This window comes from Podarcis erhardii (genome assembly GCF_964252035.2).
Source record: "Podarcis erhardii genome assembly, chromosome: 8".
In the NCBI taxonomy this organism is placed as follows: domain Eukaryota; kingdom Metazoa; phylum Chordata; class Lepidosauria; order Squamata; family Lacertidae; genus Podarcis; species Podarcis erhardii.
In genome coordinates, this window is record NC_138499.1 from 31,436,563 (window position 1) to 31,508,651 (window position 72,089).

Consider the following 72,089-nt stretch of genomic DNA (forward strand, 5'->3'; position numbering starts at 1 on the left):
TCAGTTCAATTTAGGCGATTCTGGGCAATATAAGCTTTATTCTGTAGGGTTACAAAACTGGCATCAAGTTAAAAAATGGTCACCAACACTAGCCTTGTTAGCATGGCAAGAATAAACTGCCATGGTTTGCTCATGTATTTAGCCACTTATTTTTAATTTGCTAATAGTCAAGCATGACATAGTTTTCTGGGTGATGTAGAATAAAGTGTTTAATGTACAGAAATGGACACCCCAATGTAAACATGATGTGGATGTATTTATTTATAAAGTGCCGCCAGTGTGCATGACACTTCAGAGAGTAATGGTCACAGCCCTGTGCCAAAGCATTTGCTTGGCAGGTATCAGGTCCACAAGGTTTGATTCCAGCATCTCTAGGCAGGGCTAGAAAGGTCCCCTGTCTCAAACCCTGAAGAGCTGCTGCAACCTCAGTGTGGAAAGTACTCACCTAGCTGGACCAATGGGCAGTGCTCCTTCCTAAAGTACATCCCAGCTGTGTGCCAGGCCCCAAATAGAAGTTTCTTTCACATGCCAACATTACTTTTGAAACAGGGTCTCAGCCTTTAAAAATTCACCATAAATACAAATCTATCTTCCTTTTGGTAAATGTTGCTGGGTTCCCTCCCCATTTCTATATTTTCATACAGGACAGATCTTTGGTATTTACTGTACAGTAAGAAAGTCCCTACTGAAACCCTTGATTTTACAAATCCCACTGAGCACCGTTTTAATCAAACCAGAGCTTAATTTTCCCCTCCCAATGTTTCTTTTAATGTTGTCATTTTATATTCATTACACAAGGCTGTGGAAGTAAGAGCAGAACTTAATTAAGTTGCACACTACAGCAGTGATCCACAGCTCCTTGGGCACAACAGTGGACTTCATGCATACAGCTTGCTGAACATAAGAATGTGGGATATTTTATCCCATGTGGTACCCTTTGCAAATGGCACCATGTGTTGATGTGTCCAATAAGGGACTCTGCAAGTCTTTTCAGATCAACTTCTCTTATTCAGGAGTCTTTCTACATTGGTGGTAGCTGGTGCCAATTCAGAGTGGGTAGGGCAGAAATCAAGGAGACCAGAGCCAATGACAGACAAAGCCAACTTATTCTAGTTTTCTCCCCCCCCCCAAAAAAAAAACAAAACTGCCCTCAACTTTGCTATGAATTAGCCAATCACTGGGGAAATATTCACTACAGAAAGCTGGAGTCAATGGTCAATAAAAGAGGTGGAGAAACAGGGAACAGTGAGAAGATTTGGCTTCAGTCCTGCACACAATTGGAGTCAATAGGATTTAAGCAGTTGAACTGATGTGCAGGATTATTGCTTTTCTGAATAAATGGAGCTGTAGGAAAAGCCATACTTTCAGGCCCTTTTCGTAGCTGATCTGTTACTTCCCTTTCTTTCTTTTCTTTTAGGAATGTCTTATCGGAGACCCGTTTTGCAGCATGGGATTTGGTTTGATACTATGTCATTCAAGCCAATACAAATTTTTCTGAGCTAAGTCTGCAAAGTGATATGGGATCTCTCCCTCTCTCAATCTGCAGCCTGCATCATTATATCAACTCTACAGTTGTAGCACAACTTAAAGTAACTATAAACAGTAATGTTTTCAACTAATAATATCCTGAATAGGCTTCTTCTTTTTTTATCTTGTAATAGGTAAGTGCGGATCACCCCATAACCAGAGTGTAATGAAATTGTCAACATTCTCTTCATTTCTTCGTTTCCTGACAAATGGTGTGAACATATCACCTTTTTCTCCTAATGGAAAACCTAACTGGAATATATCAAAATGCTATTAGGTTTTTCATTTTCTACCACAATTTAATGCTGGAGAATGCATACAACCTTCATGCGTGCACTACTGTAAAATATTCCTTGTCCCCGATAAAATGACTGCAGTGGGGAGTGGGGGTGGGGATCAAGCAGAATTGTTCACTTGTTTTGTATTGCAATTCCTTTGTTGCAATCTCTCCCTCCGCCCCTATTTTCTTTTTAATTTTCTGCAAGGGGATTTCCTTGTCTTCACAATGGCACACAGATTTCTAATTTTTCTGTGTCAAGAAACATGTGTGTCTAATTCAAGTGTGTGTCTAATTTCAGTGTTGGTGGAGTCAATGGGACTGGCAGAAGAAGGGGAAATTTAGTCATTAAGAAGACAAGCCACCTTTTTAGCATGAATCAAATATGAATCAAAGATGAATCAAATATGCCATTGCCATACATTACAGAAGCTTCTTATTGCAGTATTGTGAGGAAATAAGAGGGATCAAATCCCTATATTCTCCAGAGACATCTATGCATCCTATTCACTCTTTAATTCATTCTGTTCTGGTTCTTACCAATAGTGGGACCTACAATAAATCCACACTTGTATGCATAACATCCACATGTCAATGTGAGAGACAGATGAAGAAATTCCTTTGCCAATCAACACCTTTCCCTCTCCTCTCTGATAGGATTGTACAATGTGACATAGATGCATAACTTGAATGCTGTTGTGATTAAGGTATTTGGGAACGTACATGTCATAGGGCTGTGCGTCTATGGTGGTATATGGACTGGATAGCACGTTGTTCATTTCTTGCTCACATGCTAAATATTTGGGTGAATCACTTGATGTACAGGATGTGGGAGAAATTCAGTTCAGAATGCATTAAAAGGCAAATCTAACTAATGCACAGTTCTTGAAACACCAAGCAAGCCAAAATCCAGTCAAACCTTCAAAAATTGTACTTCTCTGAATTTTACAATGCAGTTCTCCAGCCAAATAATATGTACAAAACAGCATATACCAGAGTAAAGTATGAATAAAAATGCAACATTGGAAACAAAAAAACTGTCTATTAGGGCAAATTCAAACAAAAATGTTGATGAGGACTTTAAAAAAACCCCAGCAATTTGATGTGGAAATGTGGAGAACTCAAGCTAAGATTGGAAAAACGAGAAACAGAAAGAAGCGGAAACTGACAGATTTGTCGATACCTGCTTATTTATTTATTTATTTATTTATTTAGAGCATTTGTACCCTGTTCTTCAGCCAAAAAAGCTCCCAGAGTGACTTTCATCCAATCAAAGCAGTTCCTACCTACAGGCTTACTAGCTAAGAAAAAAATGACGCACAAGGGGAAATGGACAGGGAGGGAAGAGGAAAATCAAGATCAAAACTCAGGCACCAATCTCAGGCACCAAACAGCTGGTCCTATGTTGACCATCTGGCACACTTCAGGAGCTGGATGTGCTGGACGGAGCTGGGCCTTCAGCAAAGCTTTTCATTGTTGTTGAATATGCAGCTAGCAACTGAACTCCCATGAGTGTTTGAGATGGCTGAAAATCCTCCATTTTGATACCGAATTGGCTTGATCATTGAGGGCATTCTAGGAAAATTCTCAGAAGAATCTCTGGGAGCAACAATCCAGAGTGTTCTTCTAAACTCCAAGAGAAGGTATATGAAAAGGCTCCTCTACCATTACCAGTCTGGTGTTGCTGGCTTCCCCTCTGCCACCATTCTCTACACTTTTCTCAAGTTGCCATGTTGTGAAGGAAGAGAGGAACCAGCAGCAGAGAAGACTGGTGAAGGCTTATTCTATATTCTTGTGGCCCTTGTTTGCTATGAAGTCTTCTCAACATTTTCAGAGCTAAGGATGGGCCATAGCTCAGTGGCCAAAGAGATACTTTGCATACAAAAGATGGCAGGTACCATTCCTGGAATTTCCAATTAGAACTGGGAAAGGCTTTCATCTGAAACCCCTGGGAACTGCTGCTAGTCATTGTAAAAAAAACTGAACTAGATGGACTGATGGTCTGAGTCAATATAGATTATTAAGCTTGATTGGCATTGTCAATATTTATTCCTCATGGACTCAGTCTGAACTATTTGAGACAACCAGTGTGGGATATGATCTTAATGTTCACAATGGAGAAAGGTCCTTGGATACAGAAAACCAGAACCACCAGAGAGTGCTCTAAGTTTTCTCCCTGAGATTCTAGTTCACAATATGCAGAGCATGTCTGTTTTGCATTAGGAAGAATTAAGAAATGTGGCGATCACCTTCAGCCTGAAGTGGTACTGTTCTAGAAGGCCTCTGACCTCCATGATGTGTCAATAAGACCTCACTACAGCTGCTACTATTTTGAAATTTAATTAGCACTATGTGAGAGATGGAATTGCATATTAACCATATTTACTCAAGTCTAATGTGCACCTTTTTTTTGCAAAATTACACTCTGAAAAAGTGGGTGTGCATTAGAAACAATGGAGCATTAGACTTGAGAAAATATGGTATTCTGAAGTAACACAGCCATTTGGGCATGCAAATACTATATAAAAATAAATAAATAAATAATTTTAATTTTTTTTTAATTGTATCATTTGCTTTTAAAATGGAGTGTATAAATAAGGGCTGAGGAACCTGTGATCTTCTGGATGTTTTTGAATGCAGATCTTACTCGTTTGTGCTGTTTGGGACCACAGATTCCCCATTTCTTGTTTATATAAAGAATACTCTTTTATCCCATGAATTTTCCTGTAATGGTTTGGGGGTTTTTTTAGTTATACGAACAATAAATGCCTATCATGTTTTGCAGAGTACAGTAAAAGAGAAAGCGCTCCCTGCTCCGAGGACCTTACAATCAATGGGATATACACGCAAACACGCAAAAGTGAAAGTCACAGGACAAGTCCAAGCAGCACAGGTTCAGTGAGTGAAACAATGTTCTATTAATATAAATGAGCAAATAACCTAATAAAAAGTTTGAAAGCACATATTAGATACTAGATAGAAAAGAGTACAATATTTTGATTAGCCTGTGCAGATGTAAAGGGCTGTGTTTGCAGCAGAGTTAAAATATGTCAGCTAGTAGATCTGTTCCACGGAGTCTCTGAAGACAGGTGTTTTACTCTTCTCTCTCATCAGAGCAGTGCAGCTATTGTCTCAGCTAGGGACATCATCAGTCCCTAGGAAAAGTCGAGATCAAATGCAGAGGTCATTAACTAGCACCTTTTGGTCTTATAATAATAACATCCCAATTGCACACATGGCAATTTACATAGCATTACCCAATGTGCTTTGTGCTGCAATTTGACTTTTAGAGGTCAGTCTAACTTAGCTGTCTTCTTTCTTTCTTTCTTTCTTTCTTTCTTTCTTTCTCTCTCTCTCTAAAAAAAAGAAGAAGAAGAAGATTTTTCTAAGCATCGAAGCCATACATTTACATGTCCTGCCGAATTCCTTTTTGGCAGCTTCTGTGAAACAAAGATATTGAATTGTACAGGGATGCCTGAAAATGTCCCCATTTTTAAAACACATACACACAAACCATCTATATGATAAAACCTTAGATGTGTCAGCCCAATTAACACCTGGCTAGTTTAAGTTTGGCTAGTTTAAGTTTCCAGAACATTCCTGCATATGTAAACAAGCAGTAATTTTTATAATCCCTCTGTAGATAGTCTTTGTGTCTTATTTTTAATTAGTGATTTGAAATATCTACCTCATTCGTTTTCTTCAGGCTTAGCCGCTCATACTGGATGTTTCATCCACTAGATATCTGTCAGAAATTTGGATTGGATACCCATTACTGAGATTGATAGCCATTATCAAACCTCAAAATACGTGTGTGTTCCTTTTTAAATATTAGCTGCCACACTGTGATAAGTTGTGTTTGGTTGTATATTGCATGGCATAATGCATAACCCAATGGGGCTGAGGAGCACAATTTATATTTTAAAGCTCAGAGACAGAGAACAGAAGCAGAGTGGACAACAAAAATAACAAAAAGGAGCAATGTCTGAAGAGAGAGAGAGAGAGAGAGATTTGACATCATTTTGGTCGGCAATAACATGTACTGAAAATAACTATCTGTGCTCCACTTGAATAGGGCTGTGTTGTGCACATATCCCATTTTTTTAAATAAAAAAGCTGGATTTCTGCTGAACAGTAGGTTGCTAGATTGGAGAGGGCAGATGTGGCACTGAATCAAGCCCCCTGCTTGACTTGTGTGGGATTTCTGGATTTTTGTGGTATGTGTTTTTTTTAAGCATTCCATATGGTAAGCTCTGGTTTTTGACAGGTGGAGGGACCTATGGTTGCCATCCATCCGGAATTTCCCAGACATATCTGGAATACTGCTATCGGCAGCAATGTATGGGCCGAAATTGCAATGTCATTATTGCTGATTTTCCATAAAAATAGCTCAAAAACAGTATTTTTTTTGCTATTGACCAAAAAGGTCAAGAAATTTTCAGTCTGGATTTTCACTGTTTGAAATATGGCAACTCTAGGTTCAGAAGATCTTTGCATTTGTGATTTCCCTTCCAGTTATGTATATACAGTGGTACCTGCAGTTGCGGAAGGGAACTGTTCCAGAGCTCCAGTTAGATCCCGAGGTTTCCTCAACTGGAGGGACCACTTCTGTGCATGCGCGCATGTGAAACCTGGAAAAATACTTCCGGGTTTGCCTCATATGTATCCTGAAAGATACGTAACCGGAGGTGAACGTAAGTAGAGGTACCACTGTAAGGATACAAGAAGGCTGTCTGTGTTTGTCACAACTGGTGCTATTTCCATTCCACTCCAGTTCAGTTTCTGCCAAGTAGTGTCTTGCTGCCCACTATTTAACATACGTTACATAACTTATGTAACTATTCATGTAATTTGCATCACTTACATTCATTTCAGTGTAAAAGAGATGTCAAAAGACTTTTTTTTTTTAAGTGTATCATTTGACAATTCTAGCAAACCTTTACTTTATGTAAACCTTCAGCACTTAGGAAAAATGTTGAATAGCTGCCGGGTAATATTATCGTTAAAACTTGGTCCTGGAGGTTTTACTGCTGAAAACCAAAAGTAATATTGATCGAATCACAATTAAGTGCTTTAAATCCCCCTTAATTTCAGTGGGAAATTATATAAGAACAAGGTTTAAGAATGAAACACTGGAAGTGATTTTAACTGGGTACTGCAAACAGGTATATACAGAAAAACATTAGTGGTGACTAAGGCCTGATTTATTATTCTGTTGCTTCCATCAATAACTTTTGACTAACCTTTGCTTGATTGTGTCCACAATGGGAGTACAGCCTTTTGCTTCCCCGTGAAATCATTCTTACAAGAAAGAATGGCCTCAAGGCACATGATGGTGCAAGTTAAGCAGGTTTGGTCCTGTAACCTGCATAGAGGGAAGACCACCGAGGAGCCAAAAGCTTTCTGTGAACTGTTTGAGGAAAGAGAAGGCATGAGAGTAATAAATGAATAAAGAGAGACAATGGGCAGTATTCAACTAAATAATTGTGCAAGCACAACAGCTTGCATTTGTGCAACAGTACTTCTTTCCCCCACTGGAAGGACAGATTGTGAAGCTGAGGCTCCAATACTTTGGCCACCTCTTGAGAAGAGAAGACTCCCTGGAAAAGACCCTGATGTTGGGAAAGATTGAGGGCACAAGGAGAAGGGGACGACAGAGGATGAGATGGTTGGACAGTGTTATCGAAGCTATGAACATGAGTTTGACCAAACTACGGGAGGCAGTGGAAGACAGGAGTGCCTGGCGTGCTCTGGTCCATGGGGTCACAAAGAGTTGGACACAACTAAATGACTAAACAACAAGAAGAAGTTTAGAATTAGAAACAACTTCTTTACCCAAATCAGTTCTGGGGGTTGGGGGAAACCCCAGAACAGATTTAGAGGACACACATGGGAATGAGAGGGGAGAATATCCTGCTGTGCAAGCATACATTGTTGCAGATGCAGATGTTGCAGTTGTGCAAATAAATTTCATTCATTCCAATGAGGCATGGAATATGGGATGTTGCCATAAATCAAGTCATACTATTTGTCCATCTAGTTCAGTATTGTCTACACTGATTGGCAGAAGCTCTCCAGGGATTCAGACAGGAGGATATCCCCAGCCTTAGCTGGAGATGTTGGTGATTGAACCTTGAACCCCCTCCTCTTCCATTGAGCTATGGCATACCTTCCAATATGTCAAAATGAAAAACCAGGATGCCATCTTCTGGGGCTGTGCTCCTGTGAGAGTCACATTACCTGCATAAGATCACGGCCCTGAAAGAGTGCTTTTTTCAGGTTCATGCTCTCATATGAGAGCACAGCACCTCAAAATGAGCATTTTGGGGCATCATGTGAGATCGCAACCCTGAAAAAGTGCTTTTTGAGGGTGTGCTCAGAGTGCCTAAAATGGCCACCATGCTCTCATGTGAAAAAAAAACCCTGGAACTGTTTTAATTAAGTGATGAAACTTTTTTTTAAAAAATGAAGGGGAGCACAGAGAGGAATCAGTTGCTTCTTTCAACAATTCCTTGAAAAAGAGCAAAGAGGAACTCAGGAGCCAAATATAATCTCTCCATTAGTATTATTAATAGCATTCGGCTTGCTTCACATGCTTTAAATCAGGTGGCATTGTCATGAGCATTGTATTTGCAAGCACTATCGGAGCTACTGAAGACTCTGGTAAAAGCACAGAAGTACCTTCAGAGTAACTGCAAGAGGCCTTTGGGGAACAATAGGGTTACCTACAGTGCGCCAAGATATTAGTGGGAAAGCCCAACAAGTTGCGCTATTATCCTTTGATGGCTGCATACTGCTTGACCCAGCTTCATTTTAACAAGCGCTGAAATCAGTTCACAATCATGCGATTCTCTCTCTCTGCCCCCCTCCAGTTTTGCTTTGGTATGGCTAATTTGCACTGCGTTCAGATTCCAGGGGGTGTCTTCTTATTTTGGTGCTGCCTCCCGACCCCCGCTCTGCTTCACCCCTCACTTTCCATCTGAATGTCTGTTTTTAGGAAGAGAAACTCTGAGAATTATTTAATTATTGCCAATGTATATCTCTGTCAAGATAATTAAGTAGAAAGAGGCCCTTGGCAGGAAGACAATAGCAAGAAGTAACGCAAGAATTTGGAAACAATGGTAATAGTGTCATTAGTCCCATAAAATTCTCCAGGCTTGTCGGAATCATTCAGCACAAACAATGTGGGACGCCGTTATAAAAGCCTTGTCTAACTAGGAAGTAATTTCTGTTTGGAGTTTGCTGGGTTGTTTTGTTAATTAATCTCCTCAAGGTTGGTTGCCTTGTTGAATAAAAATGCATTTAGCATGCTGCGTAGATGCTTTGCACCATACTGGGCAAGCAGGACTCAAGTTGCATTAGTCTACATTGCCACAAGAGAGCCATGGGCAAGAGGACAATGAATGAAGCAGCTGGGTAATTAATCACAATCCTGCTTTCCAATAATGTATCCCTCCGTATTTTATATTCCAGAAAGCTTAAACAAAAAAATCACCTAAATTTGCTTTTTGGCCTCTTGTAGGTCCTTTTGTCTTCTTCCATTGGAACACAACCTTTCATGCTCTGTTCAGTTTATATCACAGCTACGCATAGCAAAAAGCAAGTAGTACATCCAAAATAACTACAGTTTGGTACTATGTTCCAGCTGAGTGTTTAATTAATTTTTTTAATGAATGTTTTGATTTATTTTTATCCCCCTTTTCTGCTCAGTCTCATAAAATGGAGCACAGTAAACCAAATCAATGTGGTGAAGTTGGTATACTAAAAACAAAAAGGCAATATTAAAATGATAACCTATAAATTATAAGAGAGTACCCAACTGGTATGTATGCCTGCAGAACAGAGGAGGGGAATCTCTCTCAGCTGGGGGCCACATTTCCTAGTGGGCAACCTTCAGTTGCCTGCATGCCAGTGGTGGGTGGGGCAAGAGGCAACAAGTGAGTGAAGCAATGGAGTCACAGATTCAGAGGGTACTATGCATCTCTCCATTGTGGCAAGTAAGAGGAACTATGAGAGTTCCAGATTTGCAAAAGCTCATTGGGAGTACAGATCAGGGCCAGTGAGTGCTGGGCCTGGGAACAGCCTTGAAGGCCAGATAAAGAGGCATGGAGGTCTGCACATGGTTCTCCATCCCTTCTGTATAAGAAGTTGTGGGAATTTGCTACAATAGACAGAGAGGTAGCAGTTTTACCTTTTGAAACACCAATTTAAAACATCCATCTCAATGCCTGGATCAACAGCCAAGTGAGTTATTTCAAAAACATTTCTAGCAGAGCTGGCCCTACTATTATGCATCATGAGGTAGCTGCCTCAGATTGCAGAGGATGGACACAGCTGTGGACTCAGCCTTCCCTCTTCTCCCTAAGCTGGCAGCTATCCTCAGCTACAACAAGGAACACTGTATGCCAGTCTGGTCAACTTCTGTACATGGAATAGGCCGAGGTGCCATCTTGTTCTTTGCCTCAGGCAGCAAAATGTATTGGGCTGGCCCAGTAACAGAAGAGATCCAATTGAGAACAGGCCATCACACAAAACAATTATAGTGGTAGCTCAGGTTACATACTCTTCAGGTTACATACACTTCATGTTACAGACTCCGCTAACCCAGAAATATTATCTCGGGTTAAGTACTTTGCTTCAGGATGAGAACAGAAATCGTGCTCCGGCGGCGTGGCAGCAGCAGGAGGCCCCATTAGCTAAAGTGGTGCTTCAGGTTAAGAACAGTTTCAGGTTAAGTATGGACCTCCGGAACAAATTAAGTACTTAACCTGAGGTACCACTGTATCAACCACCATGCCCCTCATTCTCCATTTGGCTAGTAAAGGTCGGGGAGGGGGGCAAATTCTGACAAATATAACTACATCTGCTTAACTATACCCTATATGGCTGACTGATTTCTTAGCTATGCAGACTGAGGGGAAATATTTTTAAAGCAACAGAAAATTGTAAGAAAAGAAAAGAAAAAAGAATAGACTCTCTGTATTTGTGTCTTTGAGAAACAATGCAAAGTATCATCTTAAGGAGAACAAGACACATTTTAGTCCTCTGTAGGAAGGGCAAAAGAACTGATAACAAACAAGAGGCTGGAAGAAAGGTCCCATGGTTTTTGAGATGAGGCTGTACATGGAGATGTGTGACTGAAAATCATTTTGCCTGTATTCATGCAGTGGGGATCTAAGTATGTCATATACAAAAACTAGCAAAAAGGAGCCAAGTTCATTTGAAGGCAAATTATGAAGGGGCGGATTAATACTCCTTGGCCCCTGGACCCCAAACCTACCCATAGAAATCCCTTGCAATTGAAGTACCAAATCATGATTATGTAGCAATATATTAAACATTTCAACTGCATTGATTGCATTGCTATTAAAAGATGAACCTTTTAATTATCCATGAAAAGTGTCTAGTAATTCGCAGTGCCTAGATATTTGAGATGAAATGGAGTATGCAAGGGAATTTGAGTTTGCAAAGGGCTTCTTCTTCTTTTTTAGCAGAGATCACTGGGCCTGCCCCTATGGGACCTCTTGTTAACCAATCCTTCATGTTACTTCCCTGCAGATAGAAGCCCAGCTCTAGAAACTGAGTTCCTCAATATAAAAGAGAAAGCAATAAATATTTCTCCATCCATAAAGAGATTGTATTCTTTTGTACAAATGCTAAAAGTGAGATCATCCCGGCAGATGTTACCTCTGTAATTAAGATCACTGAAGAGCATTCTCAGAGTGAATAATGAAATTTGTTTTATTATGCTAATTCCTCATTTTTAAAGAACCTAGCTATAGATTTTAAGTCCACTGATAGCTAAGGAAACTTTGCTGTAGATATGCATGAATTCAGTTTCTAAACGTGAGCACCAGGGAGAGCTTCACCTTGCATGGAAACAATTCCATTTCAAATATGCAGGATGAAATTGTCAGGCAATTGCTTTTTCTTACCAAGATTTAAGAAGTTCAGATCCCACTATTTCCTTCCCCGTCTTGCACTGGAAAAGCTAACCCTCTCTCCTCAAAGCTGAAATGTTAGTAGGAAGCTGTACGTGCAAAAAGAGTGCATTTCTCTCCCAGTCCACAAGCTGTACCTGGCTTGTGCATAGAGATAACAGCTTCAGTCCCTGTTGCTTCCAGTCTGCATTTTCTCGAGATGACTTAATTCATCACAAACAGAGGAAGCAATAAAAAATGGGAGAAGCAAGTTCTGCAGCACGGACATAAAATGCATCTTTTATATATTCAAATTCATATCCAGTTGTAGGAAATATTCATGACTAATATTAAACTAAGCCCAGAATTAGGTGAAATGCAACAGACATATATTGAAGTGAGCATTTTATTATGTGCCATGTCAGTCAGATTAAACAAAAGAGCGCATGACATCGACAGGATATTGCATGTATATCAAGCAATCTATTTATATATGACAGGGAGGGTTTGATTTCTGGAAAGAGTGACAACCCAGTGAAGTAACTGCTCGCCTTCGAAATTACGATAGGATAAAATGTGTACACTTTAGAATGTGATTTTCCTCTTCTTCAAAATTACAATTAACAAAATGGGGATAAATAGGTTTGAGAATCAATAGTGGCATGCAGAATAAGGAAAGAAGAACTAATCTGCAGAGATGCAGAAAGGTGACCGGGTGTCTTCAGCACCCAAACTCTGGGGGCAGGGCGGGTGATGGAGAGGACCAGAAAAAAAAAAGTTTCTGAGAAATATTCCAGTGAAGGTAATTCAGTACTGAGCAGTGGTGAGCTTTGTCTCAAATGGAACGAATGGGAAGTTAGGATGTTCTTTACTGCACACCTAAGAATACAGTAGGCTGGGGGTAGCCATTAGCACCAACAACAAATCACAAAACAAGTCTGATTTTCAGCAAAAAGTGCTGGTGTTTCTGTGGCCTCAGTGCTGTCTGGTATTCCTTCAGCCAATGCTTTGTTACATCCATATTTCTGCTCCTTTAGTTTTTCCCCTGGTGTAGCACTGAGTAAACAATTGAGGAAATAGAGGCCCGACTCTGTTGCTAACGTTGGGCAATTACAGCATCATTTCTCTCCCTCCCCCTGTTCTTCTTCTTCTTCTTTCCTCCCCCCCACCCCTCTTCGCTCACCTCCCAAAGTGGCCTTTGCTGGGTGAAAAATGAAATAGAAAAAGAGAGGCAGAAAAGAACTAAAGCTGAACCCGCTAACTTCATTACCTGCAAAGATAAAGTGCAGTGAAACAGAAACTCTTTGAGTTCACAATCATTACACTTGGATGCTTATACAAGGCGCTGGGATGAGGGGAAAAGAAAAATCAGTGGTCAATTGACTTTATTTCCTTTTCTAGAATGATAATTTGTATAACTCATATATGTTTCCAAGATTATCTGAGCAAAGCACACAGGGCCCATCTGACAAGCAGTCCATAAAATATGTTAAATGAGAAACGCAGAGATTCCACGCAAGATGCATTCAGGCTGCATTCTCCAAGCCGTAATGAGAGTGACGGTAGTCAAATATGCCCCCTCTGCTATTCTTTCGCAAGAGAATGCGGCAGTTTCCAGGCCGTACATTTGGGGGAGCTGCAGGACAGAAGCAATCAGCGCTGGCTTTCTACATCAGTAATTTCCAACTGTATTTCCTCATAACCTTTCCTTCTTTGTTCAAACGGGAACTTCCATTTTAAATTGCAATCTATGACTTTTGAAACGGATGTTAAAGCCTCTTGCTGGCAAATTCTTCTGGTTGATTTTCTTCAGCGGCTGCTTCCACTTCTCGCTGTTTTTTATGCCCCCTCAAAAAAAAAAAAAAAAAAATCACAGGAGAGTTATGTGGAGATGAAGGTGCCAAGGTTTTTAAGGTGACAACCCCCCACCCTTTTCCCCTACCCCAGTTTGGGTGAGGTAGCTGAGAAGATTATGTATTTATAAAATGCTAAACTAATGTTGAAATTCAATATGTTAGCTGCTTAGAAACAGGGATTAGATTCACTCCACAATTCAGTGTTTGCATCTAGTCAGAAGACTTGTGATTTTCAAACCTCACTCTCCTTTAAGCTTAATTACTTGTAGCTTTGTAATGCATATGCTACGATCACCTTACTCTTTTGCTGGCATTATCAGAGTATTACAACAAGCGATGACCCAGATGCAGGAGCCGCTATATTACAAGATCAAAAGCTGATGATACAAGGAAACAACATTATCAGCAAGTACCACGTTTCAAAAATAATCCTAACAACAATTATTTATGGTGGTTGGAGGAGGAGGAAGAGGTACAGGGCCAGGACAGTGGAAGCTGAAGGATGGCCAAAGCCCCAGGACCACCAGGCACCAAGGTTGTGACCCTGTGGGAGAAAGTGGTCATGCTGGAGGCACTGCTGGGCCCCTGTCAGTCATTTGGAGTGGGAGAGGAAGCTGCACCTCAAAGCCCAGGCCATTTTCATCTGGGGAATGTTGGAATGTATTGTCATTTACCTTGAGTCAAAGAAATATACACAGAATTGTAAACTGCAAAGTCAGGTGGAAATTAAATGCATAAAAGTACAGACAGTCATAATTATGTAATAATTGGCTCCCCGATCTACGGCTACTCTACCACCTCAGAAATCTTACCATCTCATCCTACTGCATGTGGAAACCATGTCTTAGCTTCCCCACGAAATGACATCTAGATTTGGACCTCATCAAAAAGTCTTAAATTAAGCAATGATGAAGGAAGTGTGTCCAGATGCACAGAAAGAAAAATCTTTCCCCGCATCTTTACAATGCTATGAAGAGAAAAAGTGACGCTGGTGAAACCCTTGCTACTGTTCAGCTCTTAGAATTACAGAAGTCTGTGTCTGGCAAACCAAAAAGAGGTAGAAAGACATAAGAGGCAATGAAGAAAGGAAATTGAAGGAAATGAACTATTCAGCAAAAAGAAGGCATGAAACACTTTGATCCAGGTCAGGCCTGGGATGGTCCAAGGAAAAGGCAAATCTACCAATTTCAGTTTCTCTGTTTCTCATTTTTCCATTTTAAATTCAGTTCTTCACATTTCCCATCAGTTTGTGAATTGTTTCAAAAGACAATAATGGAAATTCACCATTCCAGTGCAATTTTTTCCCGGTATGCACATTCTTCATATGCAATTTTACCTAGTGTACATAGTTTTGCAAAGCAATTTCCCCTAACATAATGCATTTTTGTATGTTCTTTGCATGAATATATGCATTTTCCTGTACCCTAGTGTTCGTATTTTTGTACATGTTACTTAGAGAACATTTCACAAAATTCAGAAAAGTGCAAATTGTAAATAATGAGTCTCTCATTTTGCATATTGTACCAGAAATAATATTAATTAAATAGATACAATTCTATGATTCTATGGATTTGTGTTGGCTACTCTAGGTCTGGGCCATGGAGAAAGCAAGGACGCTTATACAAGTGAGCCAAATAATACACTGAAGAAAAAGACAATGTATACAAATCATTTTTAAGTTCCATTGACCTCTAATTATGGGCTGGCTCCTGTTGAGTCCAAGTTTAAGCTTCTGTGAAATTTCACTACACAAAAAGCTGGATTTGAAGGAACAGACACCAGTCCATTTCTCACACCCTTTAACATTTTGTTTAGATTCATTATAAATGAGTGTGAGATAAACTGATGCAAAGGCCCGGGCTCTGACTCTCTGATGCTTTGTATCTTTTTTCATTCTAAGTTGTTATTTTCTTAAGTACAGCTATCAGACTAGTATACAATAAGTTTAATAAAAAGTCACCATCAAAACAAATGCTAAGTAATACAACAGCACGTGGAGTCCATGCTATAAGTATAGCAGAACAGACCAAACCTATTCACTGAGCCAGGCCACATTCTCTGCTGAAAGGTTTGAAAAATGTCTTTGCCTAGCACTTAAAAGATAAAATGAGCACCTGAAAAGGCTCTGTGAAGAGGTTACTCCACCAATATGGTGCCACAGCTGAAAAGTCCCTGTCTCTTGTTACCACCAACCTACTGTCAGAAGGAGGAGCATCAGGTAATAAACACAGTGTTTGGGCAGGTTCTTGTTATGCCTAGGAAAGGCATCTTAAGGTAGAATCTAATTAGCTGAAAGAAAACCAGAATAGAAGCCACTAGTTTTGCAGCAGAGAAAGTCCTGTACTTGATTCTTCAGGACCAAACTATGTGTGTATAATTGTTCAAATTAGGCAGATATTATCTCCAATTAGGGACACGGGTGGCACTGTGGTCTAAACCACAGAGCCTAGGGCTTGCCGATCGGAAGGTCGGCAGTTCGAATCTGCTCCTGCCCACCTAGCAGTTCGAAAGCACGTCAAAGGGCAAGTAGATAAACAGTTATCGCTCCGGCAGGAAGATAAATGGTGCTTCCATGTGCTGCTCTGGTTCGCCAGAAGCGGGTTAGTCGTGCTGGCCACATGACTGCGGACAAACACCTATCGGCCTATACAGCGAGATGAGCACGCAACCCCAGAGCCATCCACGACTGGACCTAACAGTCAGGGGTACCTTTACCTTTACCTATCTCCAATTGGTGGGTGGAGATAGATACCTTTATTTTATCTTACACCCCATAGCTGCTGGGGAGTGATTTCTGTGGGGAAATAGTTTAGAGGGACAGCCTCCTCCCAATCACTTTTAGTGCCAAAATATGTGATCAGGTCTTCTGGTTCATGTATTGCTTGGCCCTCAGCCACTGCTAATGATAGTGGTGTCTACACAACTTGCTTAACTGGTTTGAGAAATAAGCAATGAATCTAACAGCTCAGCAAAATGTTGAGAGGGAAAAACCCCTATCCTGACCTGCATCTCTGATGATGCAAAGGGAGGAAAATAAATAAACTTTGCTTGCTTGGAGGAAGGAAAGAAGGAAGGAAGGAAGGAAGGAAGAACTCTCCTTTCTTGTGTATTTTTTTTTACTGGTAGAGGAGTTCAGTCCTTTCTGCAAGGTGGGGGGCATGATCTAGTCAAAGTGATGTCCCTTTAAGTCCCATTGAAAAGGAATAAAGAGTTAAGTATGAGCTTGAATTTCTCTCATTGAAATCACCACTGTGTGAAACTGCTTAACTTTGCCTGGATTGTGTCCAAATATCTTCCCCTCCCCTGCATAGCAGCAGCTGTTCAATAAGACACATTAGAGAATCAGCGCAGTGAATGCAAGTATTCCCATTGGCTTCCATAAATATATACACAAATATGCTGTTAATATCGGTCACTAAGTCAAGTCAAACCAAACTTTCACCACATTAGCAGAGTGGAACACTAGAAATAAGACGTGTTACTTTTGGATTAATGAACTAAGTTGCAGGGGAAAGTATGTCTTTCTGACACAGGAACTGGTGAATACAGTGGTGCCCCGCAAGACGAATGCCTCGCAAGACGAAAAACCCGCTAGACGAAAGGGTTTTCCGTTTTTCGAGGCGCTTCGCAAGACGAATTTCCCTATGGGCTTGCTTCGCAAGATGAAAACGTCTTGCGAGTCTTGCAAGTTTTTTCCCTTTCCCCCCCCTTTTTCTAAGCCGCTAAGCCGCTAATAGCCGCTTAGCCGCTAAGCCGCTAATAGCCACTAAGCCGCTAATAGCGCTAATCCGCTAAGCCGCTAATAGGGATGCTTCGCAAGACGAAAAAACCGCTAGGCGAAGAGACTCGCGGAACGGATTATTTTCGTCTTGCGAGGCACCACTGTATTAGAGCAGAAACTGGGAGGGGGAGGGGAAACAGCATATTGCTAAACTGTGGAACTCACTCCCTCAGGAGAAAATGATGGCCACCAAGTTGAACGGCTTCAAAAGAATATTGGTCAATTTTTTGGAGAATAAAGCTATCAATGACTACTAGCCATGATGGGTATGCTTGGTCTCCATTGTTGGAAAGAGTAATGCTTCCATACACCATTTGCTGGAAGAGGAGAGAGTACTCTTGTACTTAGGTCCTGCTTAATGTGTGATGTAGTGTGTCAGATACAGCACTGAAGCTTAAGCTAAGAAGTTTCCCACAGATCCAGCAGGCATGTGATTGGCCAATGTGAGAACAGGATGCCAAACTAGATGGACCACTGACCTGATCCAGCAGTCTCTTCTTACATTCTTAAGAGAGAATCCTGGGATTTCTTGAAACCATTCTGTGGTTTGAGCAGAATTGTACAATACAACATACAGGTAGACAAGGCTTTTTTTCAGCCGGAACTCAGTTCTGGCACTTCTCAGGTGAGTGCCATTGCCATTCTAAGAGAACAAAGGAGGTGCTCATGGTGAGTTACAGCACCCCTTTTTCTAGAAAAATAGCACTGCAGAAATCAGAGACTTCCTATATTATTTGTTTCAATTTACACTTTCAAATACAGGTGCTGTTCTAGGTACCTTCTTGATGGATTCCTCACCACCCACCCCTGGTATGTGCTTATGTGAAGGCTGAAGAAGCATAAACTCAGACCAAAATATTTTCATGAGTTTGTAAGGTTGCTCATTTTGCTTGGTCTGAGAGAACAAAACCAGATAAAACTTGGGCACGAGTAGCATGAGGCAAAACTGTCACGCGATGGTGTAAGGCCTACTTTTTCATTTTCTTATTGGTTGAAATTGCTTGAGATAGATTCAGTATTCAAGGAATTTCCTGCGACACGAACATGACTGGAGAAATAATTTTCAACATTAAATTTGGTGAACTGCTGAACTTTGTTAATATTTTTTGCAGTGTTCAATTCATTCCCAATAAAATGTGCAGCTATGGCAGTGGAATCAAGTCCAAAAGCCTAAAGATTGAAAGCCAGAACAGGTCAAGGAGAAAGGGGGGTGGGGAGTTGCCTTGCAATGCTGAGCCTGTTAAAAAGCTAACTAGAAAATTAGGCAGGAAAAACAGTTAGAAAAATATCAAGCGTTTCTTTGATCAACTGGCTGAAGAGAAGTAATATGACAAACAGGAAATTGCAAAGAATAACTATTTTGACTGTAGTGGAAATAGCGACTTAGGTAGCTGCAGTTCAAACTAGATACAGAATATTTTCCTGGAACTTAATGGAAAGGTATCCAGATGTGTAAACATTCTACTCAATGTGGCTTTTATTTTGAGGCTGGCATCTCTTCAGAAAACGGGTAGACAAGTTTAGCTGGGAGACTTTTTCCAGAGTATTTACATAATTTCATACATATTTTATGCTTCTGCATTACATTTTTTAGTAGCACTTCCATTTATTTCTTGTATTCTCTTGAAGCATTGCATATATGTGTACAATTTATTGACATGCATCAAAATGCTTTGCGCCGTGAGCAAACAGACAAACCTGTGAATGTTTAAACCCCAGGGGAGGTAGATTTCTGAGGAAGAGACTAACACATTTTCAGTATATTTTTTCTTCACAAAATGGAAACATATTGCCCCCCCCACCCCCACCCCCACACACTTGTGTGTGCAACGATGATAGGCATCATACTAAGCACATATTTCATATAAGGTTTCTGGTACTGTCTTTAACTAGTGAGGTGTACGATCATAGCAAAGCTTCAGCTGTAATTCTTTTGTGAGTCTACTGAAGGGGGGGGCGAGGAATCAAATATTCTACTTAAGATGCAGAGACAGACAGTGAAGGAAGGAGGGAAAGGAAGAAACGATACCACAACAAAGTCAGCCTAGTAAGTCTAAAAGCAAATAAGAAATAGCAGAGGAAATGGGCAGCTTATTCAAAAAAAAAGAAGAAAAAAAGATTTGCAAGCACAAGGAGTCATAATGCAGCTCTACGGGTCAGAGATTGGTATGAACATAGGAACATGGGAATGCCAAGTCCCACCATTGGTATGCCTCATCCAGTATTGGGTTTCAGGTAAGCCCTACCTGGAGATGCTGGGGTTTGAACCTGGAACCTTCTGCATGCAAAGCATGTGTTCTACTACTGACCTATGACCTTTCCCCTAATCACCTTCTTCTAACTTCTTCTAATGTAGACAGCCATTTGTTCATCTTGCTCAGTATTGCCTATCCAGGGATATGGAACCTATGGCCCTCCAGATATTGCAGGACCATAACTCTCATCATCCCTAACCATTGGATGTGCCTGAAAGGGCTGGTGGGAGTGAGAGTCCAGCAAGATATGGGGGTGGCAGATTCCATATCCCAGTTATAATTGGCACCAGTTCTCCAGGGTGTCTTTTCCAGTGCTCCCTGGAGATGCTTGAGATTGAAGTCAGGGCCTCCTGCATGCCAGACATGTTAAAATCTCAGTAGCACCAACATTTGTTGCAAGTGCCAATACAAACCTAGCAGGTGCTTGTATTACCTGGGGGTGAAATGGTTTCCTTCGTTCCATTATTGTATTTCATCCCCCCCCCCCTTTACTCGGCCCTGTCCAATCTTGCCCTGTGGAGATTGCCTCTTCAGTACGTTTTATCAACATGCACCTGAGCACCAGTAATTTAAACTAGAGGGTGGAAACATGAATAAAGGGAAGCAATCGAAAGCTGTGAAATGACAACAGGTTATTTGGAATACCAAAATCCAGGAAGAAATTTGGATGAGGAAGAAAATTTCAGAAGGACCGCTAGTCCCATCTTTCTCTTTCATCACCATGTCCAGGACTCGAAAACAGTGAGCAAAATCTATCCATTTTGGTTTGGGCTGGGCTTCTTTCCAATAAACCTTGGAGGGGGAGGGTGAATATGAGAATAAGAATAGAAAGCTCCTATTTGGAAGCTCCTTACCTGTCATTTACCTTCGCCAGTATCATTTTTGGAGGCAAGGACAATACCAGCGTCACCCAGTGTCATACTTGCTCAGAGAGCGAATGTGCTTGATTTCTCCTTTGTTTAGAAAAGATGAGTTGGGGTGTGTGTCCAGTCCTGGCATCCAAGCAAATGTGGGCATGTTTAAGGAGATGTGTTCAATATAGGAGAGGCTGAGTCTGCGCAAGTAGGAAAAGCAAACAGTTCTGTCATGCATTGTCTAGTTTCTTTATTTATAAAATGTTTTCTGTTGCTTTGTTTTTGCTGTTTTGCTGGGTCTGTTTATGGGCCATTTTAATGATTTTCATTGCAAGATTTCTGTGCTATACCTTTGTCTCTTAGTCACGTAGAGTCTTTTTTATAGTAAGTGACTGTTTACATCTGTCTGCTGCAGAAGACAATGGAGGAGTGGGGGGGGTGAAGTCAAACCATTGGAGAGTTACAGTGCCTGCTGTGGCTGTAGAGACTGATATGGGAGAGACATGTTTTGCTGCAGATGGGGCAGATGAAGGCGTCCGGTTGTGCTGGTGCAGATGCACCATAGCATTTCTTCACTCTGTGTTCCTCCCACCAGTCATTCCTCCTCTAGTCACTGCTGTGGATGCACAACCTGACCATCTCCAGATTTATTGTAATATATTGTTACTCATGTTATGCTATGCCTTTGTCTCTTGGTCACTTGGGGTCTTTTTATAGCAAGTGACTAATAAGTCAAGTTAATAGTAACGGTAGTGACGATGAAGAATAAGATGGTGATGATCATGAATTGCCTGTCCTCAACCATTTTTGATTAATGTATGAAGTATCAACACATATTGAAATTAAAACTATATTTAGCATACTCCTAATAAAAGCAGAAATTCAAATATATACAACAGAACAAATTAGAATGGTTAAAATACACTTTGTAGGGCCTCACTACATTGCAATATTTTCATTTACTTTAAATAGAAGTTTAAATTAATATTGATTATTTTAAAAGAGAGAGAGGAATGATGTTAGATTTGATTAATCCTAATTTTTGCTTTCTTCGGTTACTAGAATATATTTTGTCTTGAAAGCTCAAAGACGTCTACTGTACTTTTAAAAGCAGATCCTTTTCCCTTTCAAACCTCTCAGAACTTTTAGCAGCTTCAATAACCGTGCACAATTTTTGCTACAGAACTGTTTTTGCCTTTTCAGTAAACCGTGAAGACCTTAGGAGAACACAGGGTTTGTTTTGCATAGGTTCTTTGAGGGAAAAAAATCCCTTTCATTTTAATATTTTTGGAGGACTATTGATGTAAGATCAAAACTTCTTTAAATGCTTAGGACACAAATATTGAAGTAATACAATACAGCAGTTTTGGGACAAGTACTGCATAAATCAGCCAGTGTCCCTTAAAGCACATAACAGGCTGGCAAGACCAGGCCTATTTCAAAACTGTCATAACACCAGCTTGTTTTTCATTTCTCTAACTCAAAATGTCTGGATTTCAGTAACCTTCTTTTCCCTTGAGGAGACAACATAAATATTGTACCAAGAATCACTGAACATTCAATGCATGCATATGAGAAGTCGGAATGCTCCTGTTTCTGGGGATGCTTGGCGACGTGCGTGCATGCGCCCAAATGCACATTTGTTGTTGACGAACCCATCAGTGTTAGTGTTGCAATGACCCCTTAAGAATTGAATGCAAGGACCTAAGCAGAGTTTTGCAGAATCAGATCAAAGGCCTGTCTAGCCCAGGATTCTGTTCTTAAAGTGGCCAGTCAGATGCTTCTAGGATGCCCACAATTAGGATATGAGCATAATATAGGGTTGCCATATTTCAAAAAGTGAAAATCCAGACACAAAAGTTGAGCTTTTTTTTTTTTTTGGCAAAGTTGTTGAGCTTTTTAGTTTTGCCCCAAGTTTTCCATATGTCCAGATTTTCTGTATTCCAGCTGTGTTTAGAAAATTCTGGATGTATGGCATCCTTCTATCACCCTGTTCTAGAGTACAGTGGTACCTCAGGTTAAGAACTTAATTCGTTCTGGAGGTCTGTTCTTCACCTGAAACTGTTCTTAACCTGAAGAACCACTTTAGCTAATGGGGCCTCCTGCAGCCGCTGCGCTGCTGCTACATGATTTCTGCTCTCATCCTGAAGCAAAGTTCTGAACCCAAGGTACTATTTCTGGGTTATCGGAGTCTGTAACATGAAGCGTCTGTAACCTGAGGTACCACTGTAATATTATTTATTATTGCATTTATATACCATCTTTCCTCCAAGGACTTCGAGGTAGTATACATGATTCTCCTCTTTGCCATGTTATCCCAACAACAACTCCTGCACAGAGTGTTAGGCTGGGAGTTGGTGACCAGTCCAAGGGTCCCTAGTGAGCTTCATGGCTGGCTGAGTTGAGCTTTGAATCCCAGGTCCTAGTCCAACATTCTTTACCATGATGCGGCCGCTCTTGCTTAATGAAATGAGTAGCAAAGGCCTCTGCCTTCTCAGATGCTACTCAGTTTCCATTAAATCACTTTCCTAAATAAGTAGTTGATGACGAAGAACCCCATGCTGGCTCCTTACAAATACCCAGTGACATCTTTATTATTTAATTTTGCAATGCATACACCACCTTTCCCTTAGCATAGTCAAGGAGGGGAACACAATCAATGCTGCACGAAGCAGTAAATCAATACAAATAATTCAGAACAAAATTGAGAAATGTAAGGCTGAGAGCTGCCCACTGCCATCCGTGGCTGGCAACTGCTCAGACCTTCATTAAAATAATAAATAAAGAACCATAGGTACACACCTGATACACACGCTAGCTGCTTGATGAAGGAACATCTGCATTTAGGCTATCTACATACCCTCCAACAGCCCACGGAGGAAAATCGGGATGCACATACAGTGGTACCTTGGGTTACAAACTTAATTTGTTCCAGAGGTGTGTTCTTAACCCGGAACTGTTCTTAACCTGAGACGTGCTTTTGCTAATGGGGCCTCCCGCTGCCGCCGCGCCACTGGCATGCGATTTTCGTTCTCATCCTGGGGCAAAGTTCGCAACCCGAGGTACTACTTCCAGGTCAGTGGAGTTTGTAACCCAAAGTGTTTGTAACCCAAAATGTTTGTAACCCAAGGTACCACTGTATTCTTTAAACCACAAGTTTAAATGAAATTTATGCATAGAAGCATCACCCATGGAAATCTATCTATACAAAGCCAGTGTGGTGGATGGTTGTGCAGACAACTCAATTTTGTCCGATGATTTAGCTGAAAAGAGAAAAGGGCAGATATTGCTCTCTCCTTGATATTTTTCAGTTACAAAACTGAGCGCACACACAAATTGTTTCATCCTTATTTATTTATTTATTTATTTAGCACATTCTTTTTATGTAAAGCTCTTCAAGGATGTTGAGGGTTGTTGGGTTTTTTTAGACTTAAGAGATGTTAAAATTCTGTTTTTTAAAAAAAAATGAAGTCACAGTTAAGTTTGTAGACATACATGGGAGGAAGCCCCACTGAATACAGTGGGGATGACTTCTGAACAGGGTTACAACAGGGCTTCACTTTCAAAATCACAATCCAATGAATTATCCATTACATGGACCTTCATAATATTCTGCAACTCATGCTGAATCCATCTTTTTTCTAATGTGCTTCCTGATGCCTCCCACACCTCTTCCTTCCCAGAATACAAGAGGCACAATTTGCCCAGCGTTTCTGTAGCCAGAAAAATTTGTGTAAAAGTAATGACAGCTGAGCATAATGAGAACACCATTTCTGGGAACTCCTTCAAGATGGGCGCCTTGATGGGGCACGTGGCCTGCACCTCTTGGAATATAGACCCCCATCTGATCACTCCAAATAATCATCACTGCAAGAAAGGAAAGGTAATATGCCATCACCTCCTTCCAAAGCTTATCAACATTATCTTTTATTCTTACGGGATCATTACAAGACAAGGGGAGGGGGAGAGAGAAGAGACTGGTTATTTTGTGAAATGAATCCTGTTAGTGCTCATTACCTTGGGGACGTGATTATCCTCACCAGCATAATGTGCAATCATCCCCAAAAAGAAGCTTCAAATTAGTGGTAACTTTCCATTTATATTTAATCAAGACCAAATAAGGCCTGCAGAGCGTTTAATCACTTCCCATGCTTTCTTTCAAAATAGTGTACCATCTTTCAGTGCTCGTGAAAGTCAAGGGCCGGCGGCACTTGACCTGTCACAGGTAGCGCTGCAAGGCAGTGCAGATGCCTTTTCTGCTCGGCTCACTCCATATACCTCTGCTTTGACCTTCCCAGGTGAGGCTGGTTTGTGCCTCCATGTCTGTTAAGCACAAACTGCCAATCATGTGAAATTGCATGGCCATGTTGCACATCCACCCCTCCCCGATGTGGACAAATGAGAGGTCGGACGAAGCCATCAAACTCATTTCTATTTTTATTTTACTTTTGACCCAGCCCAATGTACTTCTGGTACTGACAGTTAAGCACAGGCCCCTTCCTAATAAAAAATACAAGGCAGATGGAAGTGCCTCACTTTTAAAGATCACCTGGGCACCGGCACTATTAATTCCCATTTTAAGCAGCCTAGGTGATGTAAAATACACATTAGTATTGAGGGCCTGGCCATATTGATAATGATTAGCAGGGCCAGAAGAAACAAGAAAAGGAAGGCATAATGAAGAGATTACAATCAGGAAGTATAACAAGGGAAGGCTTGCTTAATGAGCCTATTGGTACCAAACTACATTATTCATAGGGACTTCTGATTAGAGACAAATGTCAAACGTAACACACATTCCTGGGTGGCAAGTCTTCATTTACATTTCAAATAAACACTTACCCTTTCAGGCTTTAGCTGAGCAAACTGTAGTTTTAGCATTAAGTAACTTTTCGCCACACACAAAGCGCACCTCTCACTCTCAGCAGCTCAAGACATGGGCAAAGCCGTTGCGTACAGAACCTCAGTTGGGCTTGAAAAATTGCCTCAATAATAGAAAACAATGTAATCCTACACATTCCAATATTTATTGCACTGGAGAGTTTTCGTCTTGGTATGTACAAAAATGAATTTTCATCCATGTGTACACACACTCCTGTACATCACCTCCCCTTTGCTCCATTATGCTTTCCTCAACCCTGGCCTATGATGACCTTGCTTTAGAGGATACTTGTGCACATTTGAGGGCTGAATGGGCACCACTGATTTTTTACCTCCATTTCTGAAGTTCAGAGGTGAATGCATTCATTGAGGCAGGACGGTTGCAATGACCTGACCTTACATCACCGATGTCCCTGTGGCTTACCAGGAAGGAGATGAGGTTGGAGATGAAGCCTTACTGACCACTTCTGGGTGAATGCTAAGAATAGCACCATTCACAAATGGGAAGGGGATCCCACCAGGCTCAGGGGATTCCCAGGGTTTATAGAAGTACAATAAATCTTAAGGGGGAGAAACCCTATAGGGGAAGGGGGGAACTCAATGCAGACCAGTTTAGATTGAGTATGCTCAGTGGCCACAAAATACTGACTGATGGTTGAGAAAGGAGAAGGAAAACTGGTGGAGGGGAGGAATAGAATGAAATGGAAATTTGTGGAGGAGAGCATGGCTGGCTGGCTGGCTGGAACATTGAACAGGAGCAACATTTGGCTTATTTTTATCCTTGTCATCTTTCAGTGTGGACAACCCCCCAAAGAGAAAGGAAGCACAAGCACTCAGGTTGTCACCTGGTTTTTTGTTAACACCAAACATCATGGGTGCAAGATCCACCACAATCTGTGCAGCAGGCATATGTAGGAGGACTTGAAATTAAGTCTCCTTCCCCTGTAAAAGAAATTAATTGCTTTTTCAAGGTATTCATTTTTCCAAAAAAAACCCAGAACCCTGCAATAGTATACATTCCTGATGCAAAAGGCCAGGTGAAGTGTGTCTTCAACATATGACCAAAGCTAAACAATGAAGGTGCCAGACATAACTGCATGTGCAAGACTGATAGAAGGTCTCCTCTCTCTCAGTCACTCTATTTTAAATCGATATGAACCAATTTGGGAAACTATTACTGTTGAAAAAGTTGGATAAAAATATAGTAAATACATACATATCAAGGTTAAATTATTTAGGCTTAAATTTAATAACCTAGATTTTAGGTATTATGGCTGTAGCATTTCCATAATTTGTTGCTATTAATAAGTATATCAACTAGCACTCTTGTTTTAATTGAGTAGCTCAGATGATGCCATTTGTACCAGCCCTGATTATCTCTCTTTGCTAATTGTTTGGCAACACTTTATTATGAGTAACACAATCACAGTTTCTTTCATTGGTACTCATTGTTAGCACATGAATCAAGCTGAATTGTTTTGGTATTCGTGTGGAGGTAAAATATAATTCTGCACAAAGACCCCAGTATAATTTGCCAAAGCCTTAATTAACATTGCTATACAAATAAGAACAGATAAGTTGCATACTGAGATGAAGTAGAAAGCCCAAAGAATTGAAACTCCTAATTATAGTATTTAGAGTTGCAGCTCCTACCAAGGGTGGCTACACATGTAGAAGGAAATGTCAAATCTGTCAAAACTATAATCTCAAATTATAAGTCGACAGGAAAGCACCACAAACAAAGGCTGATTGATTGATGCAGATTTGATACTCCACCCGGTCCTGAAATTGGAGCACAGCTTAACTCAAAAATCACCTCAGTGGCAATTTAAACCAAAGTAAAACCATAATAATATACTACTAATTATCCAACACACACACACACACACACACACACACACACAGGATTCAAATAGATAACCTGACCTATGACCCAACCAGGCAATTTCAGTGGATAAAAAGGACAAAGATTCAAAGGAAGCATTTCAAAATAGTAAAGAATTTAGAAAAGCAGCAAGTTTTGTTGGTGTTAGAAACCGTCTTTCTCAAGAGACAATAGAGTGCATCTCTGAGGGGGAAGTCAAACCATCCTAAAATGCTGTGGCTGCAGGAACTGGTAACTCATAACTGCTGCCTCCCCCATTGTTTTTGCTGCATTAGCAGCGCTGAAGTGACCTCCCTGGGCTGCAAGCCTGGGCAGGGTGTATGGAGGTCCTGGGCTGCCCAGATGACAAGACCTCTATCTTGGTCTCACTGATGTGGTCCAAAAGAAAGCTGAACAATATGTTTGGCACCAGCTTGGCTGCAGGAGTTACTGGAAGGAGACGTGCAAGGTGCAATCCAACCACTTTAGGGTCTCCACTCCAGATTTGTGTAGGGTTCACTCCTTAGCCTTTTCTTCTTCCCAAAGATGTTTAGCAAGGCAGCAAGTATTAAGCAAAATAAAAACAGGTAAATAAAGAGCAGACAAATCAACCTGCCACTAGAATAAGTGAATGAGTGGTTGAAACGAGCAAACAAGCATTTACTTTGTTCCTGAGCACCTGTACTAGGCAAAGATATCTTATACCAGTGTATGCATACCTCTCTTTTGAAGAAGCCCACATTAATGAAGCAACATATTAATAATGGTTGATATAACCACAGCGAAGCCACTTCCACCACTATCATATTCTTGTAGCTGTTGGAATCTCTCTTCAACAGACAGTATGGCCATGACTAAGACAGCATAGTAGAAACTTACTTTGAATTTCTGTTTGGATCTTGTAGGCCCTCTTCTTGGCCCTCATACTCAAACTGTCATTTCTTTCTCCTTTTTTCCTAACTTGTTCTGTCTCATAGTTTGGTAGTATTCGCATTTCAACTTCATGTGTGTTTTCTAGCCCTGTGGAACGCCCTCCCACCAGATGTTTCCCTGATGTTTTTCTACAGTCGAGCTGTGCATAAATTTTATGAAATAAATAGATAGGTGGGCAAACAGACAGACAGACTGCAGAATAGTGATTTCAACCCAGTTCTCTGTAAGTAACACATTCTGTTTAGGTCTCTCCAGTGTTATCTGCTAAACATATTGGCTTTTAATCTGCTTTCTGCTGGGAAACCAATGAAGGTGTAAGATCTGTGTTCAAGTAAGGGAGAATCTTGTCCCAGACACAAACATCTTGCCAAAATCTAAGTTATTTCAATATGCACAAACATTTAATGCTCATAGTGGAGCTCCCTTATTTTTTTGTATTCTTATCAATTCCTTACAGTACTCACCATAGGTTATTTCTAAGCCGCCTCGGGTTTCAGGAATGGCCTGTTCAGTTGTGTAAGAAGATGACAGACCAGGGGGCCTTAGGATCCTCTTTGCCTGGCTAGAGCTGTCAGTACAGCTATTTGGATCTAGGCCATTGATTTTGGAGTTTAAGCAAGTGTCTTAAAGTGCCATTAACATAAAAGTATCAGCCTGAATTTTTAAAGAGAAAAAGAAAAGGTCAAATGAAGAATTATCCTAAAATGACATTTTTATTGTTAGAACCATTTTTAATAACTGCAAATGAAGAATTATTTTTTCATTTGATGCTTTTAGGACCATGGTTAAGAGTAAAAACGTCAAAAGGCAGGTAGATCTTTAAATGATGTTTTTACTGTCATGGGACTCTTGTACCAAAATGTCAGGGGAACTTGTATATGCACTGGGTGTTTTTTAATGATGTCTAATTTAAAGTTCTGGGAGATGCTTTTGACATCACTGTAGCAGCAAAGGAATAGGATTTAGAGCTATTTCCCTGTTGTGAACACACAAATCTTTTAAAAACAACAAATGAGAGATTATATTATTTTACACATTGGATATGAATCTCCTAATTATGTGTGAAAATATTATCTGTTGTCATAAGGCTTCTCTCTCTCAGTGTGTGTGTGTGTGTGTGTGTCTTTATATATATAGCTAGCCGTCCTCACTGTCATCCTCCTACACAAGTTCAATATAACATTTGAAAGAGCCAATGTGTAAACCAGTTGTATATATGTAGTAGAATTTTGCACTGGATTCAGACTAATTGCTAAAGAACCAAAGCAGGCAGAAATGATTCAGGGTGATTAGGAGAATCAGATGTTTTAAATACAACAACACCTCTACACTCTGAAGGGGGGGGGTGGAAATCTGAATATTTCTCACTAAGCTTGCTGTATAAAGAAAACACCAAGGTGAGGAAAAGAGGACAGAGACCCATTTCATGACTGACAGGACTAACTTCTAATTAGAGAGAATGATTTTATGGGAAGGGGCGCTGAAGTAATGTATAACCTTGTTCTTGTCTGTTCTGTGCTAGTTCTGATTGTGGTACTTACTTGGAATATGTTGGCCATTCCAGTCCTGCTGTCTCTGCCATTTGCCCACAATCCATTCCTGTCAAATCACTCCTCTCAAATTGGCTTTACACTTAATTTCTGTGACTTTTGGTGCCAATTGAGCAGAACACAAGCCCGAAGCTGTTTTCTCTTTCCTTCATTTATCATAACTCCCTAACCCTTACACACAACCTGCTCAAATCCTGCAGGCTGTTTTCCCAGGGACACCTCTATGTTGTAGGATATTTTCATAATAAAATCATTACCCACAAAACCAAGAGGAAGGAAGTGAATCTTTTTTAGTTATCCCTTCAGATGAACTCAAACGGCACATAGCAGAAAACCAGAGCAAAATCCTGGACTTATGGTCTGCAATTTGGCAGGTCTCTTACCTAGGCTGACCTCTCTCATGTGTGCTATTTTCCTACAAATTGCCCACAAAACAATATGAGAGGTTAAGTGAATCTTTTTGAAACCACTCCAACACATATAGGCTGTCCTTATAGGAAAATCACTTCAGCTCATAGAAATTTGTGGAGATTCACCCTCTCAGAGAAGGTTAAGAAGCTGGAAAATTTCATCCAATTTTGCCAAAAAAGAGATAAAAGTTGTGGGTAATTCCATTAAAAAATAATTAAAATGTGCCAGCACAAAAAAAATCCCTGACATATTTCTCAGTTATTTAGCACAATTAGCCACTCAGAATAGTTGCAATATTCCTGAAATTTTCATCCAGTTCTACCAGAAGGAGATATAGCCATTTTTAAATTTTCCCCTGATAGTGAATGGAAAGGCACAAAGCTTCATTTTTCTGGATTTGGGGTCAGATTCAGATCTGAATCAGCTTGCCTCAAAAGATACTTCAGACTGATTTTGGCTGCTTTCTGAAGTGTCAAACCTGGGTCTAAACTGAATATTGTGGTCAATGTACATCCCCATTACGTAGGTATTTGAGATCTTTTCAGCTAAGTAGCTATGTGAGTGCAAGAATTGCTACCAGTGCAAAGGAATTTCCACAGGATTGGGGGAACACCCAAATTTGGAGATGGCTCCAAGAGCAATCTTGGAGGGGAAGAGCAAGAGAGGGGAAGACTGTTCCATTGCGCAAGGAGAAATCATTCTGCTTGTAGAACATTTGCCTTAGCCCTACTTTGAATATAGGCCTTTGCATGAACCTTTTCCAGGATTTCTAATAATGTGAACAGAACACATGTAAAGTGTGTGCATGTAAAAGGAAATGGTGGGGACAGTTGGTATGTGTTTACCGTAGCATATATATTGGTCACCTTCTTCAGGATTTACTGCCCTAAGGGGGAAAGTTACAGCAGAATTTGAAGAGCCACACATCTCTTCCTGGACCTTCAAATAAAAGGTAAAGGTAAAGGGACCCCTGACCATTAGGTCCAGTCGTGACCGACTCTGGGGTTGCAGCGCTCATCTCGTTTTATTGGCCGAGGGAGCCAGCGTACAGCTTCCGGGTCATGTGGCCAGCATGACTAAGCTGCTTCTGGCGAACCAGAGCAGTGCACAGAAACGCCGTTTACCTTCCCGCCAGAGTGGTACCTATTTATCTACTTGCACTTTGACGTGCTTTCGAACTGCTAGGTGGGCAGGAGCTGGGACCAAGCAACGGGAGCTCACCCCGTTGCGGGGATTCGAACCGCCGACCTTCTGATAGGCAAGTCCTAGGCTCTGTGGTTTAACTCACAGCGCCACCCACGTCCCTATGGACCTTCAAATACCAAGAATGAATGTCTGCAACAGGAAGCCTTAACTATCTCTGGAGATTCTTTTGCAGCCATGGCTTGAATTCTCTTTGAACACAAGCTGAAGAACACTGCTCCAATTCTACAGATACCCAAGCAGCTGGACTTTGGTCCAGCAGCCAAGAGATCAAATGTCCTCCTCCACTGACCAGAGTCTAAAAGTGATGTGCTTATATATGAGGATAATCAAACATTAAAGGGCATTCAGATGACCTGAAACCCGTGCCAGATATAACTTAGAAATCATACCTCACCTTATTATTTCCAGAATAAGCCTTCAAAGAAATGCTAAAGATGTGCCCCTCATTGCCAATACAAGAGCATTAAACATAAACTCTAACATTTAAACCAGCAAGATTACACTTACATTATATAATCGCTCGACAAAAGGCCCAATAATCACTTTGTTCAAAAGAGATAATGCCGAGTAATATAAGTGGTAGTTTAAGCAATTATCTGGTAGTACAGCTAATCATCACCCTCAGTTCACAGCCTTTTGTTTCTCACGAATACACATGTCAGATTGTAATTAAATACATTCACACTGTTCAGTGCTGAACAAGTTGCCTGGGATGAACAGTAGGACCAGGCTGGAAAACACAATGAAGGCAAGTTTAGACACAGCTCTATGAATGTGTCAGCTTGGCATGGGGTCCTGGCTGACAAATTGGTTATGTAAGGCTGAAACTAAACTAGAGGATATGCGTGTGATACACACACACACACACACACACATTCTGGATGTATGCAAAAAAAAAAAAAAACCCACCACACAAAAACTGCAGCTAAAAGGAATCTATTTCTACAGCTTTTGAAATGTTTACAGAACTCTTGTCACTCTGTGAATTATGTACCCAGCACAATAATTCCTTTTCTGGATTTTAAAACTCAGTAGCCTTTGCTCTTATAAGCGAAGAGACCATTACAGAACTTTTCAGTGTCAAGGTTTAAATATAAAAAGCAGTTTTGAGCTTTGTTTTCTTTCTTGAATTGTTCTCAAAGAACAATTCAACTTGTAACGGTTCTTGAATTCTTGAATTCTTTGAGAACAATTCTTGAATTGTTCTCAAAGAACAATTCAACTTGTAACGGTTCCAGTTCTGCTCTACCCTGAAAACACACCCTTCATATATGAGTGGATATATGGTGGGCTAATTTGAACAGAATCCTGAAGGAATGGGAACCTTGAGGAGATTTAAAATAAAAAGTGTTTTCTTTTTGTACAATTACAGTTAAAGGGAAAAATAATTGAATTAAGAAGAGGATTTGATATCCCGCTTTATCACTACCCGAAGGAGTCTCAAAGAGACTCCACAACAAACACTCTGTGAGGTGAGTGAGGCTGAGAGACTTCAGAGAAGTGTGACTAGCCCAAGGTCACCCAGCAGCAGCATGTGGAGGAGCGGGGAATTGAACCTGGTTCACCAGATTACGAGTCCACTGCTCTTAACCACTACACCACACTAAGGGAGCAAATCATAGGCAGAGAAGAAGAGCCCACTCAGTCACCCATTTAAAGCAGGGGTGGGAAATCTGTGGTTCCCTATATGTTGTTAGTTCACAACTTCCATCATTCCTAAACATTGACGATGGGACTGATGGGAGTTGGAGTTCAGCAATATCTGGTGGGCTTCAGGTTCCCCACACCTCATTTAAATGCATATGCAGCCCAATTCTATCACATACATCACGGGGTGACCAATAGGACACCTGCAGGTGCACATGCAACCTTAGATGCCTTACCTGGCACCCATAGAGTCCCACCCCTCCTCCACTGAAATATTGTCTTAAGAAAGCTTTCTGTTGTGATCAATGAAAATATTTTTCAAGCCTCATTTGTGGAACAAAGGTATTTTCAGTGGGGGTTAAGTGGGTGACAATTGTAACTGTAACAATCAGGCTTGAAAACTCTTTGATTGGGTACCCTTAGAAGCCTTCTCTGAAGTCACATTTCAGTAGGGCGAGGGGTGGGAGACCAGTTGCATTGTGTGTGTGCATGTGTGCATGGCTGTGGCATGAACAGGATGCCTGCAACAGTTTCTCCAGTTTATGAACAAGCCCATGGGCCACCAAAATGTTGGCAATCCCCACTATATATGTTTGCTCAGAAATTAATCCTACTTGAGTTCAGTGGGACTTGCACCCAAGGAAGAATGCATAGGATTGTAGCCTGAAAGTGTCTGTTGCACGTGGATTCTAATACTATTTTCCAAGACCAGCACTTAAGTGGTGAGGTGGGAGCTAAAGTCACCATTTTACCTGTTACTCTGTTGGCTTCAAACCTTGTTTAGGAACATACACAGAATCATATGCTAAACTAGACAGCAACTCTCTTTGCAAACAAGTATTCTCTACTCAGAAGTACCATTGCTTAATAGTACATTCTTCAGGGTGAGGCATTTCCTCCCTCCTTCGTTCTTTGGAGTTCATCAGCTGATGGGCCCATTTTCACAAAATTGTGTTTCAGCAGTACTGTAGTTCAGCACTCTTCAAAATGAAGACCTCCCTGGTTTTCTTCAAAAGAAAATTGACAGCTACAAGAAACCCATGATGCAGAAAAACTTATGCTACCATTGCCATTCTTATGACTGTAAGATGCCAGGAATCTCTGGTATCCGGATCCGGAGCTGTTTCTCTAGTTCTCTAGTTCATTGCAGATTTCCAGAATACAGTGGTAACTCTAGTTATGAACTTAATTCTTTCTGGAGGTCCATTCTTAACCTAAAACCATTCTTAACCAGAGGTACCACTTTAGCTAATGGGGCCTCCTGCTGCCGCCACACCACCAGTGCACGATTTCCGTTCTCAGCCTGGGGCAAAGTTCTCAACCCGAGGTACTACTTCCAGGTTAGTGGAGTTTGTAACTCGAAGCGTTTGTATCCCGAAGCGTTTGTAACCCAAGGTACCACTGTATGGAGCTGTTGTTCCCAGAACACTTAGCAGATGGTCAGAGAACTGTGCTACATTTTGAGGGTCAAGTGTCACAAACATTGTGATGTCACCAAATTTCATATTGACCTAAATTATAACATTAGTTTGGTGCATTTGCAAAGTGAGCTACATAAAGACAAAGTCAGAGGATAAAAATCCTGTTAAATTTATTGCTTGTGGCAGCAAGAATGGATGTGGATCACTTTTGGAAGCCAGGGTAGAAACTTGGTACAAGAAGGCTTAGTGACTAGTGTCAGGGAACTGCCATCGGAGAGACAGGTGGTGGACAGGCTACAGGAGAATAGGAGAGAATCTGCAGTAGAAGAGGGAACCAGCAGGGGGAGTGCAGGAGTCACAGCGGAGGGGAGGCTCTGGGATGCTTCCAGTGAGAGTAGTGGAGAGGTAACGGGACCCCCGTTGGGAACGCCCACCCTTCGCCGGAAACTGTCACGCAGAGAGTCTCGAAAGCGCATGTCTGTCAAAGAGCTTTTATGTTGGCGTAAATTCCGTAGACGCCCACTGTCAGATTCTACCAGCGACTGACGGAGTCATGCTTTGGGGGCTCCGTTAGTGCATCGGTTTGGATGACCAGCCAAACCCCAGAGGGATCAAGCTTTTACGCACAAGCAGCTCACTATCCCATCACAGCAATCTGACAGTCTTTGAAAGCAGCTTGTGCAAGCAGAAGGCATCATGAGCGAACCATCCGGAACTGGAGGAGCAGGAGCGGGAGCTGGCGCAGATCCAAGCCTGGAACAAAGGTACAGGGCGTTGGAGGTCCAGCTGGCACTGCAAACGGCGAGGCTCGAGGAGAGGAGGGCTCAAGATGCAGATAAGGGGAAGACCACCCCACTTGCCAGACGGGTGCCTGGACTGGTGCAGAAATTTGGGGGGGATCCCCGGAACTATCAAGCCTTTAGGACAGAGATGCAATATGCTCTCAATCTACTGTTTGATGACTTCCCCGACGAGAACTCTAGAGTGGCGTACGTGATTGGCCATCTAGAGGGAGGGGCGAGGGACTGGGTTCGGCCCCTGATGGCAGCCAATAATGAAATCTTAAAGGACACAATGAAGTTTTTCCGCGCCATGGACTTGATGTTTTCCAGCGAGATCGAGCAGGGAGTGGTGCGCAGGCAGTTAATGGCGTGTAAACAGGGGAGCCGATCTGTACGTGAGTACTGGACTGAGTTCACCATGCTGATTCATAGACTTGGGTGGGACCTTGCTAGTGAACCTATTCAAATGCTGTTTGAAGAAGGTCTCTCTCCGGCAGTGAAAGATGAACTTTCCCGGGCGCCTAGGGCGGAGTCTATGGATCAGCTGACTAAATCAGCGCTGTCCATTGGCGCACGCCAGGAAGCTAGAGCTATGGAAAAGCGGGAAGGAAAGGGGGAACGTTGGAAGGACTTCCGCATTCCAGAGATTCAGGAGCAGCCTTTCCCGCCAGCAGAGCCGATGGAACTTGGAACAGCGCGCGCGCGCGCAGTTTCAAACACCAGTGAAGGGCGGAAGAAGGAGGGAAAGAGCGGCAAAAGATGCTATCTCTGCCAACAGCCAGGTCACTTTGCCAGAGTCTGTCCGCAAAGGAAGGAATGGCAAGGGATGGCGGGAACTGTTGGGGGGAAGGAGGAAGAAGAAATCACGGAGCCAGTAAAAGCCAACGCCTGGTTGCCAACATCAGGGCACAGCAGCCAGGCCAGGGAGTAATGAATGTGCCCACGCCGGAACCTCCAAGACCAGCGCTTGTGATAGAGGTGTTGCTGGAACTGGCAAACGGACACCCACTGAAGATAAAGGCGCTATTGGATTCAGGTAGCTCATGTAATTTCATGAGCAAAGAGTTTGCAGCTGCACACCAAATACAGACTATCCCATTGAGTAAGCCTTTGCAGGTTACCACGATTGATGGGAGGGAGCTGTTGGGAGGAGAAGTGAGCCAACAGACTGTACCAATGATAATGAGGGTGGCACGACACACCGAACTGATAGCGTTTAACGTAGCCACCTTGGGAGGAGCTCCTATTATCTTGGGTATGAGCTGGCTGGCGCTACACGATCCGCTAGTAGGCTGGCATCAGAGAGTGGTTTCCTTTGGATCAGCACATTGCCTAGAACACTGCAAGGAGGGAGAGGCTCAGGCAGGCGCCAGGGGCACTCTAGCAGGGATGGAAGTGATGGACAAAGGGAGGGTGCCACCACAATACGCTGACTTGCTTGACGTATTCAGCGAAAAAGAAGCAGATAAACTGCCCCCGCACAGACCCTTTGATTGTCAAATTACCTTACTCCCAGGAGCACAATTGCCAGTGGGCAAGCTGTATGCAATGTCAGACAGTGAGATGCAGGAGTTAAGGGAGTTCATTGACAAGAATCTCAAGCGAGGTTTCATCAGAGAGTCACGAGCGGTGGGGGGCAGCCCAGTGTTCTTTGTGGACAAAAAAAACACGGGCAAGCCCAGGCTTGTATGTGATTTCAGGGCCCTAAATGCAGTGTCAGAACCAGTGACTTTCCCTATGCCCAGAATTGATGACATTCTAACACGGGTGAGAAAAGGGAAAATTTTTACCAAGCTGGACCTTAGGGGGGCATATAACTTGATACGTGTGAGAAAGGGGGATGAGTGGAAGACCACTATGTTCACCCCCTTGGGGGCCTTTGAGTACACCGTTATGCCTTTCGGATTACAAGGGGGCTCCGCCTGTTTTCAATCATTCATGAATCACGTCCTGGGGCCACTGCTCTACAAGAACTGCGTAGCGTTCTTAGATGACGTTCTGGTGTACTCAGACAATGAGGAGCAGCATGTGCGAGATGTAAGAGAGGTACTGAGCAAGCTGCGAGAAAACCGGCTGTGGGTGAAACTGGAGAAGTGTCAGTTTCATACCAAGGAGGTGGAATTCCTGGGGTACCGGTTGTCTGACAAGGGATTGGCCATGGATCCCAGCAAGGTTCAAGCGGTACTGGAATGGAAAACACCAAAGACCAAGAAGGACGTGCAAAGGTTCCTGGGCTTCGGAAACTTCTATAGGAAGTTCATCAAAAACTTTGCCCATTTAACAGCGCCCATCACGGATTGTCTTAGTAGCAAAAAGAAATTTGTTTGGACGGGAGAAGCGCAACAAGCGTTCGAACGCTTAAAGCAGGCGTTTGCGTCGGAAGAGCAACTCTTGCACGTGGATCTACAACAACCAATGAGAGTGGAGACTGACGCGTCAGACCGAGCGGTGGGGGCCGTTCTTCTCCAGCCGGGAAAAGATACGTCTGAATGGAGACCGTGTGCATTCTTCTCGCGGAAGTTGAACAAATCAGAGAGGAACTACACAGTGTACGACCGAGAACTGCTCGCCATTCATGAAGCATTCCGGAAATGGCGGCACTTGCTGATTGGGGCGCAGCACAAGGTTCAAGTCCGAACTGACCACAAAAATCTGGAATACTGGAGAACAGCCCGAGTGCTGAACCAGAGACAAGTGAGATGGGCCCAGGAGTTCTCCAAATTCCACTTTGAGATTCGTTACGTGCCCGGCTCCGAGAACGTGAGGGCGGACGCTCTTTCCAGGAAACCTGAGTACTTAGAGGGGGAGGGAGCGCCTGAGGCAAGGCATGTAATCCCTGAAGACCGCTGGGTGTGTGGGGCGGCATTGGTGGGGCAGAGGGAACTGATAGAGGGTACGGAGAACGATGAATACGCCCAAGAGAAACTCAGAGAGCTCCGGAGGACAGAGGAGAACACAGGGGGGTTCGAAGAAAAGAACGGGGCGTTGTATTACAAAGGGGCACTGTACATACCCGACGGGGAACTGAGGGGCAGAGTACTCAAGCAGTTGCATGACAGCCCCACAGCGGGACATTTTGGACAGCACAAAACCATGTGGTTGGTTACCAGGGAGTTTTGGTGGCCCAAGGTGAGGGAGGACGTACGGGAATATGTCAGGGGTTGCGACAGGTGCCAGCGAGCGAAAGGAGAGAGGGTGGCGCCAGCGGGGCTATTACAACCCTTACCCACGCCCGAAAGGCCATGGGAGGCAGTATCCATAGATTTTATGACGGACCTGCCAAAATCCAAAGGCAAAACAGCCGTCATGGTGGTGGTAGATCAATTAACCAAGATGTGTCATTTTATAGCTTGTTCACATGCAGTCACAGCGGAGGAAACCGCCAAGTTGTTTGTAGAACATATTTTCAAGTTGCATGGCGCCCCCTTGAGGGTGGTCAGCGACAGAGGGAAACAATTTACTTCCAGGTTCTGGAGGAAACTTATGAGCTTACTGCACGTAGAACTCAATTTCTCAACTGCCCGGCACCCAGAAACCAATGGGCAAGCGGAAAGGGCAAATGGGGTTTTACAACAATACCTGAGGTGTTATGTAAAAGACAGAGAAAATGATTGGGTGGATAAGTTACCTCTAGCAGAATTTGCCTACAACAACGCGGAGAACGTGTCCACAGGGATGAGTCCCTTCCTGGCAAATTATGGGTGTCACCCCCGGGCATTCCCAGGAGAGGGAGGGGAGAGGTGGAGCGTGCCGGCGGCGGAATATTTTTTTGAAGAGATGGAGGCGATCCACCGTCAGCTTCAACTTAACTTAGAGAAAGCCAAGGAAGAATATAAGAAGCAAGCAGACAGAAATAGGAGGGAAGGTGAAACTATAAGGGTGGGGGACCGGGTGTGGTTGTCCACCCAAGGGCTACCGTTCAAGGGCGGGAGTAAGAAATTGAGGCCCAAAAGATTGGGACCCTTTGAGGTCATACAGCAGGTCAACCCAGTGGCATTCAAACTCAGGCTGCCCAGTCACATGAAATTACACCCAGTATTTCACAGGTCATTACTGTCGCCGTACCGAGAGGGACGCGAGTGGGGGGAGCGTGAGAGAGAGGCCACCCAAACGCCCGTGATAGAAGAGAGAGAGCGCGACATGAACGTGGCAGGAATCATTGATTCCAGGTGGAAGGGAAATCAGGTGGAATATCTGGTAGAATGGGAGGGGGAAGCAGAGTCGGAAAACACTTGGGTACCAGCAGAGGTAGTCAATGACGAGGTTTTAATAGAAACATTTCATCAGCGTTTCCCAAGAAAACCGCAACCCGTGGCTCGATTTAGAAGGGAACACTTTGGGACCACCGATGAGGAAGGAGAGTTTGAAGGGTTCCCAGAGTCAGGGGTGGGTGAAGAAGCCGACTCCGACGAAGAAGAGGAAGACGGGGAGAGAGACGGTACGCCGTGGCTGGAAGTGTTAGAATCCTCGGACGACGAGGAGAGTTCCTTCAGGGGCTTTCCGCCCTCACCGCCAGTGGGAGAGGAGGCGGGAGGGGGTGAAGGGGGCCCTGGGGGGGAGGTGGATGTCAGGGAACTGCCATCGGAGAGACAGGTGGTGGACAGGCTACAGGAGAATAGGAGAGAATCTGCAGTAGAAGAGGGAACCAGCAGGGGGAGTGCAGGAGTCACAGCGGAGGGGAGGCTCTGGGATGCTTCCAGTGAGAGTAGTGGAGAGGTAACGGGACCCCCGTTGGGAACGCCCACCCTTCGCCGGAAACTGTCACGCAGAGAGTCTCGAAAGCGCATGTCTGTCAAAGAGCTTTTATGTTGGCGTAAATTCCGTAGACGCCCACTGTCAGATTCTACCAGCGACTGACGGAGTCATGCTTTGGGGGCTCCGTTAGTGCATCGGTTTGGATGACCAGCCAAACCCCAGAGGGATCAAGCTTTTACGCACAAGCAGCTCACTATCCCATCACAACTAGTAGGGATGGAGGCGAAATTCTACTTTGTTCACATTTAAATACGAACCTACAAAATCCACACTTTCTGAAACAATGTGAAAACTGAAACACATCTGTCCTTCAGTATTTGCATTTCTCTGAACTTTGCAACACAGTTCTCTGGTCAAGGAATGTGTACAACAATGCATATTTGGGGACAAAGTGTGCATGTAAATGCATATATTAGTGAATGTAACTGCAAAAATGCATTATATTGGGTTAAACGGCTTAAAAATGGTGCAGTTGTCAAATCTGCATTGGAATGTGCTTATTTGGAGAATTCAGCACTCAAATGCTGCTGAATTTTCAAGGGTGGGAGATGAGAAGGGATGGAGGAGAAAGAGGTGTGGAAGAACACAGAGACAGATGCCCTTTCTCAATTCCTCAACAACAGTCCATTAAGAAAGCATCATATCTCAGTGATAGAGCACCTGCTTTTCTTGCAAAACATCACTGGTTGGGTTCCTGGCATTTCCAGGGATGGGAATATTCCCTCCCTGAGAACATGGGGAGCCACTGCTGGATAAACCAATGATCTGTATTGGGGAGTTCACAGAAGGAGGGATTTGTGCCTACTGTTACACTCCTGATGATGTCAGCAAGCGAACCCCAGGAAAGAAACCCTGCTTTGCATTGGACTCTGAATTAGCCAACCTTTTTCTTTTTTTAGTTTGGAGGGAAAGGAACAGCTTGACTTGCAAGCTCAGTTCTGAATTGAGCCCCAGACAAGGTTGGTCAACCATCACTATGCAAAAGGCACTGACATTATAAAGCCTTTGACTGCTCCTCCGCTTGAGCAACTAGTCTTTTGACTAGGTCTCATCAGACTGCTTCTCTACCTCTAGCTTACAGTCTCTGAAGCCCTGTCACTGGCCAACACAGAGATTTGTCAAGCTCATCTGTCTGTCTTGTATCCCTTCATCCATAACTTCTGTAATATTCTCCTGAGTGCAGGTGTCATTTCTAACAGACTGATCCATGAATCAGGAAGTTGTTCATTTCGATCTCACCTCTGCTAGGTGGCCTAAGGCAAGCCATTCTATCAGCCCTTTGTAATATGATCTTGACCTACCCTAGAAGGTTGTTGTACAAATTACAAGAAAGTAATGCTAATTAATATTAGCTTCGCATACGTCTTATTGAATATTCCTTTTTATGTACATGGTGTCTTTGGACACACACGCAACTTCCACATTAGTATTCATGGGAACTGTGTATTTGCAGGAATGCATAACTCACAGATATCAACTACCTATTTCTAGCATTAAAGAAAGAACAAAAAATGCTAGAAGGAAAAGTGCTTATTTCCCCAAGCAAACATTGTGCTGTTGCTTCTCTGTCCTTATTAGTAAAGGTAACACTTGCACAAATTGTGTTGTTGCCTCGTCTTAGCACAGCTGTGCATAGTGAGTCCCCAAATACTGTACCATGTTAATAATGTGTAGCCCTGGGTGATCACGGCCATGTGAACATTTCTTAAATGTTGATTAAATTAGCTGGAGGAAGATATTTTTAGATTAAGATCTTGTATTCATTATGATAAAGTTTATTAAGACACTGGGAGATCACTAAGCAAAGATAAAAATAATAATCATTACCTCAGTACAGGAAATTTAATTTGAAATAAACAAGCCCTTAAACATTAAATCAACACTGTTGTTTTCTTTCTTTCTGTACATTTCTCAATAGTTGATGTAATCATCTCTTATTTTTTTTATAAAAAGACCAGCAAAAAAAAGTGTAGAAATCAAGTTGTACTGCAATGTACGATGAGTGGGTACATTTATAGAGATATGAATAATCAAGTGTAGGAATCTCACATTCAACCCTCCAAAGTGGCAGCTAGGAAGACAACAGTAACACAGAAAGGCCCATCATTGTTTTCTCACTACTTTGAAGTCACTCTCCTTGCTAATTTCCATCACTCTGACATTAGTAATTGTTTCACTCATTTGTTCTAATTGCTCTGAACTCAACAGGATCATTCATCAACATGAAGAGAGAGCAAAAACATGCTCTATTGTAGCATTTTTACATGTCAGACCTATACTGCTCAATCTTGAACAGCATGCATAGCATCCCAAGGTTCATGGGAAACATCAGTGAAGCTCCTTTTAAAAGAAAAGGAGAAAGGAAGAAAGGAAAAGCCACCCAAGGCTTTTAGCATGAGAATATACACAATTAAATACACATGAAAAATGGTAGACAGAGCAGGCAGTTCAGCTGACCTTCGATATGGGAGATAAAATTAATCTGCTGCATGGAGATTCTCAAATACAGCCTTTAAACATGTAACTTTAATTCATGCATTTACAGCAAGTTGTCTACAACTTTCCATGATGTGCATCCAGATCATAAACAAAACTCTAATTTCTACTAGCTCTTATAAAGCTAGCTTGGTATTTCATTGACATGGGTTCCCTCTCTCTGTGTTTCTCTCTATATCAGTGACATTAGTGCTGAGCTCTGCCTGCCTACAGAAACAGGTTTTTGCACATAGAGCTGACATATTCGTTGAACAAAGGAGAGGAGAACAGGGAGCAACAGAATATAACTACCAGTGGTGTGTAACGCATACCCACGTGCCTTTGCCCATGCAGAGCCCCATATGGGAGTGTGCGCTCTAAGCACTCGGTAGGCACAGCAACATGCATCCCATCCTTCTTGAGAATGGGACTTAGGGACACAACCCTCAGCTCTGCGGACTCTGATGCACGCTCAGATATGTACACAATCAGGACCTCAAACATTTTCTTCATCGTCAAGGCAAGTTCACTTAGCTGTTCTCATGTGTAGCTAAGTGCAGCCTTTGATGATCCCTTATGCTCCCCACACTGGTACTTTACACAACTATATTTTAAAGCTGTGATTCTTGCATTTTAGGGAGTTGGACTAGAGATCCCTTGGAATCTCTTCCAACACTTCAATTTTGTGATTCTATGATTCTGTATGGGACGCGGGTGGCGCTGTGGTTTAAACCACAGAGCCTAGGGCTTGCCGATCAGAAGGTTGGCTGTTTGAATCCCTGTGACGGGGTGAGCTCCCGTTGCTCGGTCCCAGCTCCTGCCAACCTTGCAGTTCGAAAGCAGGTCAAAGTGCAAGTAGATAAATAGGTACCGCTCCAGTGGGAAGGTAAATGTTTCCATGAGCTGCTCTGGTTCACCAGAAGCAGCTTAGTCATGCTGGCCACATGACCTTGAAGCTGTACGCCAGTTCCCTCGGCCAATAAAGTGAGATGAGCGCCACAACCCCAGAGTCGGCCACGACTGGACCTAATGGTCAGGGGTCCCTTTACCTTTACCTTTATGATTCTGTATAATACAATATGAGCACACAATAGAGTTTGCTGTTGCACCTAGAATGAGCAGTTCCAAGCAAAGGTGAGCTCAAGCAACCAACTTAATCTACCAGCTATAGCTTCTCTTCTCAAAAGGGATTGCACAGAACTCTGCCAATGCTGCTCTGAAATAAAAGGAAGAAGATGCAGATAGTAACATTGTGCGCTAGACAGCACCCACAGATCTTTCTCTCATTTGGTTCTTTCCTTAAAGCAGCGACAATTGTCTAAGTGCTGCACTTGCATTGGAAGACAGTACCTTCCCTACACTTGGGTTCACAATGTAATAAACAGAAGCAGAGAAGAAGTAAGCAAGTGCTGGGGCTTCTGCTTCTTCACCAGCTGATAGCTGAGGCCAGGTTGGTTTCATTGTGTGCCATGATATTCCTGGCATAAAACCCCAAAGATAAAATAACGAAGATCATTTTCCCTCGCCTAGCATCTCTTCTTCTCTGTCTGCCAGACACACATAAAGCACAAGAAGAAAAATACATTGTCTCAACCTGTTCTTTCCCCCCGATATACTCAGGCATGTGTGTATACTTCCAAGTCACAGGTTTTTTTTCATTTCCCCTCTATTAAAAAACAGGTATTCAAATGCTTCAGGACTGCCACATGCCTTTATGATCTAAAAAAGTATTATTTTAGTGCCAATAGTATTATAATGATAAAGTGTTTGTCTGTGTGTGTGTGTGTGTGTGTGTGTGTGTGCTTTCACTACATTTCAAGTAGAGGTCTTCTGGAGTAAGGTAATTTAGATTTACTGTGGTCCGTTTAGTAGCAATTAATTTTGGATCTTTAGTCTAAGAGGCATTTTATAATTAATTTCTCAGCATTTACCACATACAGGCCATCACTTTAAAGTGCTATGTCATTAACAAAACCCCATCCCACCCACCCCCATAAAGAATAGGCATACTGATCTACATTTTTCCATGCTGCCTTAGCCAGAATGGACTCAAGGGATATTATCTTATTCAGAAAGAACCTTTCAAGGTTGAATAAAAGAAATGGTGCAGGGTCCCTGGGAGAGGGAAGTGATCATCATTTTCACCTTCAACTCTTCTTTGATGTGGCAGAGTCAATTTTTAATCAGCAGCCATCAGACTGGGCTTCATTTCGCCTTACAAAGTCCTATTACGCTGCCACTTTCTGGAAGGAGGTGATAAGGACAATGCTCTTCTTTTTCTCTTCATAGAGCCCTGCATATGATGAGTCCCTTTGGAGAGGCTTGATAAAAAAAAAAAATGACAGAGTATGTAGGGGAAAAGGTCACCCTCTCTGCCAGAATTAACTCTTCGAGACAACAAACTTGGAGTTTCGTGCATTTGTTTGCAGTGATCGGGAGGCAGTGTTTCGTAGCTGTAGTAACGATGAGGAAAGAGTTAACTCACCTACAGGGTGTTAATGCGATGGAAATGTGGCTCAGAATTATTTGTCTGTCAGGAGGGGGGAAACATGAGGGGGGGGAATACAAAATAAGCAAAGAGATATATTTTATTTCAACCGACGTCAGTGGGAATAAGCTAGTTTTGTGGTTACACAGGGTTCTTCGTCATGATGAATACAAAAGTCAGTGATGGCATTTAATTGGGTTTTTTGTGGAATAGGAATCCCTGTTTAAAATGGCAAAGGATAGCTGATGAAAATACTGAGAGAATGTAGTGCTGTTGCATAGAATATATTATACGTGGCGTGGTCCGTTGAGTCTCTTGAAATCTTGTATATTCCTTCTCACAGATACTGGCCCAGTGGGCAGAATCCATCAGGTTTTTCTTTGTATGCACTGTTGAAATGATTTAGAGCAACAAAAGGTCATTATGTTCACTGAAAAGCTAACAATATGTGAACACAACACAACACTGCCATCACATTCTTTTTTTTAAAAAAAGGCCATGGTAGTTAATGACTATTATTCAGAAATTAATAACACTTAAAAAAAACACAATTAAAATGCTGCATTTGGGTATAAGCATAACCCTTGAATACAGCAACACAATGATAAATGTATAGCTAAAATAAGAGGAAATGATTCCTTGTGTTCAGTCAAAGGGGGAGGAGAGAAGAAAATAATACTAGTTCCCTCCCCTATATGTGTTTTTATATAACACATAATAAACCAAAGTTGTTGTTGTTGTTGTTGTTAAAAAAAACCTGCACATTCATGCAGAAAAAGCTCAATAATCTCTTCGTATCATTTATTGTAGTCAGCAGTCTTAATTGCCTCCCTGAAATGGATCAGAGTTCTGGGAATTATGTGCTAAAATGATGTTACCACTCTCCAGTCTTCACATTCCTTGATATAATCTCATTAAAAATATCAAGCCTCTAGGTGAGGGAATACATATGGATGCTAAATGCATTTTAAACAGAAGCACCTAAACTGATGACCTAGTTATTACAGAACAAAGCATCAGAAGATGAATTTTAATGCTGGAATAAAGAAGATTTCTTTCCCGGGTAAAACTATAATTATTAACGTGGTTTTGGACTGAATTTCCTTGTTACCACTGCAGGCGGGGGGGGGGGGAGAGATAATTTTTAACCAACCAAACTAGTGATTTCTCATTTTTATAGTAAGAGAGGCCCTTGTATATAAGTGTGTGTGTGTGTGTGTGTGTGTGTGTGCGCGCGCGCGCGCGCTTTTCTACTCTTATATTTTTATTTTCCAGAAGACCACACAAGTTTATAAAAAGCCCCCTTTCATTAGCTATAATTACTGAGGGGGAAATGTTAGCCAAGTTCTTTTCTTTTCTCCCCCCTTGTTGCAGAAATGCTAGCTGTGTTAAAAATATAATTCTCCGGAGAACATATACTCATCACCCAGCCAAATAAGCGGGAGAAAGTCATGCTGAGTCCAACATATGAAATAATTAGATTTTTATAGAATTGGATTTCCTGTTATAAATTGCAAAGGATACTTCTGCAAAAGCTAAAGGGAGTATATAGCATGGGATATATCATGTGCTGTATGATCTGATGTGTCGCCATAATAAACCATTCTACGTCTGGAGCTGAATAATGGGGCAGAATGCTGCTTTGGCCTAGAAGGCAGCAATGATTTAAAATTAAAGTGCTTCTTTGTTTAATTATCAGTGATATCAAACAAAATGTAAGAGCATGCCATAGATCATATTGGCTACACGTGCTAATGCCATTTTACCTGCTTTTGAAAGAAGAAAATTTCATTTCTTTTAAGAGCTGACCACTGAAGTTTATGAAAAGAAAATAGTGTCCCAGTGGTTCAGAAAGATCAAGCATTTATTTATGTAGCAGTCAGCCAGCATTTAGTAAGGGATTATGATGTATGCTTGCTTGGAATGAGACCCACTGAACTTGGAGGGGCTTGCTTCTGTAATAAAGTGCCTATGACCAGACTGTCGGATTTTAAAAACGGAGTTTTTTAAATTATTTTTTTGGATGTAAACAAGGGGATTCAATTTTAGCAAGTGGTTGATTTGTTTAATTGAAATTGAAAGTACAATGGGCTTATTGTCGCTGATGATTGAGGAAGAAAAGGAATATTAATCTGTCGTCTGGAATGGTGAGGCAGACCAGTTGTATTACACCTTTAGGGAGGCCAGTGGCTGAGCATATGCCCGCACTGCCCAGGGTGGGCATGCTCCCGAGGGGGGGGGGATGAATGAAGAGTGCCCGGAGCGGTGCGCTTGCCCTGCAGCTGGGGGCAGAGCGAGCCGCCCATGGCGGACATTCAACACGCCACCTGCCTGCGACTCCCAAGCCTCCCCCAAGCTGTCAAAACAATGGGGGAAGGGGGGAATGCCACCAGCAAAGTGGGAGTCGTGGGCGTGTGGCACACTGAATGTCACCACCCTCAGTGAGGGTACCAGGGGCGATCCACCCCCACCGCCCCCCCCTCCTACGCCCCTGTGGAAGGCCACTACCTGCCACAAGTTCCACCTATAATGACGATTTAAAAGGTAGGGTACCCAACCAGGTGAGACTTACGTTGTCATCTTTTCAGAACCAAGTGAAGGACTACTTCCCATGCTTTCAGTCTTAAAAATGCTTTGCTTCCATGGTGTTATATTCTCTCTTCCTGGTTTTACTTGGGCTTTGTTCTGCTGCTTTTTTTCTGTATTGGATTTTATGTTTATGCTTTATTTGTATACTCTATAAGTAGAAGAAGAAGAAGAAGAAGATTTGATATTCCGCTTTATCACTACCCGAAGGAGTCTCAAAGCGGCTAACAATCTCCTTTCCCTTCTCCCCCCCCCCAACAAACACTCTGTGAGGTAAGTGAGGCTGAGAGACTTCAGAGAAGTGTGACTAGCCCAAGGTCACCCAGCAGCTGCATGTGGAGGAGTGGGGAATCGAACCTAGTTCACCAGAATACGAGTCCACTGCTCTTAACCACTACATCACACGAAGTAGTGTCCAGTAAAGTAGTTTGGCTGTGCAATAGAACTTCCTCTCCCTTTCCTCTCCCTGCATGCCCTCCAATCTTTTCTGGGAGTTCCCTTAACCTTCCGGAGCAGATTTGGGGCGGGTGCTGGGGTGCAAGGGGAGAGGACAATGGGGAAAAGCTCCATTGCACAAGCAGAAATCATTGTGCTGGCAGGAGAGCACCCTATGGTATTAACTTTTACTGTAAACTTCACAGAGCAATGTAATTGTGTGGCATATAGATATTGTAAATAGTAGTCATGATTACCAAGAATCTGATATCATGGAGGCCACTCAAAATGATTTTGTGTGGCAACATCACACTTGAAAGCCACTTAGAGCATCAATCTCTTATGAAGTCTCTATGCCACACATTCTGAAGGAGAGGACACATGATGTACCCCTAGCAATGAACAGACCACACACTATTAAGTATGTTTAAAATGTGTTACTTAATCAGTCCAAAGGTCTGATTCATGTTGTTCCACGCAGCAGCAAGGAGAACACAGGAAAATTACTATTGGGTGCATATTATTATTATTATTATTATTATTATTATTATTATTATTATTACAGTTTGTATATACCCCTTCATCCATAGATCTCAGGGCAGTACACAGTGTAAAAATACAAGATAGAAAACACAAAATAATAATAACAAAAACAAAGCAACAACCATTATATATGATATAGTTTCAAGCATGTGGTCTGAACTTTGGAACAAGTTCAGACATGTTCATCCTGGTTGGTTACACGGCTGGAAAAAGGTACGGAAAAGAAATAGGAGCAGCTTCACTTCATCCCTCGTGGAGTTGAGCGGGTGTGACTTTTCTGAGTCTAGGAACAGAATACCACCTTATTAAGTGAAGCATTGACCAGTCGCTGAAACTGCTCTGTCCTACCCAGTTGATTTTCATTAACTAAAATGGACAGGAGTTCCAGAGGTTAGGGTTGACCTCTCCAAGTACCCTCAGGCTGCAACAAAATCAAAATCCAAAATCAAAACAAGTTGGTGTCCTGAACATCTTTACCAGACTTACATCATATCAAGTGATACATATGCACCTCTCAGTGTCTTGCAAAATCACACTACAGGAGAATGGAAAGATGTTCCTGAGGTTGGCTTTTTACTCAATAGAGAACTATTGGACAGCTAATTCAAGACACAGTGATATCAGAAAAGTAAGTATCCAGGGAAGGAGCATCGTAATCAGTCTCCACTCCTTCAGGGGGTAATTGCTACCAGCATTCCAGCTTTTGCCAATAACTCATTTGTCCATAAGTAGCAATGGGGGAACGCATCATTGGATTGTTCCAAATCATCCTTGGGTAAAAACACTGGGGGCATGACTAGAATGAAGGGTGGCAAACCCTCCTCTGCCCACTCCAGTTCTTAGGTCTAGACTGGTGCTGTACAGAATACTTAGATAAGGAAGTCTGGGTGAAACTAGGGCTTTGCAGCTCACCTGCTTGTGCTTTGGTAATGCATATAAGACAAGCCTGCTTATCTATAATCAAATCTTATATGAGCAAGGTCTTGTTTGAAACTGACTTTGCATCAAGCATCAGCACCACCAGACCAGATGGCAAGCTTGCATGACTGCCCAAGTCTAAGAGAAGTATGTATCATCTAAAATAGGGGTTAGAAACCTCTGGCCAGTGTGGTGTAGTGGTTAAGAGCGGTAGTCTCATAATCTGGGGAACCGGGTTCGCGTCTCCGCTCCTCCACATGCAGCTGCTGGGTGACCTTGGGCCAGTCACACTTCTTTGAAGTCTCTCAGCCCCACTCACCTCACAGAGTGTTTGTTGTGGGGGAGGAAGGGAAAGGAGAATGTTAGCCTCTTTGAGACTCCTGAAGGGGAGTAAAAGGCAGGATATCAAATCCAAACTCTTCTTCTTCTTCTTATGTTGCTGGACTACAACTTCCATCATCCCTAACCATTGGACATAATGCTTGGGGTCAATGACAATTGGAGTCCAAAAACAGCTTGAGGGACCAAAGGTTCCCCATACCTCATCTAAAAACAAACAAAAATCTTGTTCTTTAGAACGGCTTTTCTTACATGTGCATCTTTAATTGAATAATGAATTAATCCATTAATTATCAAAATTTAGTAAGATTCATTTTCTAAGTTTTTGATGAATAATAGCTCTAATTATTTGTAGGAATACCAAGACCAGAAGATTGGTACCTTTTCCTGGATCAAATTCCGAAAATTCGTCTTCTGTTTGCACAACCAGTTACCATATTTTTCGCTCTATAACACGCACCCCACCATAGCACACACATAGTTTTTAGAGGAGGAAAATCCGTAGGCATGCCACCCGTAGGCATTTCCTCCATAACACGCACAGACATTTCCCCTTACTTTCTAGGAGGAAAAAAGTGAGTGTTATGGTGCAAAAAATACGGTAATTACTGAAAGTGAAATATCACCTTTAAAAAGATTGCATTACAATATGCCAGTACAATGCAAATGCAGGAACAGTTCTGAAGACAATGAACCCAATTGGTATTAAGATTGTCAGTGAGTCAAATTCTGCCTCAAGAAAATACAGATGTCAGGTGGCTTGTTCCTTCGGGTATCTGGTGACCTCCATGCTACTGAGTAAAAAGTCAACAGCTGCTTCAAGTACCACTTGTAAAGATGATGGACATTGATTAAATCCCTTTGGGAGTCTAGCAGCTAAAATAGCCTTGTGTAGAAAGAAGTAATCTTTGCCTAAGAAATCACAAATTGTCTGGGACTATTAACTAGCAATGTTACATAGATACATTACTGTTCATTTACACTGTATAATTTGAAGAAACTGGGGAATTAGTCATCTTGTGCTGTGCTGGAGAATTAAGAACTAACGGAAAGGAATCTGTTGAAGCAAAACATATTGCTAAGGTTTCAAAGGATTTTGGTAATGCAGTTGAGATCACTTCTTTCACTTAAAAATAGTTGTTAGAAATTAATAGATCCATCTTCACTGGTGACTGGCAAAACCTCAAGGCAGGATGATGCAATCAAGAATATTGTAGACGAATGTATGCGATGGGATGGTTTTGCCATTCCACCATGAGACCTGTCAATGATGGAGTTATGTCTGTACAGAACTATAAAAAAACAAACAAACTTGGGCCTCACTTACATTTAACTACAGCCCATCATTAAATGCCTGTAAAAACTGACAGCACTAACTAAGAGATTTGTAGAAAGAATCTTTCATACAGATAACACTGTGGCTTGACGTGTTATGGAAAGAATGTTTGATCAATGCGTGCATGCATGAATGCCTGAAGGTGGAAAAGAATGCCTTAGGATAGTCAAAAGAAAAGCTGGATAATAATTTGGACAAGATGTTTCTCAAGGACTGACTACCAGAAGTGTAATCAGCTGCTGGCCAGAGAACACGCTAAGCGGGGATCACACAAAGCAAAGTGGCAACATCAGCAGAAGGTAGTCAAAGTGGAGGACATGATGTGATATAATGTGTCATAGTTCTGGTGTTGTGGGCAAAGATTTTATCATATTTCAACATCTGTACAATGCAAAATAGTCTTATGCAGCTGATGGAAAATATCAGATACTCGCCTCTCTGTTAATATTAATGACAGGAAATAATAAATCAGTGCATCTGAATCATATGGAACACATAAGTTAAGACTGGTTGTTACCAGTATGTATGTAACGACACAGAGTGGTATCTGACTAAGGCAAACTCAGAGTAGACTCGTTGAATTAAATGGGTCTTAAGTGGACTTAAATTAGCCTTTAGCAGCTGAAATCCATTGATTTAAATGGATCTATTCTGAATATGACTTAGATACCACCTGATATCACTGTAATACAGTACTGTCATGTTTTTCAGTAGGGTGATTTGTTGCCTTAGCTCCTAGCTAGTTTGTTTGGCTGTGGAAAGCTGCTGGAGTGAAACTAAACAAAAAAACAAAAACTGGACATATGCATACAACTTTTGGGCTATGAGATAGGGTATTCTAGATCATCTGAGGGATGCGGGTGGCGCTGTGGTCTAAACCACTGAACCTCTTGAGCTTGCTGATCAGAAGATCGGCGGTTCAAATCCCTGCATCGGGGTGAGCTCCCGTTGCTCAGTTCCAGCTCCTGCCAACGTAGCAGTTCGAAAGCAAGCCAAAAATGCAAGTAGATAAATAGGTACTTCTCTGGTGGGAAGGTAAACTGTGTTTCCGTGTGCTGCTCTGGTTTCACCAGAAGCTGCTCAGTCATGCTGGCCACATGACCCAGAAAAACGTCAGCTCCCTCAGCCTGTAAAATGAGATGAGCGCCGCAACCCCAGAGTCATCTGCAACTGGACTTAACAGTCAGGTGTCCTTTACCTTTATTCTAGATCATGGATGTCAGATGCAATTTGATAACTAAGGGCTTGGTCTCACATGCACTTAAATGATTTAGCTCTCGATAACTCACAACTGGATGTGTCAACTGAGTAAATTGAAAAGTATTGAATCTTTCACCCATCATGCCTAATTCACACAACTACCACTTGATTCCACCTTCAGGTGATGCTTGATGTACATGTGACCTAGCCTACTGTTGGAAGTCGGATATATACATTGCATATACAGGAAGGTTGAAAACAGATATGCCCATTTCATGCAGCCTGTTTATACTAATTTTATGAATTTCCATGGACAGGTAAATGTTCCTAATCAGAATGCAGCCACAGCTTGTGTTTTTGGGACTGGTTGATAAACACCACCATAACTATGTACACGTTGTCAGGAATTTAGCCTATGAAATTGCATTCTATTCCTTTTACAAAATGCTTAATTAATACAATCATACATACCTAAAAGCCTATGCAGATGACCTAGTTTTGACATTACAGGAGCCAATCCCTAGTGCTAAAAGAGCTTTGGAACTAATACAAGAGTTTGGTCAGGTGGCAGGGTTTAAACTTAACAAATTAAAAACTATGGTTTTAGAGAAGAATTTAACACAAATGGAGAAAGACAGGTTTCAGAGAGAAACAGGTTTAACAGTAGTGAAAAAAACAAAATACCTAGGGGTGAACATGACTTCAAAGAATGTTAACTTATTTAAAGACAATTATGAAAAATGTTGGTCTGAAGTGAAAAAAGATCTTGAGATATGGACAAATTTAAAGTTATCCTTACTGGGTAGAATAGCAGTTATCAAAATGAATGTATTGCCAAGACTATTGTTTTTGTTTCAATCGTTACAGATAATTGACAAGATGGACTGTTTCAAGAAGTGGCAAAAAGAAATTTCTAGATTTGTCTGGCAGGGCAAAAAGCCCAGGATTAAATACCAAATTCTTACTGATGTGAAAGAGAGAGGGGGGTTTGCCCTGCCGGACTTTAAACTATATTATGAGGCGGCAGCTTTTTGCTGGCTGAAGGAATGGCTACTTCTTGAGAACACAGACATTCTTGATCTGGAAGGATATGATAATGCTTTCGGATGGCATGCATTTTTGTGGTATGGTAAGGATAAAGTACAAAGGTCGTTCAAAAACCATATTGTCAGAAAAGCGTTGTTTAATGTCTGGGTCAGATATAAAGATCTTTTGGAGAATAAAACCCCAAGGTGGCTTTCTCCAATGGAGGCTAAGGCCTTGAAAAAACTTAACATGGAAACTAACTGGCCAAAATACTGGGAAATTCTGGAGCAAGAGGGAGATAAATTGAAACTGCAGAGCTATGAGAAACTTAAAGATAAGGTGCGTGATTGGTTACATTATTTTCAAGTAAGAGAGGCCTATAATTTGGACAGGAAAATTGGCTTCCAGGTGGAAAAATCGAAGCTAGAAACAGAATTGTTAGAACCCAGTGTCAAGGTATTGTCGAGAATGTATAACTTGCTGCTGAAATGGAATACTGAGGATGAAACGGTTAAATCTGCTATGATAAAATGGGCACAAGATATTGGTCATAACATCATGTTCGCTGACTGGGAACGGTTGTGGACCACCGGTTTGAAATTTACGGCATGTAGTGCCATAAGAGAGAATATTATGAAAATGATTTACAGGTGGTACATGACCCCAGTCAAGCTAGCAAAAATCTATCACCTGCCTGATAACAAATGTTGGAAATGTAAAGAAACGGAAGGAACTTTCTTTCACCTTTGGTGGGCCTGCCCGAGGTTTAAGGCTTTCTGGGAAATGATATATAATGAACTGAAAAAAGTATTTAAATATACTTTTCTAAAGAAACCAGAGGCCTTTCTTCTGGGTATGGTTGGCCAATTGGTGTCAAAGAAGGGTAGAACTTTTTTTATGTATGCTACAGCAGCAGCAAGAATACTCATCACAAAACACTGGAAGGCACAAGATCTACCCACCTTGGAAGAGTGGCAGATACAAGTAATAGACTATATGGAACTGGCAGAAATGACCGGCAGAATCCGAGACCAAGGAGAAGAGTTGGTGGAAGAAGATTGGAAGAAGTTTAAAGTTTATCTACAAAATTATTGTAAAATCTATGAGTGCTAAGGGCAGTGTAAATGAAATGATGGGGTTCTAGCGATTAAGATAAGTAAGAGTACAAAGGGAAAGATAAAGGATGAAAATGAATATGAATGAGCTTGCTGAAAAAACTTTTAAAGTGGAATACAAGAAGGGAAGGTGGGAGGAAGTAAGGAAAATAAGGTTTTGAAGACTATTAAAATGAACCAGAGTTTTCTTTTTAATTTTTTATTACTAGGTTGAATCTTTTTTATGTTTTCTTTTTTTCTCTTTATGATTTTTGATGTTGTATGCATTTTTGATGTTTGTTGTTTGTTGTCTTTTTACCTTTTGTAAAACTTAATACATATCATTAAAAAAAATACAATCATACATACCAGAAGACTTTACTGAATCACGAATGTTGATAGGCATACTCTTAGATGAAACAATATATGAGAAAACTGAGTATCTGACAGCACCTTGGGGGGGGGGCTTTTTAGGTAACACAACAATGACTGTGACTTTTATATTAAAAACATATTAATTCAAACATCTCTGTTAAGAGTTGCAAAATAAATGCATGATGTATAGTTTTTAATGGGAATGACACAATCTGCATGCATGGTCAACATAAAAGACAATTCCAGCCCTTTATGTTTATGAGAACACAGAATCACAGGCTTTGGGTGACAGCTAATTTCCTCTAGTCTCTTTATGCCCTCTGGCTATTAATGCACACTGATCTTCAAGTATTATTGGGGGGAAATAAGCATAAACATAAAAAGAACAAAGAGAAAGCCATCAGTTTTAGGCTAATTTTAAGAAGATAATTTGGAAGACTGTACTTAGGTTGAAGAATATATAGATCATAATAGTGGCCTAAAAATTATGTATGAAAAACTGCTTGTTATCACACGCAAAACTGCTATCGAGTACAGATGTTCTTTCTGAGCAAAAAAAAAAGTCCACTTTTCTCATATTTAAGCAAACCATATGGGATTCATTTTCATCATTTCAATGCTTTTTAGACATTTTGAACAAATGCTTTAGGAGTCTGGTATGTGAACGTTAAAAAGTCTCTAATGTACTTTTATTCTTTGGTATTAAAAGGCTACAAGGCAATAATTTAGGAACTTAATACTGACTGGATTAACTAGAAACTGAAGACTAGTAAAATTGAAAAGAACAAAATCTTGTTTCTTAGTTTTGTAAACATAGCCAAATTATTCCTTATATTATGGGCAAAGTTAACAAATTTTAGGGCCAAAGTTTAAAGACCTCTGTTTCAGAGATAACCTCATTCATTATTTTCTAGTCAAACATCCATTGGGTTTCTGCCATTGCGTATCCAAGTTTTCCAGATGCTACATTAGCATTAATGCGTGTACACCAACCAAATATTTTTCTTCTAAGTCTTTCAATTTCATTAAACTTCCAGAAATCCTGACTGATTCTTGTCCAAACAACCACCCAGCATCTAGACTCTAAAAGAGGTGGAACTGACCTTCAGAATGTGAAACAATGCCGAACAAAATGAGGAAGGGGAAAGGTGGAGGACAGATGTTTCCGATTTAGTCAGTGCTCAATATTCCATACCTCTTAATATCTTTAGGATGTATCCAGCAAATTTACACCCCACCCCTTTCTTGGTGGAACCATCTGGATGCATTTTACTAAACTTGTCCTACAGGCATCTCGAGCATGGCTCATTTTATGCAGTCATGCTCGGTGCTTGTGGCACCTATAATTTGAATGATATGGGATAATCTGTAAGGATTATTGGGAACAGAGGCTCCTGCCCCAGCAGTATATACTACGCTAAATAACGTAATTCCCTGCCACACCCACAGAACTAGGATGAGCTCCTAGCTGGTGACAATGCTGATATCTATTCCTGTGTACAGAGGCTAACCTTTTGTTTTAGTATGTGAACATTCAACAACAAGCATGCACTTGGTTCTTTTCTGAGGTAAATTCTTATTTTGTCAAATCTCAAAGGTAGGTGCATCACACAGAAGCTGGGAAAAATAGCTTTAGAAAGCAATGAATGAGGAAGCTACTTAAAAGAAGAACATTCTGAGGGATCAAGCTACCTCAGAATTGCTATTTGAAAATGTTAAAAATTTAAAAAGCTAAATTTGAAATCTATGCAGGACTGATCCTCTTCCTAGCCCTAGCCTGGAATTCTATCTATATGTGGAGCAGGAAAGCAGGGCTGTCCAGTGGGGCTCCAGTGGGGCTACAAACTTTACCTGAGGAGGTTGCAGGAAGCTGCTGTTGTGAAATATGGGTTTCCTCTTTGTAAAGAACTTGCTTAATAATAGGCTTGGCTGGTTAGGTAGTTTGCTAGGCAAAGGTATTGGCTACCACAATGTGGTGATGGAGGAAGGAGGAGCCTTCCTGTTTTTACCATTAGGCAGCAGTGAAGGTATGAGGTGCAACAGCCAGCACTGTAATGCTTGGTTGCTGAATGTCACTGCAGCATGAGTTTGGGTTACTGGTATCATTGGGGTGATCATCCAGAGGCTTTTGCATTCCATGCCTCCACTATATCTTCCTGGTGCCTAACAGTAGTGTCAGCCAAGCCACTTCACCTCAGTCACGGTACTGTGGCAGATGGTGATTTCACCTAACAAAGAACCACCTTAGCCAATGCTATTAGTAGGTTTTGGGGGGAGAAATTAGATCCAATCCACATTTATAGTTGAATATACCTAATTTGTACAAAACAGTACACAAACCAAAACACCTGCATCCTTTGGAATTCACATTCTTCATATGTGCTCCAGACAAGTAAGGTGTACAAAAATGTGTCTACTAGGGTAAAGTCTCCATAAAAATGCATTTACAGTGGTCACTCGGGTTGCAAACATGATCTGTGCGGGAGGCATGTTCGCAACCCGCAGCGTTTGCAACCCACGACCCGCGCATCTGGCATGTGCGGGTCACAATTCGGCACTTCTGCACATGTGCAAAGCACGATTTAGAGCATCTGCACAAGTGCTGAAACCCGGAAATAACCTTTCTGGTACTTTCAGGTTCAGCACGGTGCGCAACCTGAAATTACACAACCCAAAGCATCTGTAACCCGAGGTATGACTGTATTATTAAAGATCAGCATATAAAATGCATTATATTAGGGGAAACCCTTTACTACAATGTGTATATCAGGCAAAATTTCACAAAACTTTGTGTATATCTGCATATTTGTTGGCATCCATCTGTCTCGAGAGACAATGGAGTGTGCCTCCAGGGGTGAAGCCAAACCACTGCATTAGCAGCATTGAAGTGACCTCCCCCAAGGCACGAGCTTGGGCAGTGTGTACGGAGGTCCTGAGCTGCCCAGACAACAAGACCCCCCTCCACACACACACACAGCAGCCTCCCTGAAGTGGTCCAAAGGAAAGCAGAACAATATGTTTGGCACCAGCTTGGCTGCTGGAGTTGCTGGAAGGAGGTATACAAGGCACTATCTAACCATCTTGGGGCTCCACTCCAGATTTGTGAAGGGTTTACTTAGCCATTTCTTCTCTCGAAGATAGCCCACAAGCATGTCTCATGTTATTCCCTTTTTTAAATTCAAAAGGCCTAAGCACACAAGTCCTTGCAGAATTGTGAGACCAGCAATAACATCACTTATGATTACATGGTATACAGTTGTGGTTTCTGTGTCTTTGGCATCCTACATCACCACCAGGGCACAAAGCTATTTTTTTTCCATGATATGGATATATTTAATCAAGACTGTTACACAGAAATAAAGTGTAAGCTCTCTGGCCGTTTTTAAACACTGCAAACTCTAATATATACATTATATAGGAGGAAATGCCACAATGATTTTTTCCACATTAAGGACAAAAGGAATGTAAAATGTCGTTGAATAAACCCCAGAAGCCAGGAGCCTGGATGGCTTACAAGCTTCGTAATCGGATACAGAGCTTTTCACCTCGAAGTCATTGGTGCAAATCCAGATCCATTTAATCATGTCCAAACATTTTTCCTATCTAGTGGTTTTTTGATGGTCTGTATGTTAAAATGGCTGCTCACAGACTGGAGCCTAGTGAACAGCTGACCACATTATAAACAATAACTGCTAATTTCCAGGGTAAGCAATTGACCAATAGCTGAAGAGAAACCAATATACTTTTGTTTTCTTTTTTCAGTGCCTATAGCCAGCCATTACAAATCAGGCTTGAAGTAATACTTCTAAGGCAAGTTGCTGAATATTTGACTATTGCTTTTTTTTAAAAAAAAAAAAAATCCACTGCAGTTAAACAGTACTTTTGTCACTAGTGATGTCAACCTGACTCATATCCCTAGCATTAAATCAATTCTATTTTTAAAACAACAACCCAATTCTCTTGTTATGCTTACATTGTTGGCATATTGAGAAAAATAACCGAATTTGATCTTAGCTGAAATGCGTCAGCACTGGCAGAACCCACATTTTAAAGCTTTGCAAGTATATTATGTCTTCTTGACTGCCTGTTTTGGATTTTGTATCTTTGCTTGAACAATTTCCGCAGGCATGATCTGAAGTTATGCTTCTTTGGATAGAAAATAAAATCAATTTTCTGAAGCAGAGATGGGGAATCTGTGGCCCTTCAAACAGTTGTTGGACTGCAACTCCCATTATTCCTGACTAGCAGCCATGCTGACGTGAGGTTCCCCATCCCTGTAGCAAAGGAAATATCAGCATGAATGCTATTGTACATGGGCCTTTGTTGATGTATATTATGAAATAGTAGTTTAGAATTGAGAGTCCCATGGACTGCAAGAAGATTAAACCTATCCATTCTGAAGGAAATCAGCCTTGAGTGCTCACTGGAAGGACAGATCCTGAAGCTGAGGTTCCAATACTTTGGCCACGTCATGAGAAGAGAAGACTCCCTGGAAAAGACCCTGATGTTGGGAAAGATGGAGGGCACAAGGAGAAGAGGACGACAGAGGACGAGATGGTTGGACAGTGTTCTTGAAGCTACTAACATGAGTTTGACCAAACTGCGGGAGGCAGTGGAAGACAGGAGTGCCTGGCGTGCTCTGGTCCATGGGGTCACAAAGAGTCGGACACAACTAAATGACTAAGCAACAAGAAGTTTAGAATTAGAGAAACTTCCTGATATAGACTGAACCAGGAATGTAGGTATTCGGATAAGAATCTTGGGCCTATTTCTCACTGAAGAGGGAAAGCTGACTATTCCAGTTCAAGCAGCTTATTTTACATTTCAGTTCTAGACATGTCTTTCCCCTATCTCTCTCAAGGTTGTTAATGCCCTCTCTCACTTCGTGGAGCCTGCTTGGCTATCTACTATACTCCAGAGCTTAGGATGAGGAAAAAAACTAGGAGATGGCATGAACGCAAGTGCAGGAAAAGTTTTGAACACTGGTGAGGGCTCATTATCAGCCCAACTAGCGGCAGTGAAGACAGCAAATAAGGCATACTTTGCTGCCTCCATAGCATCCTTACTATGTCGTCCAGGAGAGCTCTTCCAGGCTGGCCCAAAGGAGGTGGTGGAACCTATGGTCACTCGCTGTGACTTGTTTGCCCTTTGAGGATAGCATCCACTGGGATTTCGAATCTGCTGTTATAACAGATTAATCTCATGGGGTGTCCAGAGCCCTGTCTACTCCTTTTGTGTTGGATGAGCTTCAGTCAGTAAGGCTCAAGGATGTGCCCACCTATAATACTGTTTTGGCAGTGTTCCATCTGCAATATTTTTCTAATTGGTTGGCTAGCTGTTCATGAGCCATGTTTCTTCCTCTCCAAAGGTCAGAATCAGAGGTTAGTTCCCCCCAATTACTGGACTAACAATTTACATGTTTAAAGGTCATTTATATGATGCCGGCACTTCTCCGTCATACTGGTTGCTCAAGTCGGGAGGACTTAGGAGGACTGTAAGTTACATACCCATTACAAAAAAAAGTCTATTTCAGCAGTCAGTGAACATGCACCAATACATCAGCTGCCTACTGGCTCTCTGACTACCTACATCTGTGGAATGTAGATTGTGCTGGCAGAAAACAGGCCCACAAGACATTCCTAGTTTAATATACAAGCGGATGACCACTTTGGGGGACAAAGGCATACATTTGCAGAATTCCTGATATTTATAAGAAGAAACTCTTCATTTTAAGAAGAAACTCCTCTTAAAGAGTTCTTTACTCACCTTATAATTACATCCTCAGTGTGTATACGATTTTTTTGAAGGTAGTTGTGTAGTTGTCAGTGGTTGAACACCCTTGATGACAGTCATTACACATCACTGCATTTAACGTTATTAATCCTAATTATGATACTTTATGCTATAGGAGGAAAGTGAAATAGGATGTGATGACTCACTTCTTTAGTACTTATACAACACATTCTAAGCCACAAGACAAGGAAGAACCTGTATTATATATTAGTTCAAGCCTTTTCTTACATGGATCTGCCACATTTCAACCCACTCTAATTTTGCTTCAACCCACCAGTTACTACAAATAGCTTCCTGCTGCTCTCTTCATGCGTTCAAAAGAATGCATAAAGTGTGTATGCATAAAGCGTGTAGGAAGTGGGCACATTCGTGGAATGATGGTCCTGCCCCCCTGCCTCTGGCAGTGGTGTATCATGGGTTGCCAGTGCCTAGGGCCGCATGGAGGCAGTGGGAGGGAGGGAGGGAAACAGATGGAGTATGCACGTGCACTCAACTGCCTAACGGCATCTGTGTCACCCAGGATATCTTAGTCACAGAGATAAGAAAAGAAGAGCCACTCCATTGTCTGGAGAGGTCATTTCCTGTTTTACATTGGGGAAGCCATTTTCAGCGGAACCCAGCAATGGAAGCACACAGCTGTATTGAGGCAGCAGCGGGTGTTGAAACTTTGCAACCCTACAATTTTGCACCCAGGGCAACCACCCCTGTGCCGCCACCCCCCATGCTACGAAACTGGCCTCTGGATATACCAGGAACACTTGCTCTACCCCCAATATTTTGATGCTGAGTGAGTTAGTCTGAAAGACGCTCGAAGAGCATTCCAATAAAGGTGCTTAGGTTGGGGCGGGGTAGAGCAGGAGGGAGTGGGGATGTTAGGGATGCAACCGGTACATCCATGCCACCTTGCCCTACATACTTTATGCCCACATGTGCTCTTTGAAAACATGAATATGGTGTGCATCTTTAAGCAATGTGATGTCATATTAAGGAGCATTTTGTTATACTTCACAGGTTATCTTGGAATAGTGATTACTTTATATTATTTAATACCTCTAATCTACAAATGATCCATGTATTCTCCACTACTGGTTTTCTTATCATATATCTATTGTCTTGTTGGCCAGGGCATTAAATTTTTTTTTTTTTAAAAAAAATCCTAATACTGTGGCCTAGTACCAAAAATATATTGCTTTGCATTCAATTGTAATATTTCTCCTGAGGCCAAAACATTATTTTCATAAAAAATAATGCTATGCAAAGTAACAGGAAACATACTGTGAATAATGTCTTACATATGAAACTCTCAGCACTGTTGCTGAAATATTGGTTGAGCACGTGCAAGCTTTAATAGCCACAAAAAAGAAGAGCTAGTTTGTGCTTTATTATGAATGAGTGGAGAGTTTTTCTTTTAAAATGAACACATTAATGTGATACCATTTAAAATATTTTGTAAGTATTTCATTGTGTCCCTGGTGGCTTGGGGGCTTAGGGGCAAGTATGACAAGAAGCTAGCCTTCCTATGAACCATTCCTAGTTGTTGAATAATGATGAAACAATGGATTCTACAAAGAGTGGCTCTTCCAGTTGTCTGTCTCCTTCCATTAACCTACCTATTGCCAATGGATGCTGCCTCTCAATCCTGCTTTCTAGTAACTTTGATGACTTTCATACATCTATATCTGTATGTTCTGGCAGGAGAAATAATCATTTTGTGGTGAATTGGGGCGACGTTAGGAGCCATGGGAGCTTGGTGTAAGGAAACCTTCAAGTGCAGACTATGCTACAGGCATTAGCTCTCAGTGAGAGGAATACCTTTACTGTGTTCGGCGGTGACTAGGTGGACTTCTTCATGAAAATCAGTCATCTTACTAAACCTTCTTCTTAATCTTTGGTAGCCTTTTTAGCCACCTCATCAAACCACAACAGTGGTACATGTGTTGTCATGGTCACCTTGACAAGAATGCTTTGTCTGAGAAAGGATCCCTTGGAGGGAGGTTGGGGAAGTGCAACCTTGCTCATTCTTCTTTTGATTCTGTTGACCATGGTGCCCTTCTGGGGCAGTTCCAGGAGGTGGGGTGGGACACATGGTGTTACACTGGTTCTGCTCCTATCTTCAAGACCATTTCCAACATAGTATATCCACAACATGTGAATAGCCACACAATAATCTGACTGAAAATATGCCCTCTGTACAGCACATGAGATGTTCTTACAGTTTGTCAGTTCATATTCTTTAGATTGCTGAAATGCCAGTATGAAATGTTCTAAATGTTCTTCAATCAGATTTTCTGGATAGCTGAAATGTCAAATGCTTTTCAGCTTATTAGCCTTCTTCACTTGCCTATTTTGTGATGCAGCATCCTTTATGCATGAGTTCAGTCAAATTAGATCCAAATATCACCCTTGTTAGAATCAAGGTCAAAAGACAATATCTCCAGTTGGCAATCATCAGTATAAAATTCTAGAAACAATTAATGACCATGAGAGGGAGGAAGAAACAGAGACCCTTGATGTGCAGGTTTCAGCAGTAGCAACAGGGCCAGCCAGCAGTGGCCCCAATTTTACACTTTTCTAGGCCTGCCATCTAAGGCAAATGCCTCCCTTTGCCTAATGCTAGGTCCAGCCAGAGCTGGATCAAATATCAGGCAATATTAAATCCCTGATTGATCTTCCTGATTGATCACAGGCATGATCTGATGGACCCACTTTTGGAAACAGAACCTATATTAGGGTCTTTGGATGAATTCTTGACAGCACTAGATATGTAAGAAATAAGTTGGATAAATTATCAATTTATTCTGTTTCAGCTATGTGTTGTCCATTGCTAAGAAGAAGCTGCTGCCCAAATAAAACACTGGGAGGTCCTCTTCTGGATCTGTCACTGGATAAACACAGTAAAAGTGAGGAGGGTGGTTTTCAGAATGGAGGGGTATAAGTTGACACCCCAGGTATTCTATAACTAAGAGCAAGAGGAATAAGTTGCCTCAGCACTGCCTTGCTGAAACTGCCAAGGCTTTGTAATCTGTCCTGCAGGATTCTAACTAAAGCCCACCTTCTTAGAGCTGCAACATGGTAGTCAATGGATAAGTGTTTTTGGTGTTGTTTGGTTCTTTCTAGGCACCAAGGTTTGGAGCTCTGGGGACTTGGTCTGTAGAAACTCTGTAGAGCTTTCTTGAACCTCGGAAGAATTGGTAGTCCTTTCATCAGAGGTCAAAAACTAGGACACATTCCCAGGGATTGTGGAGTTAGATGCTGAATCTAATGCCACTGGTTCTACTCAGAAAGAGCTAGGAAGTAGGTCTGTGCCCTCCCCAGAGCTACTGCTCCTTGGGTCTCAGAGTCTACAGACAAAAGTCTGAGGCTATGGCATACATTCACCAGGAGCAGAATAGAATAGGGGCTACAGTCAGTGGCTGGGAAGAGTGGCAGAACTTAGCTGTCCTCCCATAACTGGCATTGCTGCACCTTATTGGGAAGAAGAGTGGGAGACGGAAGGCAGTGGCAAGGTCAGTGCAGTGCAAATGCACTGGCAGGAGTACTGGGTTGACTTTAACCTCACTTCTGCTTTTGGCTTCTTCCTCCTAGGTAGCTGCACCAGTGCCTGTGACAGAAGGTCAGGTAAGCACCACTACCCTGACTCATTGACCACCCTTAGCTGCAGCTCAGTAGCAGAGCCCATGTCGTTTCTCATGCAGTAGGCTCCAAGTTGAATCCCTAGCATCTTCAATTAACAGGGTATCAGCAAGCCGAGGCTGGAAAAGACCTATTTCAAGAGCCCTGGAGAGCTTCTGCCTATCATAGCACAGAGCACTGGCCTAACCTGATTCAGCAGAAGGAAGATTAATATGCTTAATATTTTCAGAGTAACTTTTCCAGTAATACCTGTATCAGTACATCACAAAATATTCCTGAAAACTGAGCTCAATATGTATGGTTGCTTTCTGTTATACCACCTATGTATGGCTGGAATAATGCACTTAACATTGATGTTGTTCCAAGCTATTCTGTGCTGTAGACTTACCCAGAGTAATATGTATGGTCAAATTACAAGGAAGTCAATTTAGCGGATTTTAAAGTAAACACTTCCTGATTTTTAAATATAATGGCATTGCTAGATACGTTTATCACACTCCAGAGAAAGCAACCCTGTATTGCAGTAGATAGTAATTAAGCTACTGTCAGTGGTATAGTAAACATTAGTGACCTTTTTTTAATCTAGGTCTTAACATGCAGATTACGCTGGGGCAATTTAGTTCACACTCACATGGCCATTTTCTTATCATTATCTTGAAATGTAATAAGATATTTCATTATTAGTCTGAAACTTTAGCTGAGAAGTTGCTGGAATTATCTCTAAATTTATACTTGAGTTACTGGACTCATTATTTCAAACATCTTGGACTGATTCAATATCAGTAATGATTCATTCTTTTGATTAAGAAGTGACTCCATTTGTAGATGTCAGATAATTACTGAGATGACCTATAATGAGAACATTTCACAACTCTCCGACTTAAATTTCTTATTCCCTCAACAGCATAATGACTTCCTTCTAGATCTTTTTATAGTGTGCCTATGCTCCTGGGGTTTCTCTTCATGATCACTCACTATCAAGGGTTGCTCCTATCATTCCTTTAGACAAAGAAAGGTAGTGATTCCAAGCCCTGTCATTTGTCTGTGGTGTTATTTTAGCATTTCTCCCCTCTGCCCACGTTCCCAAATCCTGTTTTAAGAACCCCGTTGCACCAGCATTCAAATCACAGATTGCTACAATAGTAAAACATGACACAGGATATTCTTTTGATCTCAACACATGGGAATGCATCATCTAAAGATTATTAAGGAAAAAACCCCATTGATTTTACTGTGAACTTTGCTGCATGAATATTTAACCACATTAAGTCCCACAATCATACAATGGATGGAAAAGCACTTTCCACGTTTGAATGGGCAGCTGATTACGGACAACAGCTTCTGAACAATTTATTGGGACTTCTGAAATGTAGGCGTGTATTTCTATGCTTTGTCTGTCTCTGTCTGCCTCTGCCTTTGTGAGCCAAACAGAATATTTCTACATTTATCATCTATGTTGAAGTGGGGAACTTGTGGCTCTCCAGATGTTGCAACCCTCAGCAGCCCCAGACAACAGGGCAAGTGATCAGAAATGATGGTCACCAGTTTTCCTTACCCCGATATAGATCATTGTTGCAAGCTAGTACTTCCCTGCAATACTTACTTCTTCTTCCTTTTACCCAGTTCAATTCACCTGCTGTACTTTTTTCCTTCCCTGCCCAGTGTTTGTGTGTTCTATGGACACCCAACAGTTCAGTACGGACCTGCTATAGCTCATCCATGCACATTTTTCATTGTGTCCATGTGATGATGTCCTCATCCAAATGCCATATTTCCCCCCACCTCCATTTAATCTGGATTTACAGTTTCCATGTGTGTCTGGATTAAATGAGAAAATAATAAGGACCAGCATTTGAACGAGGATGATACCATGCAGACACTGAGCAAAACTTGTGTGCATGAAAAGCACCAGAATGAGCTGCTGTGTAGACACCCTCTCTGCTGAAAACTTTAAAGAAATCTAATAGAAGAATAACTGGTGATGATGATGATGATCTACAGTAAATGCCACATTGCCTTATGGAGAGCTCTGTTTGTTGCCATACTTGTTGCTGAATTTCCTTTTTATTCTACTTCTGCATGATTCCTATGGAATGGAAAGATTACAGAGACAGTATAGTCTCTGTGTTATGGATATCCTGAAGCTTGTTAGTAGAAATATTCACTAGCAAGTATTCAAAGATTTGTAATGCAAATATCAATTTCCTTCCTTCCTTCCTTCCTTCCTTCCTTCCTTCCTTCCTTCCTTCCTTCCTTCTCTGATATTCACTAGTTGGTAGCATTCCCCCCTCTCATACTGGATGAACTTTTACCTTCCCGTACATGATGGCTGCCTTAACTGTAAAGACACTATCCTACTTCTGTACAGTGTAAACAAAATAAATGACCAGAATAAAATAATCACATTCTTATACATGGAACATGTTTAAACTCTACCTCCTCAGACAATTGGCTAGCAAGCATTTGCTATTCCCTAGTGACATCTGTTTTTCCCTCTAAGCGCAGTCTTTGGTGTGTTTTTAGCTCATTAATTACCTCCTCTTCATTCTTTCCCTAAAATATACGTTCCTGTTATGTGACTGGACTTCTTTAAAGAGTTGGAAAGAGTGAGGGGCAATATGACAAGCCCATTTTTACCACTTCCTTTCACAGGAAAGAATTTTGTCTCGCAATAATAGACCTGGAACACAATGGGTCAAAACCTTCAGATGAATTTCTGTTACAAAATACCTTTAAATACTTCACATTTACCACATCAAGAGATTTCTGCTTTCTTAGTATTAAAAAAAAAACATGGGATCATTATCTCTTCCTAATGTATGCTTCAATTTTGGACCTTGCATTAAAAATACATATTTGAATGAGACCAGAAGGAGTGCTAATGAATGAAGTCCAGACAAACTAAAAGACCCAGTCTCTCTGAATTGGACAGAAACCACAGCAGTTGGAACACTGTCTGTCTTAATGATTTCATATGAGTGAGTCAATTCTTCTGAAGGTAGCAGAATAAAGAGCTGAACAATGATGATCAAACAAGTTCAAACCTTCTGGAATTCAGTCACTCGACGGGAACAAGGAAAAATAAAGGGTGATTGTTATAAAGTATTTCCTCCCTGGGGGACCCATTGGAGTAACTAAAAATTGTTGCTCTGTATCTCCATTGGATTGGCAAATATATCTGAAGAACAAGTGTCAGTTCACTGGATGTCACAAACTTTGACTTGTCAGATTAGATTGGAACATAATTTTACCAAGTGTTGAATAATCACCCCAATGCTGCATGTTGCAGCTGCATTGGGGCAGGAGCTAGTATATCAGTCTATCTCTAGATTTAGTGGTTCTGATTTACCTTCTCCTGATTGAGGAGCAGTACTGATGCATTTGCTTTCAGTCACACTTCTAGCTTGGATTTCTTGGTTGTATAACGATTGTTGAAACAACAGGGCACATCCATGAACAGATGGGTTTTTTAAAAGCTCATTTACAATTGTATGGTTTTCTTGGGAAGTTTCACTTATTTCATTTTATTAGAGCATTTGTACCCCAATCTTCTAAGGTAAAATCACCACCCGATACTGCATTCCATAGAGACAATACAAAACAGGCAAAAATTATTACTTTTACAATGAAAATCTGCATCAGTACAGTCACTGGTCACACACAATGTGCTGTACTCAGATACAAAGAATTGTGCACTGCCTTCTCAAGTCCAGTTAGCCCAGATTCCCTCACTCCTCTCATTCCTTAGATTAGGAGGCATCCTGTATAGGACTGTGTGAAGAACCCTTCCACAGTGCTATGCAACCTCCCAGTTGAGGAACCTGTGGCCCTCCAGATATTGTGGGACTAGGACTAGCACCCTTCCTGGCTACTACCCAAGCTGGCAGGGCTGATGTGACTTGGAGCCCAACAGCACTTGGAGGTCCATAGACAGGGCTGGCGTGCCCATGAGGTGGACTAAAGCAGCCATCTTGGGTGGTGGAATCCTATGGGCAACCATTCCCACAGGCATCCTTCCCACCCCTGTCACTGCCAGAGTCACACAACTTCAACGGTGACTTCTCACGTGAGTGGCTGCTTACCTGGGACTCCAGGGGAGTGGCAGTCTATGGCCTGATGTGGCCACAGCCTGGTCTTGAAGGCATCATCTGCCCCAGTGTGGCCATTGAGGAACACTACTGCCTTCCTCGTGGTTGCATGATTTGGCGTGAAGCACCTGTTTAAATGTTCCAGTCATACTGAGCTGTGGAGTGTGGTTGAGTTGAATGTTTAGGCCCACACCTGAGCCTCCCTGCTCAGATTGTCTCTTTCTCAGCCCAGAGAACAGCATAGCAGATGTTCTATCTCGCTTTCAGGACAATCACTTCTAGGCCTTGGACCCGAGGCATGTCAATCACCTTTCCAGAGGAACTATGGAAGATCGGAGAGACACTGTCTTGCAGCGAGTATGAATGTCCGTCACAATCTCCATGTTCCACACTTATTCCAGGGCATGGCCTTCCTTTGAGGCATTTGGGTGGGCAGCTGTTCCTGCCATGCTCATGAAGAGGATGTGCTACAATACAGTGGTACCTCAGGTTAAGTACTTAATTCGTTCCGGAGGTCCATTCTTAACCTGAAACTGTTCTTAACCTGAAACACCACTTTAGCTAATGGGGCTTCCTGCTGTCGCTGCACCACCGGAGCATGATTTCTGTTCTCATCCTGAAGCAAAGTTCTTAGCCCGAGGCACTATTTCTGGGTTAGCGGAGTCTGTAACCTGAAGCGTCTGTAACCTGAAGCGTATGTAACCCGAGGTACCACTGTACCTCGTCTCCTTTAAGGGGAAGGCTTGTCTGCCATCTCCTTCAGTAGATGCTTCTGGCTTCCTGACCCTTGCAGTCACTTCCCTGTGCACCAGTTGCTAGAGGGATGGCACAGAGCTCACCCCCTTGCCTCCTGACAACTTGCTCAGGGAAGAAACAGGGATTCACAATGACAAAACCCAGTGCAGGTTATTTTGCCTGCTCTTTCAGCTACTGTAAGTCTCAAAGTCTGCCTAGACAGCTGAGAGTATTGGAGGGCAGAGGCAAGTGTGACTGCACTGCTTATTTTTCCCTTTATGCTTTTTTTTCAAAAAAATCTCCCCCTATGAAAAAGTATGCAGTTGGCACAAGAAGCAATGTGCACATATAACATTCCACATGACTTTATATGATGATAAAGCATCAATAACAGTATGATTCCATTATCACCAAATCCAATTCTGCTGGTAATGTTTAAAATGCGAAATCTCCAGAGAGCTGATTTGCACCAAGCTAAGAAACGTTCTCAACTTCTCAGCATCTCGTGAACAGTGTCTTCTCTACTTATCAAAATAGAGCTCACTAATTGTTAGTAGTACTAATTGAGTTCATTTCTCTTAAGATTTGCTAATTTGAATGTGACCTAGATATTACTGAGCACTTATCATTAAGAAATTTTGCCAAAAGACAGTATGCAAAATTGCAAATGAATTATGTTAATATATTGGGGGGCTCATAGACATGTATTTCCCACAGTCAGCTACGTGAAGCACTTTTGTCAGGCTGAGCTTTGTCATCCATCATTTTTATCTAATAAGAGTTCTACTTACATACACCATTTAATTCAGGGGTAGCCAACCCAGTGCCTTCCAGATGCTGTGGACTCCCAGATCCCATCGGTCTCAGCCAACGTAGTCAATTGTGTAGTCTAACAATATATATGTTGGCCACCCCTGGTTTAAGTAAACATGGTTTCAGAAGTTTCTTTTTGCGCTTCAGAATTCAGAGAGTAATAAAGCAAGTTCAGAAATACTTTCATATGGAAGGTGGCAGAAGAAGATGGGAAAATCTCACTCTGTTTTTGGATATTTTCCTTTAGAGGCCTCAGAAATTGGCTGTTGGCTGGATTAACTGCTACAGAAGTGCTACAGAAAATGTCTCCTGGAAAGTCTCAATAAATGCGTTTTTGCTTTCATTCTCAGATATGAAATGATTTCCAGAATTCAGTTTGGGAAGAAACTTCCCAGTTGAACAGAATAGGTAGTGGTGTGTGTGAATGAACAAGCAAGAGAGGTTATCCATTGGTTTACCAGAAATTTTTATTTTTATTTTGCTAACACTTTTATTATGGTGGTGGAATAAATAAAGGCAGCGGAACTGCCAAATCCAACATTCCTGCCAGGTTCACGCTGACAGGATGGAAGGTGGTATCCAAAAATTCTCCAAATCCCCCCATATGTGTAAATCCCCCTTTTAACTTTATGAGAGTTTCCCCTTGGTTTTTTAATGTTAAAAAAGCCCTGCAGTTTTCCACAGGTTCCACTTCCAAGAATGTTTGGGGAGCAACATGTTGTAAAGTTACTCCCAAGGCAAGGGAAGCTGGCTGCACTTCTTGAAACACCTTGAGAGTGATGCAATGTAAGGTGACCTGACATAACATTCTATGAGGTTTGGCCAGCTGAAAGCTGCAGAGCAAGTCTTCCACCATAGCAGCAGAAAACACAACAGAACATGGAAGGAACCAATCTGACCTTCCTGGGAGAGATAGTTGCAGAGTGCAGGCTCTGCAATGGTGATGGGATCCTCACAGTCTTCTAAGCAAAGTCAAATACTGAATGAGGACCAAGAGTTATGCACACAGCAGTGGGTGGCACTGTGGTCTAAACAACTGAGCCTAATTGGGTTTACTGATCAGAAGGTCAGCGTCTTGAATCTGTGCGTCAGGATGGGCTCTCATTTCTCTGTCCCAGCTTCTGCCAACCTAGCAGTTCAAAAGCACACCAGTGCAAGTAGACAAATAGGTCCCACTACTGCAAGAAGGTAAATGGCGTTTCTGTGTGCTGTAGCTTCTGTCACGGTCCTCCATGCACCAGTAGTGGTTTAGTCATGCTAACCACATGACCCAGAAATCTGTCTGTGGACAAACGCCAGATCCCTCAGCCTGCAAAGCAAGATGAGCGCCGTACCCCATAGTTGCCTTTGACTGGACTTAACCATTCAGGGATCCTTTACTTTCTTTTTTTTCCTTTCCTTTTCTTTCCTTTTTTTTGCACAGCAGGTCACTTTAATGATCAAGGATGAATAAATGGTAAAAGAGTGTGGACCATTAAAGAATTTAAAATTAATAACCAACAAATATAGGTTGCACCTCTATCCACACTTACATGGGATAAAAGTGCACTGAACAAAGGTGTACCGTATTTTTTGGCCCATAGGGCACACCAGCCCATAAGGCGCACCTAGTTTTTTGGGGGGAAATAAAGAAAAAAAATTATTCCCCCCCCAGGGGCGGGGCTGGGGCAGGGGAAGCCCGAGCTTCCCCCGACCCCAGCTCCCAGAACAGGAAGCTCTCCCATGGCTTGCAAATAGCTGCGCGAAGCCCGAAGCCTGGGGGGCGCTGAGCTCAGCGCACCCCCAGGGTTCGGGGTGCAGGCAGCTCTCCCATGGCTTGCGGATAGCTTCCTGAAGCCTGGAGAGCGAGAGGGGTCAGTGCTCACCGACCCCTCTCGCTCTCCAGGCTTCAGCGAAAGCCTGCATTCGCCCCATAGGATGCACACACATTTCCACTTCATTTTTGGAGGGGGAAAAGTGCGTCCTATAGGGTGAAAAATATGGTACTTAGGCATTTGCTGGCAACCATATTTTGAATTAACATACACAGAGCCAATTATATTAGTCATCAAATTTTAATTCATGCTGCATATTTTCCTGAGCTGCATATTTTCCTGAGCCACATTGATGATGATGATGATGTTGATGGTGATGATGCATTATTTTTATGCTCAATATGAGCAAAGAAGGCTTAAGTGTGAAGCCCAGGTTTCTGTTCGAGCCTGGCCTGGACTGAGCTGCAATGTTGAATGGCCTCTTGCTAAACAGCTTTCCTTTGGAGTGGAATGTTGGGTGGTTGAAAAAGCTGGAGCC